Raw genomic sequence first — 72089 nt, 5'->3', positions numbered from 1 at the left:
TAATTTTATGTAATTGATTAAAATAATTATGCATTTATATAATAATATTATAAGAGGATTGATATACTTTAAAAAAATAAAATTTTAATTAATACTAAATTAATTTGATGATATATCTTAAAAGCAATTAATTATAATAATGCATAATTGGTATAAAATAAATAATAATAATATAATATACGTTAATTTATTTTTAAATAATAATTTTTTCCCTATCAATATTTCTTAACTTGAACTTACATCATTAAAATAATTATGCATTCATACCATGATAGTATAGTAGGATTGATATACTTTATAATAGAAAAATAAAATTTTAATTAATGCTAAATTAATTTGATTGCTATTTTAAAAACAATAATTAAAATCATGCTTCGGTTGGTTTAAAGCAAAACGGTAATAAATTCCTTTAGTACAATTAATAATATATCTTTTCCTTTTTATACACATATTTTATTATAATATTAATAAAAAAAATTAGTACAACTAATAATATTTGCACGGATTTAGTTTGTGTGTATTTAATAATTTAGAAGTGTACAAAAACTAAGTTACTATTTATTATTAGTAGCATTTTTTAACTTAATTACTAAATTTTTTAAGTTATATTAGAAACCAATATAAATAAACTTATAAACTGACAAAAAAAAATTCATATTAAAAAAATTAAAAAATGACATATTCAAATTAAATATATATAAAAAATAAATTTAAACTACCTTTTAAATTTTTTAAAACTAATATAATCAAATCCTAATATTATAACTAAACTATTTAAATAATATGTAAATTATTTAAATTTGTACCTTATATTCATATTAGAGTCATTTTCGTAACGACAACAAAATAAAATAATGTCGTCATCTTGAACATTTTGAATTCATGTAAATTCAAATCATTCTCTTATTAAGTAAGCATCAGCATTCACTATTCATATAATGCGGCAAGGTATAGAATAATAATACCAAAAAATCGAATTGACTTTTATTCTCTCAATGGTATTGCATTGACACACCAGTTAGGTGATAGCTTTTAAAAAGATTACAATATGCTAAATAAATATTTTTATAGAAAATTTAAAATAAAAAATTTAAACATGGTACTAATTTTTCAAATTGCATATCTAAGTTTAATAAACTTCTTCAAAAACTAAACCTAAGACGAGGGAATTCAATTTCATTAGATGCTTCGTTTCAAAGATTTTTTAAAAAATATAGAAAGTATGGAGGAGATAGAATTTAAACTTGGTCTGTCAAATTTCTTGAAAATAATTGCTCAATAAAAAATCTAATTCCTCCTAAGAAAACTAACTTTATCCACTTTTTATTAGGTTAGTCATAATATACAAGTAGATCCAATCATCCTTTAGTAAAATAGAATTTATTGTCTTTTTATTGAACTCTTACATCTATGTAATTAGAACCCAAATCAGTAACTACAACTCAAGGTGGTATTTAATGAATGTGATGCATTATAAACGATTAAGACAAAAGACAATCGTGCTACAAAATTAGATAAATAATTTTAAATAAGAACAATTATCAAATGATCAAAAGAATAAGAATATGACTATATCAATAAAAGATTAAAAAATATTATAATTTATATTTAAAAAATTAATTTCAATAAAAAAAGAATACGTTCTCACTCTATAAAATAGTCAAAGAATTAAAACTAATTAAAAAATTAAGTAAAATGTTTTGGTTCTAATCTTACAGTCTTACACTCATAAACAATAAAAAATACTATATATAACATTTAATCATACGAGAATCAATACCAGAAATTGGACAAAGAATTAGCCAGACAGATACTTTCCTAAAGTATTACTCACGTAAATCATATTAGTTATGTAGGTATGTTTATTAACACTGATAAATCTTGGTTCATGAAAAAATTATTTGTCTATTTCAGTATTTCTACTAAAATTGACCTACAGAAAATTTGAGTAATGTTTATGATTTCCATTAATTATTAAATGTATAAAATATGATTCATCCTATAATTAAATGACTATTATTTTTATTAGATAATATAAAAAAATATGATTTAGATTTATTAAAATGATTGATAATTAGTAGAATTTTAGTCATTAAATACTGATTTTCATATAATTTTAAAGAATATTTTTTTGAAATATTTTGAGAAAAAAATATACATATTAAAATTAAAATACTCTAGCTATATCAACATTTTTTACGTTAAAATATTACCTATTGTAAAATAATATAATGATGATAATATACTGATATTTTTAATTGACTAAAAGTATTATGTATTCATACAATTGTTTAACTTGCTGAAGATAATAATAAAAATTAGGTTAAATTATTATAATAAACCAAGTTTTTGTCAAAATTATCCAGATTTCCTAAAACGAAAAAGACTATCTGAATGTCCCAAGTTGCACTTCTATATAAATCGAATTGATTAAATTCGATTTATGCAAACTGCTACTAAATCGAATTCATTACATTTGAATTGCATGCAAATAAAAATCGTGTATAAATCGAAACTAATGACTTCAAATTCAATATAAGCACTAAATCAAAACAATAAGATTCGATTTGTATTTGCATGTAAATTGAACCCATTCAGTTCGATTTAGACATGTGAAACAACTGCCCATGGTAAATCGAAGCCAATAGTTTCGATTTAATATTTTTTGTAAATCGAAACCTATAAATTCGATTTACAAGCAACATCTCCCTCAAGTAGTTCGAATCTAATGGATTCGATTTATTCTCAATGTTACTATATATACAAATCGAATTTCATTCATTTGAACTACAAAACATACAAACCTCACACCCAACCCCACCACCGAGATCCAAAATTTTCAAAAAGCCGCCCAGGAAAAATCGAAGCTGGACACATGGAGAACGACCCGAATTGTCTATATCGGCTAGATGGAGTCGCGTATATTGCTGGCGCCATCCACCTCGAGGTTAGTGAAGAAAATTTTCTTTTTTAAACAAAGATTAGTCATTCTAGTAATGTTAACATAAATCTGTGGTAGTTGGTTAGAGTCTTTAATTAGGGATTAAGAAATTTTTTTTTTAGTATAAGTGTATGTTAGAAGTTGTAATACCCGGTCTAACTGAAATTAATTAAATAATAAGTTAAGTAGGAGCGAATATGGTTGGAAGATTTGGCAATTGGAAATTGATGATTTAAATATGATATTTGGATTCAGTGAATTTTTTCCGAGTCGGAAAACATAGTTTTCTGCGTAAAAGCGCGTAGTGGTATTTTGACCGGTAGTACCGGCTGAGACCTGTCTGGTACTGCAGCTGAGAAAATTGATTATGAGTAAATAGGATTAAGAAATGATGAATTATAATTAGGGGAGGTAGAAATATTTGAAGTGCGATTTAGAGCAATAATCTTAAAAGTTTTGGTCCAAAATTAGGCCAACGGACAAAAATAAGTGAACCGGGTCTAAGTGGGCCCAAGACCCAACATATATAAACATTAGTTATGAGCATTTCAGCTCATTTTGCCTAAAGAAGGGGTGTTGGGCGCTGAATTGAGAAGAGAGAAGAGAAGAGAGAAAACCTAACTCTCTTTGATCTTCAAACCATCATAACTTGAGCTACGGAGCTCCGATTGACGAGTCGTTTGTGGTCACGCGTCGCTCTTCTCATCCTCTACAATTTTATCTAAGTTTTGTGGTGAGTATTCCATTCATCTCTGCCCAGTTTTCGAAATTCCCCACTGTTACACGTTTTTAGATATTTAGTGTTGAAATCTTGTGATTTTAGATGTTTAGAGATACTCCAACATGGATTCTAAGTTGTGATTTGTCATTTTTATGAGCCCTAGGTTGATGTATGTATGTGATATTGGTTATGTTAGTGTATTTGGTAATGTTGGTGCACAATTGGGAAATTGGTATTGCTTGAGGAGCTTTGGTGAGGCTTGGAGCTAAGGGTTGGTGGAGGCTTCCATAGAAGAGGCTCAATTGGTTTGGCTACAAGAGGTACGGTTTAAGTTTCATTTAAGTACCGTGTGGTGTGATGAGAATTCCTAGGCTAGATGCCCCTAGGATAAGTTTGGATTGTGTAAATGGTTGGTACTAATATGCATAGTTGGTATGTAATGTGAATTAATGATTGGGTTGAGAATTGTGTGGCCTTGTATGCTTGGTGTATTGAGAATTTGATGTATTAGGTAATGAGTATTGAATTGTGGTTTATGCATTTAAATTGTGAAATTGGGCCGGAGGCCATAAATTTTGGGCCGGAGGTCGGAAAGAGGTAAGGAAGGTAAGTTGATGTGTGCATTGTATGATGACACAAGTGATTGGAGAAATTTCATATAATGAATATATGAATGATTGGGTTGGTTATTTGTATAATAAGGTTTGAGGAGTTGAAGTGTGGAGTTTGGTAATTTTGGGTGAAATTATATAGATGATGTATGTTTGGTTTTGGTTGAGATATATTATGTGGTCATATAGGTGATTATGATTATTGATGCCTTGATGGTATGATGATGCATGAGAGATATGTATGTTGTGATATATGCTTGAGGAATGATTAAGGTTGATTTGTGGGTGAAACCATGTGACAGTGAGTATGATATTGATTATGTATAATGATGATTAATTGGAAATAGTATTGTTGGAAATTGGGATGAGGAAGGATGTATGACACGTTAATGTGTTTGTAATGTAGCCATTTGTTTGAAATGGGTAAAAATGGTTATATGGTGGTTTTCTGAATTGTGGTAAGGTGTTAATGCATGAGTTGAGGAGGCTTGATGTTGATTTTGATATATTTTGATTGATTTCAAAAAGGGTCGAAATTGGCATGCTTTGGTTGATTTTGAAAAGGGTTGAAAATGACTTGTTTTGAAAATGGCACTTTGTGGTTTTGTATGAAAATATGGTTTTTGGGCATACTTTGATGGAACATAACTTGGACTCCGGATTCCCGTTTTGTGCCAAACTCATTTAGAAATAAAATTGGATCCGGGATGTCCATGCCGTTTGAAGAACGGGCGGAAAACGATTTAAAATGAGAAAGTTATGTCCGTCGGAAGCTTGGGGGTTGAATCTGTGAATTCTGCAGCTTTTAACTTAGAAAAATTTTAGCAGAATGACCCCCCGCGCGTAGGCATACTTGGCGCGAGCGCGCCATTCTTTTAGAAGGCACCATCCACGCGTGCGCGTGGTGTACGCGGGCGCGCCGATGCGCTGCACCAAATGCCCAGCTATTTTTCCGAGAGTTGTGCCAGAATTGTGCCAGTTTTGTGCTTGGGGCGCAAATGCACCAACGCGTACGCGTCGTTGTCTATTTTTCAATCTGCGCGTCCGCGTGAATGACGCGTACGCGCCGATGAGTTTTGTGGCCATCCATGCGTGGGCGTGGAGTACGCGTACGCATGGCCCTGTTTTCATGCCAAAGTTAATTTTTGAGTTTTAAAAGCCAAATCTCATACTTTTAAGCCTCCGATCTCACCCCTTATATATTAAATCTTTATGATATGCCTTGCAACGAGGAAGGAGCTAGGGGATGTGGTAACTTGCGAATGAAGCAAGGGAAAAAGTTGTGATCAATGATGATCAAAGATGATTATATGAGATATGGAGGATGACGGTAGAAGTACCGTGTATGCCATGAGCCGAAGGGCTATATTTATTGATAAATGGTTGGTTCTTGATTGAACCATGAGCCGGATGGCTGAGTTATTGCCGGGTTACGGCAAAGCCATTATTGATTATGGCTGAGTATAAATGCATATATGATTAATGAACGAATGTGTTAAATGGATAATAATGGAAATTGTTGAAATGTGATGTGTGACCCTGGGTAGTAGGCAGTGGCGTTGTCCACTTGCTCTGGGTATGAGACAGGAAAGGATGTTTATGATAAATGAGTTTAATTATGGAGCTTTAAATGAATATGTTTGTGATACCTGGGTAGTAGTAAGAGTGGTGGTTCGTCCCGCTTGCTCCAGGTTAATATTTGAGATTTGATAACAATGAACGAATGTATGTTTTGAGATCCTGGGTAGTAGCAAGGGTTGTGGTTTGTCCCACTTGCTCCAGGTCAGAGATTGTGTAGCGGCAGTAGTGGTGAATCCACTCGCTCCAGGTTGAGCTTTTAAACACCCGCCTGGGTAGTAGCTGCAGTAGTGGTTGTTCCACTGGCTCTGGGTTGAGCGGGTAGTAGCAAGGAGGTTGTAGCTCAAACCTACTTGCTCCGCAAGGGGTGTTTCTGTCCAATGGTTAGCTACCAAGACATGTCGGGTTGGCTATATAACTGACAGATGATATCATCAGCCATAGGGCAGGCATACATCATTTGCATATGTTTGAATTGTTTGGGTTTGCCTATTTGTTTTGGATTTCTACATCATATATGCTATGTTACCTGATTATGTGCTACTTGTTCTACTTGTACCTTAATTGTGTATTACTTGCCTGTATTGCTTGTGTTTGTACAACTGAGAGGCCCCTCATGTTGGTGTCGGTGGATGTTGAGGGCTGTTCTTGATGATATGAATTGATGATGCGATTGCATGATGATAATGATTTTTGAATGAGATATCTTGAGCCCCCTGGGTAGACGCAATGATGTGATTTCACTAGTCCCAGGCGAGGGTATGATGCATTGATATAGAATTGCTGAGGCAGAACATGTGAGTCTGATGGTTTTGTTTATGATTCTGAGTTTGATTCGTGGAAGAGTTAGCGAGATGGGAAACATGTGAAACATGAATTAGATTTAGCACTCCTTTATGACAGTTGCCTATTTATGGATTAGCGAGAACCTAGGATGGATAATTGGTGAAGAAGTTTAGGATGCTTAGTGAGTTTTTATTGCAGTGCATTGTATTTATTTGGCACTTTTACCGTACTGGGAACCCATGGGCCCGGGATTCTCATTCCGTATATATCTCTTGTTTTTCAGATACAGGTCCAGGTGCTCAGAAGTGAGCTGTGGTTCGTCTGAGAGACGGCGAAGATCTTTATTTTCTCTACTTTGTATTTTGCTTAGAATCTCTCCATATTCGTTTTGAAAAGATTATATTATGTATTGAACTCTTTGATACTTATCTATAGAGGCTCTTATGTTTCCTTTGGGAGAGATTAGGATATACTGTTGTCAGCTACTTTCATACTGTACCCTAGCCGGCATAAACTTTGTGGGTCGCGACTAGTGGCTATTTACTTATGTTATATATATCTATCTGTTATCTATCTCTTAATCTCCTTTATGTCTTGTCCATATATCGCTTTCGGCTTCACGTTTTATCTTTTTATTGTCGAAACGTGAGTGATACGTCTTCGCAATTTTATTCTTACTCTTTTCAGGCTTCTCGATTAATATTCCTTTCGAATTTACCTATATTTATATATTAAAAATCCACCTGAGAGTCGTACCACCGTAATATCATTGACTTATGACTCGAGCATAAGGATTTGAATATTAGGGTGTTACAGAAGTAGTAACTAGTAAGCTATTAGGTGGTTAGATTTTGATAAGTTGAATGGTACCTAAGAAGATTGTTTTGGAATGTAGGATATGTTAGATTTTGAAATTCTTAGTCTTATGTGCAACGAGAGTTGGTTTATGAGTAGTGATAGCTATAAATTTCTTGAGTTCTTTGAAAAGAGTAATATAATTATTTTTTGTAATTGTGATTTTTTGAGTTATAAAGTTATGATCATAAATGTTAGGATATGTTAGATTTTTTTCAGTTTTTTAATCATTTTTGTATTCTCTCTGTAAACATGTGGGACTAAATGCTTTGTTTTTTTTTAATGGAATTTGTTCATGAGTTATTCAGAGTTTTGTGTTTGGTTCGATTACTAAAGTTTGGGCGATATTGTAAACAAGCTTTTAAAGTTAGAGCATGCCATGTTTATCGCATGTGGATTTTCAGGCATTGAAAATTTGTATTGTGACGGTTGTGATAACGAATTTTCTATATTTGTGCAGCCTCATCGTTGCATCAGTAGCATGAGACGGCAACACGGTATGCTGTTAAACAATAGGATCGTTCCGTACTTGCAGATAGCAGGTTTATACCATCTTGCAAGACTGAATGACATATGGTTTCGACTGGACAAGCCATTGGTCAATGTAGTCGTGGAGAGATGGCAGCCTGAGATGCACACTTTTCACATGCCGTTTGGAGAGTGCACGATCACGCTCCAGGATGTGGCATACCAGTTAGGGTTCCCTATCGATGGTCAGTATGTCAGTGGATGCCTTACGGACTTTGCGCGACATATTGAAGGAGGCTGGTGCGAAATTTATAACCCACAAACTAACCGGCAAGTGCACCGGGTCGTACCAAGTAATATCTCAGGTGAGCGAGGGTCGATCCCACGAGGATTGATGGACTAAGCAACAATGGTTAAGTGATTTACTTAGTTAGACAAACAAAAAAGAGCATTTGGGTCTAAATTGCATCAAGCAGTAAATTCAAAAAATTAATAAAACAAGCAATAAACAAGTTGTGAATAATATATGGAGAAAACAGTTAAGGCTTCAGAGATATCTGTTTTCCAGATTGACTTTTCTTACTAACTATTTTAATCATGCAAGATTTAATTCATAGCAAATCATATGTGACTAAACCCTAATTCCTTAGACCTTTTTAGTCTCCTCTAAAATTCATCAACCGCCAATTCCTTGGTCAATTAATTCTAATTAGAGGGTGAAGTTCAATTCTAGTTTATATGCCACAAAAATCTTAATTATCCAAATATAAGAGGATTATATGTTACGTATCTCGTTAAGTCCAGATAATTAGAATTTAGGAGAAATTGTTTTCAAGCTGTTGTTCAAGTAAAGAGCTTTTCCAAGTTATACAAGAACTCAATTAGAAAGAGGGTCATACTTCCGTTCCACCCAAATTCATAAGATAAAGAATGAAAACAATTCTTGAATTATAAATCAGTACATGAATTAAAAAAGAAAAATAATAGTATCAATCCATACAATAGACAGAGCTCCTAACCTTAACAGTGGAGGTTTAGTTGCTAATGGTTCAGAGAGAAAATAAGGATTCAGGTAAACTGTAAAGTCCGGAGAGAGTTAGAAGAGAAGAAATTCTTTTCCCTTTTATATCTAATCCTAATTAATGTAAAATATATTTCCTAAAACTAAATAATATCTTTTCCTATTTTTAAATAAAATAAAGTTTCAATAAGAATTAATAGGAGATTGCGTGCTTGCTTCTTGGAGAGTTAGGGACCACTTCATTCCTTAATAATCCACGCCTAACTTGAGAAATCTCAATTTAGGCGCAGCCTTGACCGAATTGATGGAGAAAAAGTATGGACTATTATATATCATTGGCAAGATCTGGAAGTTATCTTTCCAACGCCACTAAAATCACGTCAATTGGAACTATGTAGTTCGAGTAATTCAGGTTTGAGTGCAGAGAGGTCAGGGTTGACAACATCATTCGCCTTCTTCTCTTTTCTACGGAAACTCCATCAAATCCATCCGAATGCTACCTAAAATAAACAGAATTGCACACGACTCAAAGTAGCATCCATACTGGCTAAAAGATAATTAATTCTTGATTAAACTCAACAAATTAAATGCAAATTCACTAGGAAAAGATAGGAAAGATGCTCACGCATCAGGGGCCGGCCAGCGTGGGTATGGTTTGAGGAGCTGTTGGGTGTTTTGCCTTCTGCGAATTGCATCGACAAGTTCACGGTGAAGTGTACATGGTTTCAGGAGATATTTAGTGAGCTGTCGCATGGGGCAGACGACAAGACAGTTAGGAGGTATGCCCGTGCGTATATCATGATGCTCCTATCCACACAGCTGTTCGAGGATAAGTCAGGCTACCCTATGTTGCCAGACTAGAGGACATGGGTCAGTATAGCTGGGGGTTTGTTGTACTGTCATGGCTATTCAGGTGCATGGGCCGTGTGGCGAATAGAAATGTCATCAAGTTGGCCGGTCCATTGTAGCTCCTCTAGTTGGGGATCTTCTGGAGATTTCTTGGTTTCCGCCCAGACGGATTTGATGTCTTCTATTGGCTGTTGGCGTCCAGGTACTCTCCCTTTAACTATGCATCATCTTTCTAAAAATATGAGTGTTTACTTTATTGTTAATTAAATGTTGTGCATTTTAGATGGTCAGGTTATCAGGCCACATTGAGCGACAAGGGGCCTCGTGTAGTGCTTTGGAGGCTTAGGATAGATTTACTCCAACCCGGGGATGTGACTATCTTTTGGTTTCAATCTGAACATAACTAAATTAGTATTTGTATCTTTTACTATTTATGCTGACTAACGATAACTACTTACATGCACAGTTCTTGTGGATGCTGTATAGCTTGCCGGGTGTTGTTCAGACAGTGCACCTCGAGATATTGGAGCCACGACATATGTCGTTGTGGAGGGATGCGACAACATTGATCGATTTCGCTGTCATTGAGTGGCATCCGGTAGATCAGGTGCTGCCGTAGTTTGGTGGGGTTTAGGGTAGACCTCGTGCTGCCTTGAACATAGATTTTTTTATGTCGAAGGGCAGAAGAGGCGGAGATCAGTGGTTTTCTGATACGCTACAGAGTTGGCACATTCATTGGGCCAACAGGGTGCAGCATGTGTTACAGTTTGACGTGGTTGCGGAGGACCAGGTCAGGCGTGCATATGCACAGCAAGCCAAGGCAGGACGACATGGATAGTGAAGTGTTTGGAAATAGCTGCAATCACATGTCTAATTGGTGAGGGATACTCTGTATGTGTGATAAACGAAATTTATCATGCCGATATAGAATTCAACAATGGATATAATCGTGAGTATAGTCTAATCGACATTCAAACTTCGCATCAAACAATCCTACAATCTATAACCGAGAGTACTAGTCTCCCGAGTCGTCCTCCCTTGGAATTGCTAGAGCATGCATCTTATTGATTAGGAAGCCTTGTTATGATTCTTTGAAGGTTTAGCAAAATAGATGACAAACAATCAATCTTTAAAAGACTCGGCCTAGGGTTGGCATTAGAAATTTTATCCTTATAGTTCCTTCAATGATGACAACAATTAGGCCTTGCTTCATTTAGTTAACCCCTAGGTATAGAGGAAAGTCAAATGAGAGTAATTAACTTGAGTCACAAGTTCTAGCTTTACCTTAGGGAAATCTAGCTTTAGTGCACTCCAAGTCAACTAGCAATTTCTAATTCCAAATCAACAATTGACATAAACTATTCAACTCCTTCTAATGGTCCAAACCCTATGCCAAGTAAGAACTTTTACTCCATAACTAGTGTTGGCATTTTATCAAACAATTGATGAGCAAGAATGAAAGGCATAGTAAGAATGAGAAGAAAGTAGAATTAAAATTGCTTCAACACAAAAAACTAACAACAATTAACAAAGAACAACAATGGAAATGAAACTCTCAAGAACTTGATAAAATCCAAAACTACAAAGTTGAATCTAGGATCTATGAAAATGGAGCAATTACAAACACTAATTGAGATTGGAGAAGAAGATCTATGACATGAACAAAGTAAATTGAGAATTGTAATGGATCTCACCAAAGAGTAATTGAAAATTCAGAAAATGGATGAAGATGAACCCTAATGAGAACTTCCTTCTCCAAGAGTGTAACTAACTATAGCAAAAATATCTAGAACAATCACAAATGAGCAAAAAGTCCCTTAACCCTTCAACCTTTGGTCTTCTTAAGTTCTTCCCGCCAAGGCACTTCCCCAAGATGAGATCCCCAACTGTCTCCACGCCTAGGTCACGTGACTCTTTAAAAAATCATATTCGAGCATCGGCGCGCACGCGCAAAGCACGCGTGCGCGCCACTGGGGCATCTTGTAATGCGCGCGGAGGCGTAACGTACGCGTGCGCGCCCATGGAGATTATGGCCTAGCCGCTACACAAGCCGGCTCATGGCTTGGCTTCTAGCTTTGACTTCTAGCTTTGACTTCTAGCTGCGCAATCCACGCGGGCGCGCCAAGTACGCGCACGCGCCCTTGCTGAAGTTTCCAAAGCTCAATTTCTCATGCTCCCTTCCTTTGCGCCCGTTCTCCTTCTCTCTTCCGGTTCATCCCTGCCCTATATTCTGAAACCACTTAGCACACAGGTCACGGCATCGAATGGTACCAAGAGGAGATTAGAAATGTGTCTAATTTAGTGCAAAATAAGCATGTTTTCATCCATGAGGCAAAAATTAGGAAAGGAACACAAAGTCTTGTATTTTCATATGAAAAGCGTGTGGAATCATTGATAAAACCCCTGAAATCGATACAAGATAAACCCTCAAAATGGGGTTTATCAATGTGCCCAGTGAAAAGCTCTCTATCGGAGTGGTCTCTGCCATAGTAAACTCTGAGTTGTCTCTGTCATACAAAGTCACTGTGAAACACCTTGAGGCCTTCAGATTTGCCTTAATTGCCTTAATCAGATGCTGACTAAACTGCTGCCTGGTTCCTAACTGTGCCTCGGCCTCTTTGCCTTTCCAGATGAATAGCTCGGCCAATCTCTCATAAGTGGCCTTCACCAACACACAGACTGGAAGGTTCCTCACACCCTTTAGTATCGAGTTCACACACTCAAATATATTCGTAGTCATGTGTCCAAATCTCCGACCTTCGCCCCAATGTTGAGTCCAATGTGCATAGTCAATCCGATTAGTGCAGTCGCACATAGCAGGATCTTCGGCACGAAGAATGTCAAACCAGTAGTGAAACTTGACATCGGTCTTGACATAAGCAGCATTCACTAACCACCTCCGTGCATCCTTGCCCTTGAAACTCAGCGCAAAATTTGCAGCCACGTGTTGGATGCAAAAAGCCCTATATACAGTAGGCGGAAGCCAGCCACCGTTAGGAGCTTCCAATGCAGCCTTTATCCCATTGTGCCTATCTGATATGACAAGTATACCTGGCTGAGGGGTCACATGCTGTCGCATGTGAGATAGAAATAATGACCACGACTCTGCATTCTCCCCCTCCACAAGTGCAAATGCAATAGGAATGATGTTGGAGTTGTCGTCCTGTGCAATCGCGACCAACAGTGTACCACCGTATTTCCCATACAGGTGGGTACCATCCACACTGACCAATGGCTTGCAATGTCTAAACGATTCAATACACGGTGGGAATGTCTAGAAAAGCCGATAAAAATAAGCTGCAGAGTCATCCACCTACCTACCAACCCGCACAGGACTCGTCTTTAACACCGCAACACTACCTGGCATCGTGATCTGAACACCCAATACCCATCGTGGCAAGTAATTGTATGACTCCTCCCAATCTCCATACATCTGGGCCATGGCTTTCTATTTAGCCATCCAAACCCTCCTGTAAGTCAGTCTAAACCCAAAGTGTGCCTCCGTGGCATTCTGCAGTACCTTTATCGAGACGGCAGCATCAACTCTAATCATGGGCAGTATAAAGGCCGATATGACATGATAATCAAGCTTCCTGTGATCACTAAATATCGATGTGGCTAGACAAGTGTGAGGACCATTGTATCGTTTTACCTTCTAAATACCTATGCGCTGGCGGAGGCTAACTCGAATGAGCCATGTGCACCCGCTGCCAAACTCCTTGCACTTGCCATAGTACTTGCGATTATTGAATTCCAATACCTTGTACTCAACCCCACGGTGAATGCTATAAGTCTTCACGCTTAACACGACTTCTTCTTTATCCTGAAACTACTGACCAACTTGAAATTCAGATACAACTCTTGTATTATGTGTCTTTCTAGCCCCGAACCCAACAGGTACTCCTGGATCCCCCTGAGGTGCCATGGCATCCAAGTCCAAAGCTGAGAAGTGTGAGGGAAACTGATTATTACCCAAACTAGATGCTCCCCCACCCACAGCTGGAGTCGGCCGTGGTGTGTCATCGTCACTATCATCTACTATTGTGGCGGACTCCACACCATCATCATCATCATCATCATCATCATCATCATCATCATCATCATGCGGTGCATCCTCAACCCCATCGGGTACTCCAACCTCTCCAAAGGCCGGGACCGTTGCAGGAGAATCGGGCGTCGCAAATGCTACCTCCCCCAACGGTCCAGTTTCACCAACTCTGGCATCACCACTATGGTTTAGATTGAATGCAAAGGAAGGAGAAGCAACTAAAACTGCCTCGGGTGCAATGACTGGCGCAACCGACGAGGCACCAACAGGCATGAAACTAGAGTAGTCTGGATGTCCTGAGGATTGAGGATTTTGATTCGAACCTCCAGAACTAGATACCACATCTATAAGCTTAGCCAACAGTTCCGGAGTTCTCACCTCGGGAAACTAACAGCGACAATGGTGCAGAACTTGCAAGTCTTTGTCACTGCCAATAACAAATGAATCATATTTCACATCATCGCGTAACACGGATATGGGGATTCTACAGAACAACTTCTCCAACTGTTTGACGCCAAGCATACCTAGTTTCTGGAGTATAGTATCCTTAAACTCAGCAAAACTCGTCGAAGGTTTGAGAAAAATACTCAGTAGGTTCTTATCAGTAAACTTAATATCTGATCGCGTTTTTTTCTTAATGGACCCTTTATAGTGCACAAGAGCTACAAAACTCTCATCACTAGCCATTGTGAATCTCACTATGGTAAAAATTTCACGTTGAGCTCGTATTTATAGATGTTAATAATGTATAAATCGAATTAATTGCATTCGCTTTACTCACATAATGTAATACATACTAAATCAAACCTATTAGATTCGATTTACCTAAATGGCCACGTATCATTATAAATCAAACTGAATGGGTTCGGTTTACATACAAATACAAATCGAATCTTATTGTTTCGATTTAGTACTTGAAGCCATTAGTTTCGATTTATACATAATTTTCATTTGCATGCAATTCGAATATAATGGATTCGATTTAATACTAGTTTGTATAAATAGAATTTAATCAATTTGATTTATATAGAAATGCAACTTTAGTCGTTCAAATAGCCTATTCCATTTTAGAAAATTTGAATAATTTTGAATTGAACTTAGTTTATTAAAATAATTTACCCTAAAAATTACACATAAAATTAGGTATTGAGATACTTTCCTAAAACATTATTCATGTAACATGCCTATTATTTTTATTAAATGTCCAAAATCTGATTCACAAAAATATTAATTATCTATTTATGCTAAAACATGATTTACGAAAATTTAATGAATGTTTATTATTTCTATTAATTAGTAAATGTTTTATTGATGATTCACACTATAATTAAATTGTTTAAAACAATTTGTTTATATTTAGTATGTAACTATAAACATATTTTTATCATTATAAATTAATCATAAATGTTTTTATTTTTTTAAAATATAGTTTCCAAAAATATCTAAAGTTTGATAAAAATTTAACTAAAGTCAATAAATTTTAGCTGTCCCGTATTAATGACAAAAATCAACGTAATTATATTCATAATTCATATATTTGATGTATATATTATTATCTGTATATTTTATTTTTTAATAAATATTTAACTAATTAATTCAAACAATAATATGTATATATATATTTTTTATAAATCATATTAATTAACGTTGATAAACAATAAAAAATATAAATTAGATTTTAGTTATTAAATAATAATTTTTGTATATTTAAAAAAAATTTCTAAAATATTTTCAAAAAAAATATATATTAAGACCAAAATACGTCTAACCAGCATTTTTAGCCCCAAAATATTCTCTCTATATAATTATAAAATAATATAATAATTAAATATTAATTTTTAACCTTTTTTAATAAACTAGGCAACGCCATTTAAACACCATAACAAAATGGTTATGCCATGTAAATAGGTGGATACTATAATGAAGATGGCAAAAATATCTTCTCATGTAAATCTTATATATGTATTGTAAGAAAGGAACACAAAGACAACACAACTGACAACAGAAAATCTCACGCGGAGAACACTATACTATACACACAAGTCCTCTTTTTTTCTTCCCTCTCTTCTCTCTTCTTCTTCTTCTTCTTCTTCTTCTTCTTCTCACTTCCCTCACATACCCAAATTTCGCTTCTTCTTCTCTCTCTAGGGTTTCGGAGGATCATAAGCACCTTCGAATTCTCACCTTCTTCCAACAAAACGTGATTCTCTTCGGTTCATGCTCAATTTTTAGTTCTCTTAATCCCTATAAGTATCTCGATAATTTAATTCCGCGGCTTCGCGCCACTGCTTCCCACGGTTTTTTCCTCCGGACAAGAAAGCTTTCAAGCTGAGGACTCAAAGGTACTGCATGAGAATCTTTCGGTTTATTATTATTATTTTTTATAAATTCTGTGAGTATCTGAATTCAAGTAATAAAAAATTCAATCATATGAAAAATTGGAAATTGCATGAAAAACGAGGGGGGATCACTCTTTTCTTTTTAAAAAAGGAAATGATTTTCCCTTTTTGTGTGTGTGTGTGTGTGTGTGTGTGGTGAGTAAAAGTCATAGCTCAATAGCTCATGCACATCTATGTAACAATTCTAATACTATTTATGTATATGTAGTTGCATTGGTAATGTGCACAAAGGATGGTAGGTAGTGTGTGAAGTGCCCAACACTGACGTTGAGGAAATGGATTCGGCGAGGAGTTGGTTTCAGAAGTTTCAGCCTCGTGATAAAACAAAAGGGTTTGGAAAGAAGAAGGAGGATGATAACAACGGAGGAGGAGCAGACGATTCGAGTGTAGTGGTTGATGAAGCTTCTCTTTCCAATGACACAAAGCAGAAGGTTGCAGCAGCAAAGCAGTATATTGAAAACCATTACAAGGAGCAAATGAAGAATCTTCAGGAGAGGAAGGAGCGGTACGATTTCCTACTTTACTGGTTTTAGTCTGTTCAGATGATAATTGATTTTCATACATGAAAGTGCTCAAGTGAATCTAACTCACTTGTCTATACCCATAGCTGGCATGACAGTGTTGGTTGATGCTAAATCTTAGATTCACTAGTCATCCTTAGTCAATTTGGGTCTGGCAATATCCACTCCCATTTCTCAAATAAAATTGTCATTAAACCATCATAACTATTTTTTTCTCACATGATTTTGTAAATATGTGAAGAGTGCTTGCTGACATCGTTATCTTTTGTTTTTTTGTGGGAATGCCATGATTCACATTAATACAATTCAATTTGCAAAAAGAGCTGTTGAATTTCACAATATTGTTTTAGCTTGTATTTCCCATGAACATTAAGTCAGTTCTAACATACTCGGGTGGATATTCAAATGAAGTGCGACTTTGGAGATTGAAAGTGGCTTATGTATCATTTGGAATTCAGTCTAATAAGTTCATGTGTTATAATTTCACCTGTTTGGGATCCATGTGTTTTGAAGGGCTATTTGTAGAAACAATGAGTTGCCCTAAAGTCCTAAACACTAAAATAAGCTGTTAAATATCTCTCTCTTCTCTGTTCTTGAGGAAGGAACTCTCATGATCCAAGGTCCTTGGTTCATTTCACAAAGTTCTAGTATTGTGGGTGTTATGAGGTTGTAATAAGTTAATGGGTTCAAAATCTATTTCTGTGGGAGATGGATAGATGAGCAGTTATGACTGTAGCGGTAGTTATTCTCCCCGTATCCTTAGTGAAGCATTTCAAGATTGACTGGACTGGAACAACTATCTTTGCTTGAGTGGTAGTCTGTATTATATAGTTGCTTGCAAATCTTATGGTAAAATTTTATAGTGTAACTTGTTTGTCACAGTCGGACCTTTTTGGAAAAGAAGTTGGCTGATGCTGATGTCTCTGAGGAAGATCAAAACAACCTACTTAAATTTTTGGAGAAAAAGGAAACTGAATATATGCGCCTTCAGAGGCATAAGATGGGAGTTGATGATTTTGAATTGCTGACTATGATTGGCAAAGGTGCATTTGGTGAGGTATGTATCTACTTACATGGTATTTTTGTCACCTGATGATTGCTTATGCTTTCTTCTTCCGTGTTATGATTATTTTGTATTGGTGGACTGGCTAGTTGCTTCCATTCATAAAAATTAAAAATGAAGTTAATTTTCTGCAGGCTACTTTGATATATATTTAAAATTATGCTTTTTTGTATACTCTTGATTTATTATGTGCATATTAAAACTGAGGTAATTCTTAAGAGAGATACACAAACAATAAGATATTTTAATGGTAATATGGGCTAGAAAAGAGCTTATGAGGCATTCATTTATCTAATGTCCTGTTGGGGGTATCATCATATTTATTTATTTGTTTGGAAAAAAGAGAGATCTAGGGATATCATGGTTTCATGTGAATAATTGGGACAATATGCATTAGTATATGGCCAAGAATCCAAGACTACAACATCCTGTTGTTAGTCATAATTTTTGTATACAATTAATTAAGTAGGAGTACCAACTCTCAGAATATATAACCTTGCTGCTTTGCTGGATAAATAACAAATCTAAAAGAAAAATTCTGTTTCTGCTATATTTTTTTCCTTCAAAAAGAAACTTGAAAAGACATTTTTCATTATGCTGAAGAGACTTGTGCCTACATATAAAAGAGCTGATTTCTACTGAAAGAAAAAAAAAAGTTGTTTTCTGAAACACACACTCTTTTATGAACTACAAGTTCATTCATGGAACTTGTGCAAAAGAAATATTACCCTGTTGAGTCTTATCCCCTCCTCCCCCCTTCTTTTCTCTCCTGTCCCCCTCTTGATTTGTGTGTTTCTGTCTGCCAGTAATTTAACTTCTCCTAAAACTTAAACTGTTGCAGGTCAGAGTCTGTAGGGAAAAGACTACGGGTCAGGTTTATGCAATGAAAAAGCTAAAGAAATCAGAGATGCTTCGCAGAGGCCAGGTTTGTTGTCATTTGTCTTGCTAGATTATTCTCTCCTATTGAATATGATTTTTTACACTTTATGTCAATGTATCCTTCATTATTTTGTAAATTGTCAGGTTGAACATGTCAGAGCTGAAAGGAATCTACTTGCTGAGGTTGACAGCAATTGCATAGTCAAACTATATTGTTCTTTTCAGGATGACGAGCATCTATATCTTATTATGGAGTACCTTCCAGGTGGGGATATGATGACACTGCTTATGAGAAAGGATACCTTGACAGAAGATGAAGCCAGATTTTATGTAGCAGAAACAATTCTGGCTATTGAATCTATACATAAACACAATTATATACATAGGTATGTAGATCTCATTCATTATTTGCTTTCAAAAGGTTCCTGTTTCCTCAATTATACTATTTTTAACTTTCTTATGTGTGATTTCTTATGTGTGATTAGCTTCTAATGAAACATTGGAGCTTGATATAACTCCCAAGTTACCTTGATAGATAATGTTAGAATTATAAGGCTTATCATGATTGCTACCCGCCCACATCATGTGACAAGAATTTAATGCTGAAATACTTAGATCAATGAAGTCCCATTTATGTTTATGCATATTTCATAATGTTTAAAATTAGAGCAACTCTAGTCTGTTGTAAAGTATAAATATGAATATATCTTTTTCAATATTGCTTTGCAGGGATATCAAGCCTGACAACTTAATACTGGATAGATATGGACACTTGAGACTGTCTGATTTTGGACTTTGTAAACCATTAGATTGTAGTACAATTGCAGAAGGGGATTTTTCTGTGGTTCCGAATGTGAATGGATCTAATGAACGTGTTATTTCAAAACGCACACAGCGAGAACAATTACAACACTGGCAACAGAACAGGAGGACACTTGTAAGTCCACTGCTTTATTTTATCGCAATCTATTATTTGTTAGTCTGTGACAGTGTCTAATTGGAAAGGTATGGTTGTTTTACTTATGATCTGGTCAAAGGTTGAAGTTTTGCATTGATAATTTGCACTTTTCAAACAGCAGATTATAGTTTTATTCCCGTTTACGTACTTTCTGTGTAATAAAGAATGCATAACATTGCAGGCTTATTCCACTGTTGGTACACCAGATTATATTGCTCCAGAAGTTCTATTGAAGAAAGGTTATGGGATGGAATGTGATTGGTGAGTTTTTTTCATGTTGATATTTTCTGGTGTTCATTTCTGCCTGATATGTATGGTGTATCATAGCATCATTATTCATTTGATTCATTACTGGGAAGTCTTTAAGAAAAATTTCAGCCTAGTTTCGGATTCAAATTTCTTAACTTCTTTACACATGACACCGTTTGTAACATTGCCCTTTGCTTTTTCCCCCTCTTTCAAGTCTTCTCAAAGCATGTTGGATTTTCTTCATTTATGTTTTTGGAATAAGTGATATAAGGTTAAGGGTTATATGTTTTATTTTGACAATGATGGCTATAATATTCACAGGTGGTCACTTGGAGCTATTATGTATGAGATGCTGGTAGGATATCCACCATTTTATTCTGATGATCCGATGACAACATGTAGGAAGGTATTCTTTGCGATAGAAAACTACTCTTTTTTTTTTTTTTTTTCACTACTGTTATAAACCATTGTAGTATACTTCTAAGTTAAATTGATAATTCTCTTTCGACTTCTAATCAAATGCAATTTATACTGCTGTGTTAGGAAATGTTATCACACCAAATAGGCTAGCAGTGACAGTGCTGAAAGCATTTTATCTTTTTCTTATTCCTTTGGCTGTTTGGCAGATTTTTTTTCTTGCCATGAGGCATGTTTTGCTATGTCATCTCATCTGATTCCCTTCTATGTTGCTTGTCGGTTGAGAGTTAAAAATCTGTACTTTTAGATATGAAAAGTGAAAACCATTCATTGACAATATTTATGGCATCGTGCAATTTTTGCCACTATTTGAACTATTTGGTTGGAGCGTAATGCACACGCTTTCAATGACAGGTTTTCTTATAAGCATGTTTTATGGGATAGGATTAGCTGCCTAGCATCTATTGGTATAAACCTCATGATCTTTAAAGGGGACTTTCCTTCTCAGATATGTTGAGAGATTGGAAAGCTATATTTTATAAATAAATCTTTTGCCTTTATTCTTTTGTACAGGGGAACCCTGATCCCTAATTTATATTATCATTCTTCTCATATTATAACCGACCTCACCTAGTAGCATAAGGCTTTGTTGTTGTTGTTTCTTCTCATATTGATGAGATTCTTTTTTCTTATCTACAAAAAAATATATAAAAACCATTCATGTTTCTTGACTTATCATTTGAGCTTTTGTAATATTGTATCAAAACCTCTACTTCTCTATCCAAGAGGTCTAGATTCGACTTTTGCCAACCCATTTTTCTAATAAAAAAGTTGAATTTTAGCATATGCATGTTAATTACTCATGCTTCAAATCCGGGGTAGGCTCTTGCATGAGGGTGTATTAGATGTAGGAACCATTCATTATTTATCAGTTTCTGGATTTATGCAGATAGTAAACTGGAGATCTCACTTGAAATTTCCCGAAGAAGCAAGGCTGTCCCGAGAGGCTAAAGATCTAATTTGTAAACTCCTGTGCAATGTAAACCACAGATTGGGGTCCAAAGGTGCAGATGAAATAAAGGTGTTGTACGGTGTGTCCTTTTCTAGATTCTTAGATTTGTTATATTATGTATCTGGATATATAGGTTATCTTTGTGTTGTCTCCAGGCTCACCCATTCTTCAATGGTGTTGAATGGGATAAGCTGTATCAAATGGAAGCTGCATTTATTCCGGAAGTAAATAATGAGCTAGATACTCAGAACTTTGAGAAGTTTGAAGAGGTATTTGACTATTTATGTTCTTTCATAAACTCCCTTATTTTGTGTTGCCACTTATCTAAGCCCATTCACATTATTTGATTTTTTCTCTTTTTACCTTTTGCATCTGCAGTCAGACATCCAAGCTCAATCATCATCAAGACATGGTCCGTGGAGGAAGGTAAACTTAGTTATTACCTTCTCTCTTTGAAATTGTCATCAAGTTATCCGTAGGATCAGCTTAGCATCTGCTCAACATTCTGTTGGTTGATGATCTCTTATGTTGTTTTAATAATGCTTTGGTACCTGGCAGTATTCGGAAGAACAAAGTATATTAGTTATCGATTTCTCATTACAGATATTTTCCCACTCCCCATTTCCTTTTTCTTATTCTTTTGTCTTGCTTGTCTGTTCATTACAGATGCTTTCATCTAAGGACTTGAATTTTGTTGGATACACATACAAGAACTTTGAAATTGTTAACGACTATCAAGTTCCTGGGATGGGTAAACTGCTATTTCTTTTCTTTTCACTTATTCTTATTAATTTATTATGTTGATGAAGTCTGCTTTAATTAGAATGCTTATTTGAGATTTTTTTTCCCTAAAAAAAAGGGATAGTAATGTTTACATTTGAATTACGAATAAGGAACTCTTGGTTAGGATATTTCTCTAGATACACTCAGTGAATGGTTCAATATATTAAAAATCATTAACATGATTAACCGTTTCTATGTCTAATTAATTATCTTACCATTGGTTTCTAAATGACTACATCAGTGATTCTTCCTTCACTTCCATAAGTGGAAAAAGATCACTTCAAAATAGCATATTCTCTATTAAGCTTAACTGTTGAAGTCATATCAACTAGCTAGTTCAACTGCATACAATTTCCTTTATTTCTATGCTCATCTGTTGTTTGAAGCATAGAGTTTAAATTTTCTCCTTAATAAATATACAAGTGTGTGGAGCTGGAAGATCACTATTCCTTCTAATAGGTAACTAAATAATAAAAATCTTGTCATCAGAGAAGAAACTATTAAAAGCATTAATTATCCAACCAAAATTACTAGTAAATAGGTCTAGGTTAACCTTTTTGGAATAACCAACCAATGTGGAAGATTTGGTCCAGAACTTCATGTTAAGAAACTTGTATGATATTGTATTATTCTTCCCACCTTGAAACAAAATATAATATTGCAATTCAAATCAATTGGGTGGCATGCTTCAGGCAGAATGCAAAGCCCAAGTTGGTAGGCCTATACAGAAAAGATAAAGATATTTTGGGTTTCGGTGTATATGCTTGCTGATTCATATGTTATCATCCTAAAGGAAAGATCTTTTAGTTTTTATTATTTTAATTTTTATGTCATTATGATATTGCAAAATGAATTTTTATATTTAGGGTTTCATCATGGATTTATTTATATTATAATTTATTATTACCTAAGCTCCAATAACTAAGATAAACTCCTGAATTTGATTTCCTTGGAGACAAGCCTTCGTTCTTGACCTTGCTATCCACTTATTTTGCAGCTGAACTAAAGAGGAAACAGAACAAAACAAATAGGCCATCCATTAAGTCACTTTTTGGTAGGCTCTTTCTTCTGTGACCATTTTAATTATTTCAAAATTCAAACACTGTTTTCATTTATACCATTTTTTTCTCTTGTTTTTTGTATGATACCCTTCTGTTTCTTGCAATGTAACCATAAATTCTGTCATGCTGATTGTGACAGAGTCTGATTCAGAGATATCAGAATTATCTGAAGTTCCTGAAACATCTTCAACCAGACAATCTTCTCAAGGAAGCTTTATGAAGCTCTTGCCACCCCAATTAGAGGTATCTAACAGTGAGAAGAGGATTTCTCCTAAGTCATAACAAACAAGTCAATAGTAATGTTGGAGCCATACATAACTCATGCCCTAGCATTTTGACCAGTTACATGTTTTAAAATCACTTTTGATGCTATATTACATAACTAATGGTTTAAGAGGAAAATTTGAAGATCAAAGTGCTCTATCTCAAGGTGGCTTGAAATGAGTGCTGTTTTTCAGTGGCTACTACAAATTGAATTGTAAATCTCTTACAGTATGCGTTGTCAAATATGTTAGAGAGTAAAACTGATACCTGTCGATGTCAGTGTCTCAGTGAATACCGGATACCAATGTATATTCATGTTTTTCTTTTTACATTGATGATAGCAAAAGCCTTTGTCCCACTATAACATTGGAGTGCAATGACTGGCATGTTAATTGTGCTGAACTTGACATTTGTGAATTATTTTTTTTTTTAATTCTAAAATATGTAACTTGTTAACTATTATTATTATTATTATTATTATTATTATTATTATTGGTGCACCATTTTAATTCATCTTTTGCACTAAGTTCTTATAATCATCAGTCAAATTGGTAAGTAATTGTATTTTCAAGAGAAAACCTAAACGTCACCTGCCCTTGTTACATTTGAGGCTTATTGTATGAGAAACTTTATTTATTTATCATTTTAATTCAAATTCAGAAATTGTTATGTTATTTCTCCAATTCAACTTGGTGCGTGTGTGTGTTTGGGTCAGCTATTTTAGAGGATAATGTATTTTTTTCAAGATTTCATTCAATGTAAATTCTTTTTTGAGATTAATTAACAGGAATATAAAAGTTTCCACTTTCCAGTGCGAAAGGAGTGGATTTTAAGTTCAACTTCCTTAAAACTCCATCATCAAACTTAACCGTCAAGATGGTTCTAAAGATTTTGATTTTTGATGTTCAATAAAAGTTATTTAGAAAAACAATATGCATATAAAAAATCAGTTAATAAATTAATTATTATGTATTTATGTAATTTATTTTAAATGTATATTTTATATTTTAATATATATTTTACATCAATAATTGATTTGATGGTTAATTTTTTTGTATATATAGTATGATTATTAAAAAAATGGTTAACTATCAATTCGGCACTCGAAAAATTTAGTCGCTGACAAAAAGGTCCCTGAAAGATGTTATTGACAAAATAATCTTTGAATGATTTGAAAATGTAACAAAAAAATTAATAAATATAATTTTTATAAGTAACAAAAACAAGTTTCATATTTAACAAACGACTTATCTATTAGTTTTAAATTTTTTTGTGACAACATTTGAATAAATATTTAAAAGATGTATAAAAATTTCGGAGCAAAATTTAATCTGTAAAATTTTTTATTTTTTAAAAATATAATCATTCACAATAATTATTTTAAAAGAAATTCACTTGACAAAAAATTTATCAAATTTTAAGGATAAAAATATCTTATTTTTTTAATAGTAATTATAAAAATTTTAATCAAAATTTGATTTCTAAAATTATTTTTTAAAATATATATATTTAATATTTAATTCTTTTTATTATATTTTTAAATTTTTTAAAAATTTATTTATCGTTAATATTTCTTAAAATTTGTTTTATAAACGATATAAATTTTTAGATAGTATTTTAATAATTTACTCTTAAAAAATTTACTATGAAAAGTATATAGAATATTTGTTCAAATAGATCGGCCACCAGTAAATTATTATTTAGTGAGAAGTAGTTGTGAATATTTATGATTGGATTGGCAAACGTTTCAGGGGTTTTCTTGTCTTTTCATCCTTTCAATCCTTTTTTTGTCATGTTATAGTTTTTGAGATCTGTTTCGCTAGTTAATTTATTACCGATGCTGTGTGTATAAGCATTTTTAAAACAAAATCTAAAAAATGCACGCATATGTAACTTTTCTTTTTTCGTAATTTTTATAATGGACACGTTACACATTCATGTAATCATGTAATTAAATTGGTCCAAGTCTAAATAGAGTTACCTATATTAATGATGAGTGAAAATACGCACTCGAAAACTCTTCGTTACTTCGCGCTCATTATGAAAAAACGTTACTTCTTCCTCAACACGAAACCGTTCATTCTCTTCGAATCTCTCTCAAAATTACTCAAACTTCAGTCACGTTTTCTGCGAAAACCACTACTGGAGAAGAATCGCGAGAAGATTTGGCAAGGAACAACCAGAAACGAACGAAAACAGTAACAGAGATTCGCCTTCCTCCTCCTCCTCATTCTTTCCTTCTTTTTCGCGTTCCTTCTTCTTCATGTGTTTTCTCCTTATCTTCATTCTTTTGTTGTTATTGCTGCTGTATTTTTTTTGTCTTTTCCTCTTTCTCTCCATAGTGAAAAAGCAGTAGAAGATGAGAATGAAGAGTTTTAAATTGTGCAGAACAGAAATGAACCGAAATGGCCAACTCCACTGAACTGAACATCATTCATGTGCTAAATAAAATATCATAAACATTTAATCATCAAGAAAATATTTCTACATGCACAAGGACTCAATTGAACACACTAACAATTAAGTAAATCAAAATGAGCAACTCTACTGAACCGAGCAACATTCATGTGCTGAATAAAACAACATAAACATTCAGTAATCAAGAATAGCATTTTTCTATGCAAAAGAAGTCAACTGAACACATAACAATCAGGTGAACCGAAATGACCAACACCACTGAACTGAACACCAATTATGTGCTGAATAAAACGTGATAAACATTCAATCAATAAGAAACATTTATGCATGCACAAGGACTCAACTGAATACATTAACAATCAAGTGAATCAAAATGAGCAACTCCACTTAACCGAGCAAAATGTTGGTGTTGTTGGTGATGATTATAACGAAAGAACTTACGTGCAAAAATTTGAAAGAAGAAGGATGAGGAGGAAGAGGATGAGAAATACTATTCTTGTGGATTGAAAGTTGATCACCATTTATTCACCACATGAACATTGTTCGGTTCGGTGGCCTTTGTGATTTTGATTCACCAAATGAATGTTGTTCGGTTCAATGTCCTCCTTTTACTTTGTTCAGTGTTTAAGATTATTATGATCGCATACAGCAATCATTTCCTAGCTGTCTCAACGTAATAACCTCATTCAACTGATTTGAAGTTGAATCATTTATTGTTTCCATTCAGAAGTGTAGATTGAAGAAGAAAATGAAGAAGAAGAACAATGAAGCTTATTACGTTGAATTCAATGCAGATCAATAATGAAGAATGCGAGTAGAGAAGAAAAACGCGAATAGAGGAGAACGATAAATTTTATTAGGTTGAAGAAGAAGAACGAAAACGCGAGAAGAGAACAAGGTTTACGTTATATGAGGCGCGTATATAACAAATGCGTAAGGGGGTTGGGGAGGCGCGTCTGATTGAAATTACATGGATAGCTTGGATGAAAAAATTACATGGATGTAGAGCTTTTCTGTTTTTATAATGCACAAATTTTTATTAGAGAATACAAAAATGTATTAATATAACACACAAATTTTTAAATATAACGCAAAATTTTATACATAACATAAATTTATTGATATACAAATTATTACATATAGTATATAATTTTTTTTATATAGTACACAAATTTTTGTACATAACATACAAATTTTTTTAGTGTGAATATATCTTGTTAATTGGATGAGTCAATGTTCTAGGTGTGTAGTCTTTTAAAAATTTCTGTACTACACATCAAAATTTTAGGCACCAAGATTTTTGTTCGGTACACTAAAATTTATGTGTTGTGCATATTTCATTGGTATAGTATAAAATTTTTTGTTGAAAAATTATTTAATTTTTTAATTTGTTTGTAGACAATACATATATTAATTATAATCATAAATTATACTATTTCAAATTAAATGACTTATATAACGGTGATCTCATTTATTGTTATAAATGTTAAATTGAATAAGTCATAATTATTTTTAATTTAGAATTAGATGAGAATAAAATCAAATACTATCTTTTGGGTTTTAGATACTATTTTTATTTGAGTTTCAGGGTTAATAAGTGCCATGCTTAAATATAAATAGTGACTTCAGATTTCGGTTCCCAACATACCAAAGCCACCTTAACATCTCTGTTCCCATTAGAAGAGTTGCAATTCAGCCGCCCTATTAGGGATACAAAATGTTTTGGTTGAGAAAGATTGAGACAACTATTTTATTAATTTTTAATTTTTAATTTCTATGAATTAAAATACGCTTCCGCACTATGATATATAATTTTAGTGATTCAATACGAATGATTTGGATTAAGAAAACAATTTATTCTAACTAGTGGTATCATTGTCATTCTTAATTTAATCATAAAAAAAATACTTGGTTTAAGTTTTTTTTGGATAAATATGCATATATGTGTTATTTACATTATATATAAAATTGTTGCATGCAGTATGAAATTATTTGCGTTATGTGTATGCATCATATAACCATATATATTATAGGAAGGTGTTCACGTATAGTATTGTGTTTATGCGGTACGTGATGTTTCGCATTCTTAAATCGGTTAGATATAATATAAAATAGTGGAATGGTGAAGATTGAGGGCACGTGGTACTTGGTGGACGAGAGTCTGCAGTACTTATGGTGGAGTCTCAACGGGCTGGAAAGTTATTCATTCAGTAAATAAGGAGTTGGCGTGTATGCCCAAAGGTGAGTTGATGCTTGGAAATTGTAGTGGCGTGCTATGCCGAAGCAAGCGGAGTGGAATTGGCTTGGGGCTGTAAATTTTTTTTTGGTTCCTTTTCTGCTGCGATTGGACCATGTTCCATGGTTTGGGTCAGTTGAATTTTATAAAAGAGAAATATTGTGTTGTATGGTTTTAAATTGGTGCTTTCCAAAAATATAATGTGAACATGTTTTTGTTGTTGGTGCTATTTAGGAAAAGAGTATAGAAAAATGGTTTAGTTAGTAAGTGTTTTTGTGCTGTTATTGTTTACTATCTTGTAATTAGTGCTTAAATAATTAAAAATATATAGAATAGAGAGTGATTAGTACACAGTGATAAGTTATTTCGTTGAGTTACTATCAAATTTTGAAAGAGAAGGGTGGTAAGTATAAGGTATATTGAATAGCGTGAGTCCATGATAAAATTAGTTAGTAAATTTATGTTAAAGCAAATTTTTTGTAATGTAATTGTATTATGATAAAATTTGTGAGTGACTTATGTATTTAATATGCTTATATGCATATTAAAAATTTGATTAAAAACATGAGAGATTAATTTTTCTGACAAAAATAATTTTTTAAGTATTGTATGGAAAAAAAATTCAAAACCCAAGTTCTGATTGCAAATTGTGTTGATGATTAAGTTGGATGATTTTTCATGAATTTACCTCTTTGTATCCCCGTGAAATAAAACACTAATATTACTACTTACCACGTTTAATTTACACATTGGGACAAGTTAGACGTGTTGGATTTGCAGACATATAAGGAAAACTTTAACGTCTGTGGGTTGTAATTTTTAAGCCAAGCCCAATCTTAGAATATCAATAAACTATAGACTGAGACATTGAAACTACAGCAGACTTTGTAGAAGTTTTACTATACAAAGAGACACGAGGGAACTAGTGAAGGTGATGATAGGAAAAAGACAACCAACAAACAAGAACCACATGTGAGAAATAGTAGGTAGGCAAGGGTGAGTAACAGGAGAGAGGCTTCAAGGTTTGGGATGTTATTTTAAGCGTGGAGCGGAGATGCAGTTGCAGTAGGCAGTGTTAAAAAAGATCAGTCCATTTTGGGTGTGACGGTCGAGGTGGATGCATCCAGGCTGCGATAGGTGATTGCGTCGAGATAAAAAACCTATTCCTGTGCCTCGTCGGTGGAGTTTGAGACCGTTAAATTTGTCTTTCCCTTTCACAGGATGTTACAGTAGTCGTTGGCGAGGTTGGCATACTTGTTTGTCAAAGTTTGGACAATATCGTAGTTGTAGTCATACACAACGACATCTACGTTGCCACAGAGTGCGCGTAGGGTCATTCTTGCTGCGTCTTCATCGCTTGTTTCCTCATCGAATGCAATTTGGCCGGACTCGACCAAAGCATCTTGAGACGTTGGAGGGACAAGGGAGGCGAGATGGCGGTAACATGTCCAACCGTCGCGGGAGGTCTTTGTGATAGCTCGGTACAACGGCTCTAGAATGTCAAGCTTGTCACAAATATCAGTGAGTAATTTTCGCATGCTGAAGCTGAGGAGGTGAGCGTTGGCAGGTTTTTTGAAGGCAAGGTCTTCACCTAGGAAAACAATGTAGCAGTTGTCAAGACCTGGAAGGAAATAAGATGTGTTTAGAGTATACATGTAAAGCGAGTTATGTGCAAGAGGAACTTGCTATGCAGGTAGAATGGAAGGGGGAGCTGGTCCTCGTAGTGGAACCTTTCATGCAGGGCTCGCAAAGCAAGACGCTGTCTGTCACGGGGATGATCCTGGGAAACTGGTTCCGGCGCGTAGCCGTTGTTTATGAGGTTGATACCACGATCGTAGTCCCCTTCACCGAAGAAGAGGATCCAGTCTTTGTCGGCATTTTCGAGAGTTGAAAACTTGGCCCAAGATGGATCATGAAAGTCACGGATCTGCTCTTGAACCTCCTCGAAGGAGTTGTAGATCCCAGGGACCCATTCGGCGAAGACACAATAATAGTCTGGCGTTTCCTATGTAGTCTCCATTGGAATAATATTTTCTTTTTGTTTTGTATTTGGCTGCTATGGCAATGGGGTGCATTTATATACATAGGAGTGCATGAATGTGAAGGGTGATGGTCAGTATTGGGTGGGGCATGATAAAATTTAGATTTTGAAAAGGGTTTTGATGTACTTGGCATTAGCAGAGAATCAGAATCTAATCTTCACTTGTTGGAAAAGCAAGCATAGTTTGACTGATAGGGTAAGGTTTCAGAAAAAAAGAGAAAATGTATATATTTTAAAATTTGTAGACAAGACTGGGATAAGGGTTTGGTTAGGGTTAGTTGTGTTTTTTTTTAAAATATCATAGGATTGAGGTTTTTCATAGATTAAAGGCAATGTATTTACTGTTTTACAATTTATTGTGTATGTTATGAAAGGCGAATAATAATTGGATGGTTTAAAGTTTTTTGTTTACCATTTTACTATATATTTTTTTGTGTTAATGAAAGAATGAAAATAATTAGTCATATATATTTAATGCATTCGAAAATATTATTGTAAAAAGAAATTAGAGTAATCCAATCTAAAAATAGATATAAATAAAGGTTATATATGTCCACATCCTATTTTAAACATAAATTGATAAAATATAAATTGATATGCTTTTTCTTTATCTAATTTGGTCTTTCTAATGGAATTAATAATTATGATTATATAAAAATAATTGAGAATTATACAAAGCCGAATTAAAAAAATAACCAAAAAAATTCTATGAAATACATGCATATATATAAAATGATTAAGAAAACTATAGGGGATTAGTTGCACCGACCCTTGTTAATAACCCATGGAACTAATTTTAGCAGGCTTCCTATGGATGTGGTTTCGAAAAATTAAAATGACTTTTGGAAAGGAACCCACAAACCATTGATGCAGAGGTAGTACGTGGTTCCCGAATAGATACAATAGAAATGATGGTCTAATCCCTATGACATATGATAATCATGTGCCTATGGTAGGCAATGCAGAAGACCATTGGAAGACGTTTCGATGCTCATTCCCTCGAAGGAAGAATGATGCAAAGGTTGTTGGAACCAAACAACAAGATCATCATTGTGAAAATTGAACTTGAACCCACTTGGCGTTCAACTGCTTCCCTTCCCTTCACTGCAAATGGGCCTGAAGTTATGGGCCACTTTGCCCATGGTGGGCCCCTGAGTATGATTTTTATTGTTATGGCTGTTTAATTCTATGAAAGGGAATCCATGTAATTTGTCTTCGCTCTCCTTTTATTCTCTACATACCTGAAGCCCAGTGAGAGATGCAAAAATTGGGTGCGAAACATGTATCGAGAAGGCTGGTAGAACAATAGCCCTGTTTCATCCTTTTATTCTATGATCATGGAATCACATTTCATGATGTGGATAGATAGACCCACTGGAGGCCGTAGGATCAACTTTTGTGATGATGATTGTGTGCACGGATAAAATGAATAGTAGCAGAAAGTATTAATGCCCATGGGTGTTCCGACGGATGAAAACGCACCGCAGGAAGCAAAAAGTGGAGTGGTTACCTTTCTTTTTACCCATTTCATGACATTGATTGGTGTAAAGCACATCATTTTCTTTTTACAATCAAATCCCAGTGAGCTTCATACAAACAACACTCTGTTTATCTTAGCTTACCCAAGGCGGAACCCCCATTCAGCACCGCCAAAACAGCAGCGAGGCAATGGAAAACTTGGATTCTTTCCTTATTAATTCTCAGGATCCCTCTAATGATCACGGGTAAGCAACATAAATGGACGTTAGGGTCTTTCTGTGTTGTTGTTGTTACCCCATTCATAGAATATGAATTTCATGTGGTGTCTTGTCTTCTTTTTGGATGGGTTGTAGGTTCGAAGGGGGACTCAACGCTCTTACCAATCCTCCGCTTGACACCATTTTGGAAAACAGTATGAACCTGGAGCTCAATATTGAAATGGTAGGTGTTAAACCTGTGATATTTTTCATTCTGTTTCTATTTTTGCTGGCTTGAATGTAGTTGATGATTAGAGTGTCGTAGCAGTAGCCATCATATTTTTTTGTGAGTAAAGATCGCTTCGAAGGTTTTACGTCCTAATGAAAATGATATTCTGTGGATAGCCTCCACCAGAGCACTTGTTCCAGATTGCTCATGGCGGTGGGGAAGTTGCAAAAAATGACAAGAAAGGCTTAGTTACCCGACTACTGAATTTGGCTGAGGTATGCATTGAGACTTTTCTTTGTAGGTTGTGTGGATTTATGTATCAAGTGCATCGATGTTGAATGAACACCAAGTACTGGCTGTCATGCTAAGCCCATGAAGTGTTCCGTTGCATTGACTTTACTTTTGTTTGTTGGTGGACTCCTATTGAGAACCATGTTTGGCTGCCTTTTTTCTTCAAAAACCCTAGCCACAAATCTCACACTAGTTTTCTTAGACGCCACTTGGTATTACACCGTATGACGAAATCAGTTGGCTTGACATTAGCGTACCTTGTAATGGTCAAAAGTTAGTATTCCCTTTTCAATTGAATGATACGACATAAGTGGCTACTATATGACATCGTCCACAGTTAATGGTTATGTGACTTATTCTGCAGGGCATTGAGCATAAGGTTGCTGACGTGGATGATCACATTGCAAACTTGGAGACAAAATCGGAGATGTTCGAAGGCATGCTTCTAAGGATCCTTGAAATGACTCAAAGACACTATAAAGACCACCATAAGATTGTAATGGTTTCCTGGTCAAACGGGGAAATTGCTAGGGGAAAAGTTGTGGATGTCCAAAGCTATTGTGGCTATGCAAATGTGCCAGACCAAAAGACACAGCCGTCTGGCCATGCTGGGAAGCTTCTACAACAGGGCATCTCAGCTAGTGTCAAATCCACAGCGGAAAAAGGGAAGGCCGTCTAGAAAGAATCATTGCATGACAACTCCCTATTGGATATTTTTGTTCCCAATTCCCCCCTGAAGATGATGTTGTTGTCATCGAAAAGTTACATTCTAACCAGGAAAAAACCAGTGAAATCTCCATTATTGCATCTGCAGAGAAGTCATCCTCCCCGCATTGGTCTATTGGCACTCCGAAGATATCCTCCGACAACGCTGTAGTCAAAAGACTAGTACCTGGTGGTCTGCGGGAAAAGATAAAAGTTTTCATCATGTTTCTAAAATCGTAAGTCCTTCTACTCTGCCTAATATTGACCAAGAAACTTTTTGCAGGAGGAGTTAAGTCTTCCTTTATGGAGCCAATTTGAAACAACGACACAGGTAGCTGGTTTATATAGGTCCACACCATCGACTCCGAAGGCGTAGAAGCTCCCGAGGCTTGAGCATGTGGAAAACACGCCAATGCATGTGGAAATCACACCAATATGGGATAGTTCTATTGCCCATGTCATCATACGACCCACCAGATCGGGTTTTCGTAAGATTTGTCTGATGGCTTGGTCGATTCTCAAAGTGATCGGGTGCCCTTAGAAATATTGCCTTAATCTCCGAGGGAAGATTAGCAAAGCATATGCTAACTTTTCCAACTTGGTGTACCTTATTAGCTCCGCTCCTTGGAGCACTTTACTAATGAAGTACATTGGTTGTTAGATTTTGTCTTCTTTTCGAATCAGAACGGCCGCCATGGCTTCCTCCGTCACGGCTAGATAGAGGTACAGGATCTCCCCTTCTTTCGGTTCCCTGAGCACTGATGGTTTCGATAAGATTCTCTTGAAGTGGTTGAAGGCTTCCTCACAAGTTGGAGTCCATTCAAAGGCTATTCCTTTCTTCATTAGATTGAATAAGGGAAGGGCCTTTGCTGCCGACGCCTCGATGAAATGAGACAAAGCCGTGAGCCTACCTGCCAGTCTTTCAATGTCCTTGACACTTCCTGGGCTTGACATCCAGAGAATTGCTTCACATTTGTCTGGGTAGGCTTTAACTCCTCTTTGTGTGATCATAAAGCCCAAAAACTTCTCCGCTTCCATAGAAAATGCACACTTCAAAGGGTTCAACCTCATGTTGTGCTTCCAAAGCGACCCAAATACAACTTCCAACTCGGTAACCAAACTATTCGGTTTGGTCGTCTTTACCAATATATTATCGATGTACACTTCAACCGACTTGCCGATATGCTCCTTAGATTTTGCTCATTAATCTTTGGTAGGTGGCCCCTACATTTTTCAGCCCAAATGGCATGATCTTGTAGCAATAGATCCCAGTTGGCGTTATGAACACCGTTTTTTCCTCGTCAGGGCGGTGCATCGGGATCTGGTTGTACCCTGAGTACGCGTCCATAAAGCTCAGAAATCGGTATCTCGCTCCCGCGTCTACTAGGGCATCAACGTTGGGAAGGGGGAATGAATCTTTTAAACATGCTTTATCAAGGTCCGAATAATTGACTCACATCTTCTACTTTTCATTGGCTTTCTTAACGAGGACGATGTTAGAGAGCCACATTAAGTGCTCCAATTCCCTTATAAAACCGACTTCTAACAAACTAGCCGTCTTCTTGGCCACCTCGTTAGCCCTTTTCGGTGACATCTTCTTTCACCACTGTGCAACTGGTCTGGCATCTGGCTTCACAGCCAGACGATACGACATAAAATTGGGATCTACTCTTGGCATGTCAATTGGGGTCCAGGCGAATAAATCTCTGTTTGCTCTGATGGCCTCAATGAGAGGTCCCTTTAACTCATGGGGGAGGTTTCGGTTTACGAAAGAAAACTTGTCCTCCGTGTCTCCTACCTGGAACTTCTCCAGGTCTCCTTGAGGCACTAGCCTCAGCTTGTCATCAACCCTTGCATCCAAGTCTGCCAGGAACACCCCAGTTGCCTTCTTTGACTTCTTCCTTAATGATAGACTGGCCTTATCGCAAGCAACCTCTATTTCCAGGTCTTCTCGGATAGATCATACAACTTTCCTATCCGTCATGAACTTCAACGTGAGGAGCTTTGTGCAAATCACCATCGACAGCTCATCGGTAGTTTTTCTTTCTAAGATCACATTGTATGCCGTGGAGTCCTTCAAGACCACGAACTCAGCCATTGTTGACTTCCTGTTTTCCCTGGATCTAACACCGATCGGAAGCATGACCACCCCGTCGGGTCTTATATAATTATCTCCTAAGCCTACAACTCTATGCTGATGACTTTTGAAGTCATTCTCTTTAAGCCCCAAGACATTGAACACTTTTCGAAAAATGATGTTCGAGTTTGCTCCTGTGTCCACTAGGATTCGCTTGACGAGGCCCGTCTCGATTCTCACCATGATCACTATTGGCGGATCCTCGGGAAGGTCGTGGAACCGGTGATCCTCCAAGCCGAAAGATATTTTCGGGAGCTCATTAGATTGAGCATTATGACTTCCTGATGTCACGACTAGGACCTTTGCATTCTTTTTTTCTGCTGATTTTGACTTGGGTGGTGCGTCTCTCCTGACCATGACATTAATGATTACAGTTGGAGCATTGTCCGCATTCTCGGAAGTCCCCTGCCTTGGCTTCATAGCTTGGTTCCGATCCTCTTCGGATCATTCCCGCTCTCTTCTTCTTGGTTCCCTTATGAACTGTGAGGACTCTGTCAGCTTCCCTTCTCGAATGGCCTGCTCCAAAGTGTCCTTCAGATCAAAACAGTTTTGGGTTTTGTGTCTAAAACCCTTACGGTAGTCAAAATACAAACTTTTGTTTCCACCTTTTCTATCCTTAAGCTACCTAGGTTTGGACAGTATGCCTTTGTCTACAATTTTTTGATAGACTTCCACAATAGGTGCCATTAGAGGGGTATATTTAGTAAACTTGCCTACCCAGAAAAACAATTTGTATGGTTTTCCGGATGTTCCCTCCTTTGGCGCCGCTTTTGGCTTTTCCAAGTACCCGGCCTGACGTACTGGCGGGTTGGGTGGATACCACTTATTGGCGGCCACCACTTGGCTAACTTCTTTATTGTTAATATACTCCCTCGCCATATTTTGGATCTCTTGCATGGTCTAGACAGGCTTGGTAGTGAGATGCTTCCTGAAGTCCTCATTCAATAGGCCGTTTGTCAAGCATAGACTCGCTATCGAGTTCGTCAGGCCATCAATCTTTAGACATTCATCATTGAACCAGTCGAGAAATTTCCTCGTCAGCTCTCCATCATGTTAGGTCACACCTAGAAAGTTGATCGGGTGCTTGGCCTTGGCTATCCGTGTGGTGAATTACGCTAAGAACCTCTGTGTGATATCCGCAAAGGCCATAATGGACTCTTGCGGAAGCGCGTTAAGCCAATGTATCGCCGAACCTGCCAAGGTTACATGGAAAGAATAGCACCTAACAGCATCACCAACACCCTCAAGGTTCATTTTGGCCTTCAAAGGGGTTGCACCCATAATGACGGGATCCCGCCGTTTCTTTCCTTTGTCTCTTTTTCATTCATCCTAGCCTTCCGACCTACCTTTGATGTGGGACCGAGCGTCAGTTCGTTCACACTCGTTATCCCTCCTGGGATCTTCCAGCCCCTTAGTCAGATACCAAGTATGAGATAAACTCAGATGGGAGTTCCTGCTGTGCACGGGATGGTAACGATCTCTCGCTGCCAGCTCCCTCACCAAGTTCTGCACTCGGTGCCTGAGCTCTTGCATAATCTTTGAGTTGTCATTGCCTGTGCTACCAAACGGACATCTCTCGAGAGATCGGGAGTAGGGTCACCTCGTTGGGATGGAGGTCTAGGCGTTCCTGAGAAGAGGCTGTTGAGCTCACCCTGCTTCTCAAGCAGGCTCCCCCTTCTTCTCGTATCTCCTCCACATGAGAAAAAAGCTACATATTTACGTCAGGTCCCCATAGACGGCGCCACTGTTTGGTTGCTCGGGTGAGTTGTAGTTTGGGTGGAGTCGGGTCTAAGCAACTGGTTGTGAAAGGGAATCTGGACCTGAGTGCGAGCTCCCCAAAGAGAAGGGTTGCTGGAGTCGTCGGTGTGTCGGTTAGTGGAACTACCTACAAAGACACTCCGATGCTAAAGTTATTGTCCGTATAATGCGATGGTAAATTAGGGTAAAAGTGACGGACCTCTAGGAGGGGTAGGTCCCTCCTCATTTATATTCTGAACTCAGGTGGACCCCTTCTCTTGGGGCCATCTACCTGGAAGCTTCTGCTAGTTGTCTAGATCTTCTCAATAAGGCATTATGTGGCATGCGGGTCACCTCTGGATTCAGGTCGACTACCCGGTGGTTCGGTGGTCCGTAATTGGACCCATGGCCCTTGTTGGGCCAGGCCGGAACAAGGTATAAAGGTAAAGAGAACATAAAGGAGTGTATTATGAAAATGTCTTATCTTGCTTCTAAATTAAAAGCACTAAAGTTAGAGTTGTCTGAAGATTTTCTCGTGCAGTTCATTTTGATCTCTCTTCATGCACACTTTGGGCAATTTAAAGTGAGTTATAACACTCTGAAGGAAACTTGGTCCCTAAATGAGCTCATATCTCACTGTGTACAAGAAGAAGAGAGGCTACAACAAGATAAACCTGAAAGTGCTCACATAGTTTCATCTTCTCGGTATAAAAGAAAGCATGATACTACTGTAAATGTGCATTCTCAGTAGAAAATGGTAAAGAAACAGGATCAAGTTTTAACCTGTTTCTTCTATAAGAATCGAATATGGGACACATAAAGAAGGATTGTACCAAATATGCCACTTGGCATGTAAAGAAGGATATGATTCTTACTTTCCTTTGTTCTGAGGCCAATTTAAGTTATGCACCTGTTGATACTTGGTGGGTAGATTCTGCTACTACTACTCATATAAGTGTTACTATGTAGGGTTTCCTTGTGGAGCCGACCGCCAAGTGATGCTGAAAGATACATATATGTAGCAGACTACAATATAGTTGCATTCGAAGTTATAGGAACCTTTAGATTATGTTTCACGAGTGGAGTTTACTTGGATTTATTTGAGGCATTTTATGTACTATCGTTTAGGCAAAATTTAGTTTCTGTTTCTCGTTTGGACAAATCGGGTTATTTTTGTTTGTTCAAAAATAATAAAGTAAGTCTCTTTTATAATTCGAATAATATTTGCTCTGGCCGTTTGATGGATAATCTATATAGGCTTGATTTGAATTTCTATAATAATGAAATACTGCAAACAGGTACAAAACAAAAACTAAATGAAAATTTGGTATCGTTATGGCACAAATGCCTAGGTCCATATCTAAATAGAAAATTCAGAGGCTCGTACTAGATGGAATTATTGGACCTCTAATTTGGCAGACTTTGAAGTTTGCATTGAGTGAATAAAGGAGAAAAGGACAAATAAAAGGAAATTAGGTGCTGAGAAAGCTAAAGATGTCTTAAAATTGATACATACCGATATATGTGACTCATTCTCTACTGTCTCTTGGAATGGACAATGGTATTTTATTACGTTCATAAATGATTATTCTCATTATGGGTATCTATGTTTAATTCATGAAAAGTCCCGAGCCTTGGATGTTTTCAAGTTTTTCAAAGCTGAAGTTGAACTTCAACTTGGGAAGAAAATTAAAGCTATCAAATCTGATCGTAATGGTGAATACTACGGAAGATATGATGGTCCAACGTCCCAGGCCTTTTGCTCTTTTTCTAGAGGAGTGCAGTATTGTTCCGCAATACACCATGCCAAGCAAACCTATCATGAATAGTATTGCAGAGCGAAGGAAGCGAACTCTTAAGGACATGGTGAGAAGTATGATTAGTCATTATTTCTTTCCTGAATCACTTTGAGGAGAAGCCTTAAAGCAGTGTATATCCTTAATAGGGTGCCAAGCAAAATAGTTAACAAAATCTCTTATGAAATTTGGACTGGAAAAAGACCCAGTATAAAGCATTTGCACATTTGGGGATGTCCAGCTGAGGCGCGATCTTATAAGCCGCATGAAAGAAAATTAGACTCAAGAATAATTAGTTGCTACTTTGTTGGTTATGCTGAACGTTCAAGGGGGTACAAGTTTTACAATCCTGCATCAAGATCTATTTTTGAAACGGAAAATGCGAGATTTCTCGAGGATGTTGAGTTTGGAGGGAAGGAAATATTAGGAATGTTACTTTTGATAAGGATTCTGTAACTAATAATGATCAGGTCTTTATATCTATTATTATTCAAGATGCAATTATAGTACAAGAGCACAATGAGAATCCTACTGTAGATCTGGTGCACGAAATTGTGATCTCTAACAATGGCATTCAACTTGGTATGCGTATTTATAACTCAGCACTTTTTTCACAACCTCGCATCACTAACCAGCAAGTGGACTGGGTCGTCCAAGTAATAAACCTTACGTGAGTAAGGGTCGATCCCACAGAGATTGTTGGTATGAAGTAAGCTATGGTCATCTTGTAAATCTCAGTCAGGCGGATAATAAATGGTAATGGAGTTTTTGAATAATAATAATAAATAAACAGAAAATAAAGATAGAAACACTTATGTAGATCATTGGTGAGAATTTCAGATAAGTGTATGGAGATGCTTTGTCCCTGTTGGATCTCTGCTTTCCTACTGCCTTCCTTTAATCCTTCTTATTCCTTTCCATGGCAAGCTGTATGTAGGGCATCACCGTTGTCAATGGCTACATCCCATCCTCTCAGTGAAAAAGGTCCAAATGCTCTGTCACGGCACGGCTAATCATCTGTCGATTCTCGATCATGTCGGAATAGAATCCATTGATTCTTTTGCGTTTGTCATCACGCCCAACAATCGCGAGTTTGAAGCTCGTCACAGTCATTCAATCCCAGAATCCTACTCGAAATACCACAGACAAGGTTTAGACTTTCCGGATTCTCATGAATGCCGCCATCAATTCTAGCTTATACCACGAAGATTCTGATTAAGGAATCTAAGAGATATGCGCCCGGCCTAAGGTAGAACGTAAGTGGTTGTCAGTCACGTGTTCATAGGTGAGAATGATGATGAGTGTCACGGATCATCACTTTCATCATGTTGAAGTGCAACGAATATCTTAGAACAGGAATAAACTGAATTGAATAGAAAATAGTAGTAATTGCATTAAAACTCGAGGTACAGCAGAGCTCCACACCCTTAATCTATGGTGTGTAGAAACTCCACCGTTGAAAATATATAAGTGATGGTCCAGACATGGCCGAATGGCCAGCCCCCAAAATGTGATCAAAAGACCGAATGATCAAAAGACTAGATAGTCAAAGACACTGAATACAATAGTAAAAAGTCCTATTTATACTAGACTAGCTACTAGGGTTTACAAAAATAAGTAATTGATGCAGAAATTCACTTCCGGGACCCACTTGGTGTGTGCTTGGGCGGATCTTGAACTTTACACATGCAAAGGCTTCTCTTGGAGTTGAACACCAAGTTGTAACGTGTTTTTGGCGTTCAACTCTGGTTTGTGACGTGTTTCTGGCGTTTGACTCCAGAATGCAGCATGGAACTGGCGTTGAGCGCCAGTTTGCATCATCTAATCTCAAATAAAGTATGAACTATTATATATTGCTGGAAAGCTCTGGATGTCTACTTTCCAACGCCGTTAAGATCGCGCCATTTGGAGTTCTGTAGCTCCAGAAAATCTATTTCGAGTGCAGGGAGGTCAGAATCCAACAGCATCAGCAGTCCTTTTGTCAGCCTGAATCAAATTTTTGCTCAGGTCCCTCAATTTCAGCCAGAAAATACCTGAAATCATAGAAAAATACACAAACTCATAGTAAAGTCCAGAAATGTGAATTTAGCCTAAAATCTAATGAAAACATCCCTAAAAGTAGCTAGATCCTACTAAAAACTACCTAAAAATAATGCCAAAAAGCGTATAAATTATCCGCTCATCAAGATCCAGGTACAGTACAAGAGAATAATGAGAATCCTCCTCAATTCCAACCCATACATCAAGCTCAACAACCTCAAGAAGTGCATTAAGGAGATTCAGCAGAGAAAGGAGAAGTGCAATTTTGGATGAATATGTAGTCTATCTCCAAGAACATGAGGATGACATCGGTTTGACAGAGAATGACCCAATCAATTTTCTTCAAGCCATGCAAAGTTCTAACTCTGAAAAGTGGAATGATGCCATGAAAGAAGAGATGAATTCTATGAAAGACAATGATATTTGGGACCTCGTAGAATTACCAGAAGGTGTGAAACCAATTGGTAGTAAATGGATATTTAAAACCAAAGGGGATTCTAAGGGTAATGTCGAGAGATATAAATCTCTTCTAGTCGCTAATGGCTTTACTCAAAAGGAAGGCATATACTATAAAGAGACTTTCTCTCCGGTATCATTGAAAGACTCTTTTAGAACCATAATGGCACTAGTAGCTCATTTTGACTTGGAGATACATCAGATGGATGTAAAGATAGCGTTTCTCAATGGTGACATTGATAAAAAGATGTATATGGTACAACTAGAAAATTTTGTATCAGGTGATTCAAAATCTATGGTTTGTAAGTTAAAGAAATTCATCTATGGTTTCAAACAAGCTTCTCATCAATGGTATCACAAGTTTCATCAAGTCATTACCTCATATGATTTTAAGGTAAATATCATAGATGAATGTGTATACCGCAAGTTCAGTAGGAGTAAATACATATTTTTGGTCTTATATATTGATGACATTTTACTTGCCAGTAACGATATAGTCTTGTTACATGAAACTAAGAAATTTTTATCGAACAAATTCGAAATGAAAGATTTTAGTGATGTCTCTTTTGTATTAGGAATCGAGATACTAAGAGATCACTTTTAAGGTATTTTTGGATTATCACAAAAGAACTATATCAAAAAGATTTTAAGTAGATATGACATGGAAAGTTAAAGACCAATGGACATTCCCGTAGCTAAAGGAGACAAGTTTAGTCTCAAGCAATGTCCCAAAAATAATCTTGAGAGGATAGCAATGCATGATAAACCTTATGCATCAGCACTAGGGAGTTTAATATATGCTCAAGTCTGCACACGTCTCGATATATCATTCATAGTGGGAGTGTTGGGTAGATACTTGAGCAAACTGGGCATGGATCATTGGATAGCTGTTAAACGCGTAATGTGTTATTTGAAAAGAACAAAGAATTACATGCTTATTTGTTGGAGATTAGAAAATTTGGAGATCATTGGGTACTTTGATTCCGATTTTGTGGGATGCCAAGATAATAGATGCTCTACTTCAGGTTGTGTCTTCATGTTGGCTGGAGGACCTATTGCATGGAAGTCTAACAAACAGACTCTTGTAACTTCTTCAACAATGGAGGCTGAGTATGTTGCTTGCTTTGAGGCATCCAAACATGGCATATGGTTGTAGAATTTTGTCACTGAGTTTCGTATAGTAGATGACATTAAAAGACCATTTAAGATATTTTGTAACAATAAGTCAGCAGTACTATATATACTCCAACAACAATAAGAGCTTGACAAAATCGAAGCATATAGACATCAAGTTCTTAGTTGTCAAGGAAAAAGTTCAAGAAAAATAGATTTTCATAGAACATATAGGAACAGAGTATATGCTAACAGACCTATTAACCAAGGGATTGATCCCTAAAACCTTTCATGAGCACACTGTTCAGATGAGTGTCAATCTTTGTGATGTTTTGGTTTAGTGGGATTTTATTTTATGCTATATGTCCTATGACAGATATTGAATTATCTTTCTACAGAATTAATTTGATGGTTGATTTCACATTATGTAAAACGTTTATTTTGCAATTTTTGTTTTGTGTTTGATCTCAATAAAGTTTTAAAGTTGGACCAGCTGGAAATAGACATGCACGAGATCACATGGCATGTAATTTTCATATTACTCATCCAAATTTGATCTATGTTATTAAATATATTAATATGGTGATCACCGTGGTTTAGTCTTAACACTAATGTGATAAAAGTTGTGGTAATTTCATAACTAATATATGAGACGGACTAGATTGTTAAAGTAATAAGGAAATAGCATTCAAATGCGCGTATAAAGCTTATAAGATGTGATTGTCTCAAGAAAGAATATATGTATAGCCCAAATGGGAGATTGTTGAAAAATTATTTAATTTCTAATTTGTTTGTGGGCAATACATATATTAATTATAATTACAAATTATGTTATTTCAAATTAAATGACTTATATAATGGTGATCTCGTTTATTATTATAAATGCTAAATTGAATAAGTCATAATTACTTTTGATTTGAAATTAAATGAGAATAAAATCAGATACTATCTTTTGGACTTCAGATACTATATTTATTTAGGTTTTAGGGTTTAATGGGTGGCATACTCAAATATAAATAGTGACCTTAGGGTTTCGGTCCCCAACATACCAAAGCCGCCTCAACAACTCTTTTTCCATCAGAAGAATTGCAATTCAGCCTCCTTATTAGGAGGGATACAGAAAGTTTTGGTTAATGAAGACTGGGACAATTTTTCCATTAATTTCTAATTTCTAATTTCTATGAGTAAAGGTACACTTTTGCACTATGATATACAATTTTGGTGATTCAATATGGATGATCTGGATTAATAAAATAATTTATTCTAACAATTTTTACATATAGCACACAAATTTTTGTACATAGCACATATTTTTACATATAGCACACAAACTTTTGATGCAAATGTATTTTGTTAGTTGGGTGAGTTAATATTCTGGGTATATAGTTTTTCGAAAATTTCTATATTGCACATCAAAATTTATGTGTTAAACACCAAAATTTTTGTGATGTACACCAAAATTGATGTGCTTTGCGTATTTTATTAGTTGAGTGTCAATATTTTGGGCATGTGATTCGTGAAAATTTTGTGCTGTATACTAAAATTTATGTTCTGTATACTAAAATTTATGTGTTGTGCATCAAAATTTCTATGTTATAGTTTTCTGAACATTTATAGGAAAAAAATGAAGACGACGAAAACGATGAGAATGATAATAAAAGAGGATAAGAGGAAAGAAAAGAAAAAAAATTAAACAACAATAATATTAATAAGAGGAGGATATTGAAAAAAAAAAGCGCGCAAAAATAGAAAAAGATAGTGACGACGACGATAACAAAGAAAGAAGAAAAAAAGAAAAAAGAAGAAAAAGAAAAAGAAGTGTATGCCTGTGTGCGAAAAAAAGAAACGCACAAAGACATAGTTAACAAAAATAATTTAAAAATATTTAAATACCTAATATTTTTTAATTTGATAATAATATTTTAAACTTTTTTAAAACATGATTTAAAAGTTAAAATTTTTTTAAGACATGCAGAGATTAAAATTATTTTCTTTATCAACAACAAAGTCATCGGTCAAAATACTAAAAAATCACATTCTCAGTTGTTATTATCTTGGAATGTTTAATACCAGCAATATCTGCAATAAAATAAATTACAACATAAAATAATAAACAGTCAAAAATATGATATCCAAATTATACAGTACGATCTTGATTTTTATTAGCACAATGAAAATTTCTTTAATTATTATTATACTATACTTTTATTTTGGTATGTTTTACAATGCTTACAAAATGTATATATATTTAAACTTTATAAAAGAGTAAGTCCTGTTTTTTAACATTTATATTTAAACAATTTAGATACAAAATTTATAGATACTATAGAATTGTTCTTTTATTTTTAGCTGGCTTATGTTTTACATCAGCACATTGGCATATGTTCAACCAAAGTTTTTCATTTAAATATCTATACTTTGAAATACACAATTTTGCCTCCTTTATCTTTATCTTTTTTAATCATTCTAGTTTAATCACAAAGAATAAGAAAATCCAAGGCATTACCTCATGCAAATACTAGCAAAGTGCCACTTGTCAGACTCCTATACTTCTCTATAAAAAACATTACTTGACAAAGTAGATGCTGCAAAAAATATTTATATTTTCTTTTCAATACCACCATTTGAACTTGACTTATACCAATTAAATACCATAACAATCCCAGGCAAATAAGGAACGGTTGTAATTGGCACTGCTACAGGACAATGACAAGGAACAGTCATTAGAATATTCTGTTTGAAGTTGAGAGAATATGATAGTTATAGATTTTCTTTTAACATTAGAAAATTTTCACTTTGTTTTGCTTTTTAGTTTTCCCTTACAATATCTAAGTGCTATTTTGGTTGTGTTTTTTTTTTTATAAATAGTCTTTATTTAAAATTACTTTTTTTTAATTAAAAATAGAAAAACTCAAACCCACCATTTCTAAGTGAATATAAAAAAATTATGCCATTTAAACTATAGTTCATTGACCTCATTTAAAATCACTTGAACAATATAAAAGTGTTATTTGTATATTTATTTGGCAAATAATTTTTTTTCAACTATTAAATATTAGCTTTTTTAATTATTAAATGTCAGATAACTATTAGATTTGTCAAAATATTTTTTCATTATTAAATTTATCTTCCGTTGTAAAAAATAGAGAAATTCTCCATATACAAGCATTTTTTTATACAAGTCTTTACAAGTTATTATATTAACGCGCTTGAACGTTACTGCACGTTCTTCTTCCTCTTCCTCTTCTTCTTTTTTTCTTTCGTTTCTTACTTTCTCTTTCTCCTTCTTCAACCGTTACTGCACAATTTCACTGCATCGTCTTCTTCTTCTTGCTGCACATTCTTCTTCCTCTTCCTCCTCTTCTTCTTCTTCTTTTCTTTCGTTTTTTGCCTTCTCTTTCTCCTTCTTCATTTACGTGCTTTTCTCTTTGTTTTCTTTTTTCGTTATTCTTGATTTCCATTATTTTTTGATATCAAGCTCTGAAATCATTTTTGAAGAAGAAGAAGCAGCAGAATATGAGGAGGAGAAAGAGAAAGAGTTCTGAATTATGCATAAAGTGTCCTTTGGGTGTATTTTCTATAATCGTTTGGGTGTATTTTCTGTAATCGTTTGGGTGTATTTCTGAAGTTTCATTATTTTCAAAACGATTTCAAAGCTTGATTTCAGAAACCATGAAAATCGAAAAAAAAGAAGTAAGAATACCAGTAATAAACGAGTAAAACAACTAATGAAAAGGCAAAGAGAATAACGAAGAAATATCGTTTGGGTGTATTTTCTATAATCGTTTGGGTGTATTTTCTATAATCGTTTGGGTGTATTTCTGAAGTTCTATTATTTTCAAAACAATTTCAAAATTTGATTTCAGAAACCATGAAAATCGAAAAAAAGAAGCAAGAATACCAGTAATAAATGCAAGTAAAACAACTAATGAAAAGGCAAAGAGAATAACGAAGAAATATCGTTTGAGTGTATTTTCTATAATCGTTTGGGTGTATTTCTGAAGTTTCATTATCTTCAAAACGATTTCAAAGCTTGATTTCAGAAACCATGAAAATCGAAAAAAAACGAAGCAAGAATACCAGTAATAAACGCAAATAAAACAACTAATGAAAAGGCAAAGAGAATAACGAAGAAATACATGGAGGAGGAGGAAGAAGAAGAAGAGAAGAAGAGGAAGAGGAAGAGGAAGATGAGTTGTTCATAATCCACGGTGAGTGAAGAAGAAGAAGAAGAAGAAGAAGAGGAAGAGGAAGAGGAAAAGGAAGATGAAGATGAGTTGTTCATAATTCACGGTGAGTGAAGAAGAGGAAGAGGAAGAGGAAGAGGAAGAGGAAGAGGAGTCGTTCATAATTCACGGTGAGTGTAGCGCTTTGGAAATTAAATAACGCATTAAAAGACTCTAATGTGTAGCAACTTGTAAAACTTGTAAGTCAAAAAGACTTGTATGTGTAGCAAGCCTCTAAAAAATATATGTGTGCACGCATAAATTAATTTTTAAATAGATTTTGGTAATTTTTATCTTCCGTTGTAAAAAATATATCTTTGTAATACATCTTGCATGTCAATTTTGGTAAATTCACCAATTTTAACTTCATATTCAAATTTTTACTTGGATTAATCTCTACATACAAGTGTTTTGCGCTTATAAGCTTTACAAGTTTGAAAAAAACGAAACCCACTAAACGCGCTGCTTATGTTACGTGCCTCTTTAACAGACTTTTAAATCAATTCAAATCAATTAACGCGCGAATATATAGCTTCTATTTTTCAAAAGATTTCATTTCTTTTTCGAATTTCTTGCCAAATTTGTTGGATCTCCTTCTTACTTCATTTTTTTTTCGATTTTCATAGTTTCTGAAATCAAGCTTTGAAATTGTTTTGAAGATAATGGAACTTTAGAAATACACCCAAACAATTATAGAAATACACCCAAACGATTACAGAAATATCTCCAAACGATTACAGAAATATAACAAAATAGTTACAGAATGGGTTACAGAAATATATCCAAACGGTTACAGAAATACACCCAAAAGATTATAGAAATACACTCAAAGAATTTAAGAAATACACCCAAAACATGGGGGAGACAGTATATTTCTTCTCGAAATCTTTTAATGTTTTGCTGGTTAAGGATGAGGCACATGGCAGAGACAATCTAAAAAAAACCTAGAAGAACAGTAAAACAGTACCTTGAATAATGTTTCTTCATTTTTTCTGGTGATTTTTAATAGAGATTTGTATCTTTTCTTCTTGATTTCTTCTACTCTTCGCGAGGAGTTGGAACATGTCTTTTGTTTCGAATGTCGCTTGAATATTGACGATTTGCGTTTTGATTGTGGAAGAAGAGGAAGAGTGCGGCATAATAAACGCGTGCGTTGGACACTCGATTTTAAAAGAGTAGTGCGCGTATTTTTTCTTGAATTTGGACCAACTTATATAACTGATAAATCAAAAAGGCTTGTATGTATAACATGCCTCTTTTTATTTATATGCTATGCATGTGTGCACTTTAACTTGTCGAGTATTAACATTCAATCTGATTATTTTCACACAGAAAATGCTTAGGACACTTATTCCATGAGTTTGAAGGTTTCCATATTTTCTTTTCAAAATAATAAAAACAAAATATTCTATATTCAATTATTAGGTGAAGATTTTAATTTTTACATTTGAACCAGTCCTTAATTGGAATATTTCAAGATAGTGAAATAATAATAACCAGTGAACTGATTAAACAGCCATAGACTCAGATACCTTCATGTACCGTGTCGTTTTGGCAGTGTTTAGTTACTGTTTCAAAAAAATAGAAATAAACATACATAAATACAAAGATACACAAATTTTATAATATATTTAATGATAATACACAAAACACGTCTATTTAATTTAAAAACTAATTTTATCCCCAAACCAAAACAACTTTAATAGTGTTAACCCTACTACCACCATCTCTAAATCTCCATGCCACCACTCATCATTTTTAATTTTTAATCTTATCTCAAATAATTAAAAGTAACTACTTTAATTCAAATATCAGTTACAAAATTCAAATTTTAAAAAGTTGAAATAATTTTAAAAAATAAATAGAAACAGATCTAACAAAAATATATCTTAGAAGGAAGATGAAGATTTGTTGAAATTGTGGATGAAAAAGAAAGAAAGTAGTGGCGACACGACGATGGGGATGACGACGGTGATGGCGAAGGGCGACCCAGTGAAAAGGGCAACGGCGAAATGAGGGAGGCGTCGGCGCCCACGAGCAAAGGCGGAAGAGAGGCCACCGAAGACACGGCAATAATGGCAATGACAACAACGTTGAAAGAGAGAGAGCAATGTTCTGAAAACCAGTTTGAATCGGCCGGTCGAATCGTGAACCGGACCAAAAAACGGATCGATCAATCATCAAAACCACGAAATTAAAAAATCGGAACTGAATTGGAGAACCGGCCAGTTTTTTAAGTTAGCAACAAAAAACTGCCGTTTTTGAGTTTTTTCCCTCTGAATCCCTAAATCACGAAAACTCTGAGACTGAGATCCCTAATTGGTAATTGGCTAATTGCCTTCGCTGCTCTCTCTGCTTCAGTGGTTCCCATTGTTGATTCTTCGAGGCTTCACTGAAGTCACTGGCGTCACCGCGTCACACGGGTCGAGGGCTCGCCGTCAAGCCACCGCCGTCGCGCCACCGCAGAGCCGTCGAGAACTGAGAAGTGAGAACGCCTCACTCTCACACGGGTCAAGTCACCGCTGTCGAGCCACCGCCGTCGAGCCACCGAAGCAGCCGTGGAGAACTGTGAAGGTGCCTTGGCTGTCTCCCACTGCCTCACTCTCACTCTCCCTGTTGCATGTTCTGCCTTGAAGGTGCCTTCGCTGTCTCAGTGTCTCCCACTCTCCCTGTGTTATTTTTTTTTGAACTGTGTAGTGTGATTACTCAAACTGATTGGAGATATTTTACTTTGAATTGAAACTGAGCTGTGATTCAAGATGATGAACACCATAACTGTAAACTTTGAAATTATGTCTCCCTGTTTAATTTTTCTTTGAACTGTGTAGTGTGAAACTGTGAACTGATTCAAGATTCAACATGAAACTGAACTGTGATTCTCCCTGTACTGTGATTATTGACTAGTGAGTGATTAGTGATTACTGAAACTGAACTGTGATTCAACATGATGAACTGTGAACGTTGGTTAATAATTGTTGTTTACTGATTAGTGATTAACTGATTACTTAAACATGAACTGATTTTGGTTTGTTTACTAAACTGGATTTTGTTGTTTGTTGGATAATTGTGAATAATTTTGAATAATTTTGGATGTTGTTTGTTGTGAACTTGAGAGTTGAGATTATTGGGTTGGATTGTTGGTAATGTTTAGGTATGGATGAAAGTATCAATCAAGAACCACCAAGGAATAATAATGCTGAAACTAATTCTGCTTCGAATGAACATTCTCTTCCTCCCGCGACTAACGAAAGTCAGTCACAAACTTCTAACATACATTACCAATGCTTATTTTGGTTCTTTGATTTTCAAGTTGCTTGCTGCTTCAATTTGAGGGGATTCTGAATTTTGGTTTAAACTGTGATTGAAGGTTCTTTGGTTTGGGTATTCTTCACTTTCCTGGAAGCTTAGCTTTTAATTCGTTGAGATCAAATTATTGTTTTCAACCTTGGTGATTTTTAGATATTCTTTTTGGTTGCTTTCTTTTTAAATGCTTCAATTGGTGTTGTTGTGTTGTTGTGTTGTTGCTGTGATTTAAATGTTCTTTTTGATTCTTTCTTTTTCTCGAATGCCCAGTCAATGCTTGATTGATTGACTTTGCTCACTGATTATATTTGATGATAAATTTTAGATTTATAACTCTATTACTGCTTTATTGTCCATTTGTATAGTTAAATTTTATTAAAGTTTCTTGAATTTGCACTATGTTATTGATTCAAAGTTTTTTTAGTTTTGTTCATTTTTTGGTTGCACCGTCCTTGCTCTCGATCTCTGCCGACTTGCTACCCCTCCTCTGTGTTGGATTTTTTTTGTTTCAGCTGTTGTGTTTTTGTTTCAGGTCCTGTTGTGTTTGTTGTTCAATACTATCAATTTGTTTTACTTTTTAACTCAGCTACATTAAAACAATATTTTCTATCTTTAACTTGTGCATTGTATATTTATATTTGACTATAATTATGTTTTAATGTGTTTATTTATATTTTATTTTTTATTTTATTATAAAACGATTTTTTCGGTTCAACCACGATCAAACCGGTTAAACCTATGAACCGATAAACCAGTAGCTAGAACAGTTTGATGACCGGTTCGGTTTTCAGAACCTTGAGAGAGAGTGTGTGTGAAGGTAGAAGAGAGGAGGATAGGAAGGAGGGAAGTAGTGGTAACGTCGGTAGTGACGGCAGCGATAATGGTAAAACTAACAAAAGGAGAAGGAGAAGCGAGTTACGAAGGTTAGGGTAAAGGATAATGATTGGAATTTTAAAAAATAATCAGGAATAAAATTGAAAAAATCCGTGTCTCATAGATTGTGTCTTAGGCTCCGTTTGGTTGATGTATATAATGAGATATAAACACAAAGACACGGACATTAAAGACATGGATATAAAATATTTGTGTCTATGTATTGTGTTTGACAAAAAATAAAGAACAAGACACACATATTTAAAAAAGACTAAATTACCTTCATTCAACCACAAATTTTACCACCATCATTGTATACCCATTACTCCAAACACGCATATCATCACCATTAAATTTTTATTTCTACTAATATTTTTTATTTCTTCTAATATCATCTTAAATTATCATTCAAATATTAAATATATAAATTTTCTTATAAAAAGTAAAAAACTAAAGTACAGAATTTATCAAAGATTAATCAAAATTTAAATAAATAAAAAAATTAAATGTACAATTTTTTTCTAGAAAATAAAAGGATAAATTTAGTTGTAGAATCTAAAAGAGAAAGAGAAAAAGAAGAAAGATTTGAAGAGATAAGAGGACAAATTTTAAAAATTCAATAAGGATAAAAGAGTAAAAAATCAGTATCTCACAAGTTTAGTCTCAGTGTCTCATCAAATTGGAGGTACACAAATTTAGTGTCTCTGTGTCCTTCCGTATCCTTTAAAAATTTGTCTCACTAAACCAACAGTAAACATGTGTCACCATATTCATGTCTCAACAAAACATAGACATCAACCAAATTTAAAAAAAAAATATATACTAAATATATATTTTTTATGTATATCTATATGTAATCGTGTCTTTTAAAATTTGTATTTCAATAAACAAATAGTATACACGTATTATCATGTCTATATTTTTAATAAATTTGAACATAAATCAAACAGAACCTATATTCATAGTGATTTTTTTAAAACATTTTTCAAGTAATTTTTGTGATATCGTACTTGTGATAATTCTCTATCTATTGTCCTTAAATTATGATATAATTTTTATTTTAACACAAATTTTTTTATTTAATGTGAATTTTGTTGGTGCCAAATTAATATCTACATTATGATTTTCAAATTATCTCACTTATTCACAATTGTACAGAGTACAATACAAGTCGGCAAGATACAAATCAATCATCATTTAATTACATGATGTTAATTATTAATTCATTAAGAAACACTGAACAATATATGTATATAAACTGTCATTGTTGCTTGGTTAAATAACTTAGACGGTCGTTCATTGTCCCTATAGTTTGGAATAAACTAACATATAGCTAGGCATCACTTTCACCTAAAAGGTTTGTTCAATAAATTATTTAATGATTGATTATTGAAATAATATATTTTTAATCTTTGTGGTATATGACATCAGTTTTTAATCGACTAAAATCCCATAGTGGTCCTCGAGATTGACGCCGTGCACTAAAATTACCCCTGAGATTCAAATTTCACCAATTACGTCCCTGAAATTGTGAAAATTGCACCATAGTAGTCTCTGACCCGTTTTCCGTTAACGGCGCGATGACGTGGCTTGATGATGTGGACCTTTGGTGACACGTGTCACCCCATGGTTTGTCCACGTGTAACGGTATGCTGACGTGTCGGTCAACGACACGTGGCATGTTGACGTGGATGAGTATGCCACGTGTCACAGTGCTATTTTGCCACGTGTCAGATTATGCCACGTGTCGCAATGCTATTTGTCCACGTGTCATCTACTATGTCATCGTTACATGTGCATCAAATTGGTCCCTTACTTTGAATCAAATGACTCATTTTAGTCCCTGAAATTGAATGTCGTGCACCAAATTAATCTCTTCATCATTTTTTTTCTAATTTTTTTTATAAATTTAAACTTCTCATTATATATTTGAATACACTAATTTTAATTATATTTTTTATTATACATATTTTATAATAAATTTTTTAATTAATAGTGTTAACTTATATCATTAGAGTACATGTTAACTAAAACCAAAACTTTATTATTACCTCTTGTGTTTATTTGTATCTGTTTTAATGCTGTTCAAATCATGATTATAATAAATACTTATATTGATTAATAGTGTAATATATGAAAAAGCCGCCTAACTAAATTATAGATAAAATGAATTATTATAATCGACAGTATAAATCTATCTTATTAATTTAGTGAGAAGTTAATTATATGAAAAATCGGACATTCTTAATAAATATTTTATGAATACTTGATAAGGCACTAATTAACTAATATAAATTCGTTATTAATTAATATAAATTCGTTATTCCCATCCATTTTAAGAATGTCCGATTTTTCATATAATTAATTTCTCACTAAATTAATAAGATAGATTTATACTGTTGATTATAATAATTCATTTTATCTATAATTTAGTTAGACAATTTTTTCATATATTACACTATTAATCAATATAAGTACTTATTATAATCATGACTTAAACAGCATTAAAACAGATACAAATAAACACAAGAGGTAATAATAAAGTTTTGGTTTTAGTTAACATGTACTCTAATGATATAAGTTAACATTATTAATTTAAAAATTTATTATAAAATATGTATAATAAAAAATATAATTAAAATTAGTGTATTCAAATATATAATGAGAAGTTTAAATTTATAAAAAAATAAGAAAAAAATTGATGAAGGGATTAATTTGGTGCACGACATTCAATTTCAAGGACTAAAATGAGTCATTTGATGCAAAGTAAGGGACCAATTTGATGCACATGTAACGATGACATAGTAGATGACACGTGGACAAATAGTATTGCGACACGTGGCATAATCTGACACGTGGCAAAATAGCACTGTGACACGTGGCATACTCATCCACGTCAACATGCCACGTGTCGTTGACCGACACGTCAGCATACCGTTACACGTGGACAAACCATAGGGTGACACGTGTCACCAAAGGTCCACGTCATCAAGCCACGTCATCGCGCCGTTAACGGAAAACGGGTCAGGGACTACTATGGTGCAATTTTCACAATTTCAGGGACATAATTGGTGAAATTTGAATCTCAGGGGCAATTTTAGTGCACGGCGTCAATCTCGAGGACCACTATGGGGTTTTAGTCGTTTTTAATTTCAGAGATGCACAGATGTTAGGCGTTCAAACACTTTTTAAACCAAATTTTTAATCAAATATTCGCACTCTTTTTTTTAGACACATATCTTTTTCTTCTTTTTTTAGTATTGTTGTCATTATTATATTATTATATTCTTCTTTTTTATGTAATTTTTTTTTATTGTTGTCGTCATTGCTATCTGCTCTTCCTCTTCTTTAATATTGTTGTTATTATTTAATTTTTTTTTCTCTTTTTTTCCTCATTTTCTTTTATTATCATCATCATTGTTCTCGTCATCTTCATTTTCTTCTTTCCACAACCAGTAAAATATGCACAGCACATAAATTTTGGTGTATAATACAAAATTTTTTAGAGAATTATATATCAAAAACATTGATTTATCCAACTAATAAAATATATTTACAACAGAAAATTTTGTATTATATAAAAAAATTTGTATACTGTACTAATAAAATAACACACAACACATAAATTTAATTTACAACACAAATTTTAGAAGATTACATACTCAAAATATTGAACATATACTCCTCAAGACTTCTAATTTATCTAGGAGTATCCATAATTCACACACACTTCAAGAATTATTCAATTATCGTTAGTTTAACATTTTCACATTCAAACAATCAATTCATCAATAATTTAAAAGTAGAGTTTATGACAACAATAAGGGAAATTAACTCTACCTAAACCTCACCTCAATTCTAAGGTTCTTGATCAACTTTAGAGCATCTAATATCGTCAACTACACCTTGATAAAATTGATATGGCTGTGAAGAGGGTGAGATGACGAGTTGTTTAATCGGAGAAGAATTTTGATTCAAGCTTTGATTGCTTCACAAATCAAGCATGAACTTGAGGTGCTTAGTGCTTTGGCTCCATAAAACGTGAGAGAACATTTTTGAGTGTAAAATTGAATGGAAGAGAGAATGAAAGGGCTGAAGGTGATTAAGGAGGTGGAAGCATGCAGCTGAGTCAAAAATTTCTTCAAAAGACTAAGCATGACACATCCCAAATTCTTCAGATACATGGCTTCGCCATACCGAATCAATTCATATTTTTACCAATGTTAATGAAATTGATAACATAAATTATTCTTGAATCAAAATATCTAAAATATTTTGGTACAGTTTAGATTAATCGATTTAATCTAGATATGTCGGTATATACTGTTTATCGATAGAATTTTAATTTAATGAGAACATCGTCTTTCAGAATTTTTTTTACTGTCTTTTAATAAAATAATATTATTTATTGAGAATACTAACTTAAAATATTCTTATTTTTTAAATTGGATCTAACTAGTTAAGTCGATTAAAATCGTGATACACAATTTTCTTAATTTTAAATTAGAGAAATTTTAAAAAATTCTTATTCAAAATAGTGTGTTTTTACAATTTCTATCGTCAAAAACAAAATCGTAATTTAAGATAAGTGTGAGAGACCCAAGAGTCAGCATTCCTACTTGACAAAACAGACAATATCTATTTACAAGCTGGTTGGTTTTTTTTTTTTTGGACAGGGACCTGGACCAACAGCTCAGCTCAGGTCTAGAACAAGGATCCATGCCACAACCCGACCTGCAATCCCTCTGTGTTTCTCCACCCTTATCGTGGGAGAGAAGTTGAAACTGCCAGGCTACACAGCAGCTTCCTCTCTTCAACAACCAGAGCGTTGATGGTGGCGACACTGCCGGAGTGAATTCCCAAAAGTGTGTTCGCATCTGGGCCGCCTTCACATCGCCGCATTCGTAGCAGCAGCCATGACATCATCAACGAAGCCTTCCATCGCTCTCCACCCCCGACTGCTCGCGTCCGACCTATCAGATCAGATCAAAAACGACGCAAAAGGAGCATCCTACTCTCACCTTTCTTATGCATTCCAATATCCAATTTCTAATTGAACTGACTGTGTTAACTGTTGGGGTCCATTGACATTCCGTTCCGAACCATGTTGCCCTAGCCCAATCGCATAGCAGTAATGCATGTTCTACTGTCTCTAAACTTTTTAAGCATATTTGACAAACTGGATCCGGTGCCATCTTTCTTTTATGTAAGTTAGAACCTACTAGTAATATATCATGACATGCTTTCCACAAGAACATTCTGATCTTTTGTGGGACTTTCATTCTCCAAATTTTCTTTCATATCTCTCTTTTATCTTCACTCGTCGATGGATTTTTATGTTTCATGTTCTGCCCAACTCTTTTTGCAACATAATATCCTGTTTTTATTGAATAATTTCCATTATCCTTCCATGGCCAATACAAGTGGTCTTCTTTGTTCATTACACTAACAGGGGTACTGAGAATCTCTTTGCAAATTTTTTGGAAAAACATGCTCTCAATCATTCTTTTATTCCATCCTTCCCCATTCACAATGAGATCCTTTACTTTCGAATCATCTGTGCTATTTGCATTAAGAGGCTTTCTCCTTCTAGTGATCCAATTGTCTTTCCATATATTTACTTTGGAACCATCTCCGATGCTCCACTTTGCTCCTTCCCTCAATAACTCTCTTCCATGCAAGATGCCTTTTCAAACCCATGACGCGCCCTTTTTACGTGTTGCTGCCTAGAAGTTGCCATTTGGAAAATATATCGATTTCAAAATTTGTACCCAGATTACATCTGGATTCTTCAATGCTCTCCATGTTTGTTTGGCAAGGTAGGCCGTATTTTGTTTCTCGGGGTCTTTGAACCCCAGCCCCCCTTCTCTCTTGCTATCGGTAATGCTGTCCCACTTTTTTCAATGGATGTCCTGTTCTTTTTTCGATGCTGCCCACCAAAATCTTGCAACCTTTGTACAAATTCTCCTGCAAAAGCTCTTGGGAAATTTTATCACATTCATGGCATATGATGGCATTGCTTGAATTACAGACTTTATTAGTGTTTCTTTGCCTGCTTGATTCAGCAACCTTTCTTTCCATCCCTCTAATTTAGTCATGATTTTTTCTTCAATCCATACTAGAGCTTTGTTCTGGGATCTTCCCCATATGGCTGGTAATCCCAGATATTTACCCGGCGTGTCCCATGTTGTCATTTCTAAAATCTCTTCAATGTCTACTCTCGTTTGTATCGAGACCTGACTTCCAAAAGTGATGCCTGACTTATTCAAGTTGATCCTTTGTCCGGATGCCTCTGTGTATTCATTTAGCACGGTGATAATCTGAAAAATCTCCTCCTCATTTGCTTTCGCGAATATGATGCAATCGTCTGCGAACAACAAATGAGTAAGAACCGGGGCTGTTGGGGCTAACTTTAGGCTGATATATAGCCTTTCGCTTGAGCCTCTTGCATTAGAATCGTGAATACCTCAGCCGCTAAAATAAAAAGGTAGGGGGATAATGGATCCCCTTGTCGAAGACCCCTCTGAGGCTTGATCTTCTTAGATAATTCTCCATTGACCTTCACCCTATAGTTTGCACTTCTGACACATTTCATCACCAATTCAACCCATTTTTCGGTGAACCCGAGTCTAATGAGCACCTTTTCCAAAAAATCACATTCTAACCTATCATATGCCTTGTTCATATCCAACTTGATTGTTATATTCTGTGATCCCTCTCTTCCTTTCTTGTTTAGGCTATGATAAACTTCTTGGACAATTACTACATTATCTTGTATGAGCTTTCCTCCCACAAAAGCACTCTGGGTTGGGGACACTATATCCTCGAGGAGCTCTTTCAGCCTTAATACTATGACCCTGGTTATAATTTTATAAATGAAGTTACAACAGCTGATTGGTCTTAAGTGATTAAGTTCTTCCGGATTCTTGACCTTTGGAATTAAAACTATTATGGTTTCGCTAATCTCTTCCGGCAAGTACCCATTCCAAAAGAATTCTCTAACTACTGCATATACCTCCTTCTTAATAATCTCCCAGTGTTTTTGGTAAAACAATCCATTCAGATCATCTGGCCCCGGAGCCTTGAGACTGCCCATGCTGAAGACCGCTTTTCTAATTTTCTCTTTTGTGACATCTGAGATCAGCTCCTTATTCATGTCTTCCGTGACTCTCACTGGGATTTTGCTTAAGACTGATTCACTGTTACTTTTGTTATTGGAAGTAAATAACGCGTCAAATCGTTCCTCGATGTGATTCATAATTTCCTCTCTATCCTCTATCCATAGGCATGCCTCGTTTTTAAGCTTATCGATTCGATTCCTTCTCCTTCTTTGAATGGTTGTGGCATGGAAAAAAGATGTGTTCTTGTCTCCCCATTTCAACTACTTCAACCTTGATCTTTGTCCCCAAAATTTTCTTCCTGTTTTCATAAAGCAGCTATAATCTCCTTTATTTGCTATATTTTCTCCTGCTTATCTGGTGTTAATTTCGACTCTTGCAGCTTCTTTAATTCCTCTTTCATGTTGTTGATTTTTTTGTCTGCTCGTTTGAATGTCCTCTTGCTCTAATTTTTAAGCTCCTCTTTACAATTTTTCATTCTCCTTGTAATTCCTTTCCAAACGCATCCATGGACGTCTTCCTTATCCCATCCCTTCCTTACTGTGTTCTCGCGCTCGTCATGATCCGTCCAAAATGCCTCGAATTTAAAACTCCTTTCTGTTCTTTGAATCTGATTTATATCCAAAACTAATGGGTAATGGTCAGAGCTAATGGCCGACAGAGCTTTAAGTGATGCCTGTTGATACAGGAGTCTCTATTCCCAGTTGAGTAGCGCCCTGTCTATCCTCTCCCAAGTAATAAAATCATTCCTTGGGTTGCTGAACCACGTGAATCTTCCTCCTTTTATGTCTAAGTCCATAAGATAATTCATATCTACAAACTTCCTGAATTCTCTCACCTGGCTTTGCGGTTTTGGATGTAGGCCAATTTTCTCCTCTTGGCTCAAAATGTCGTTGAAATCTCCTATGAATAATTTTGGTTCCCCCTTGTTGTCATTATTCGTTGTAATTGCTCTCCATTGCTCTTTTCTTCTTCTGGAACATGGGTTTCCATATATGAAATTGCACTCCCATATCTTCTCTTTTTTGTCATCAATACGGGCTTTTATATGATTATCACACCAGAAATAAACATCAATACTATATATTTTATTTCACAAAAGGCATAGCCCTCCGGACAGTCTCCGAGGTTCTATGTAAAATACATTCTCAAAATGTAACCTTCTTTTCAGCTTCTTAATAGTACTCTCTCTAGCTCTAGTCTCTATAAGAAATACTATTGCAAGCTTTAGTTGTTTGCACATGCTGGGCAGTTCAGAAACTGTCACAGGGGCCGCTACCCCACGGCAGTTCCAACTTATAATACTCATGGTTGAGTTGGGGGCTTGTATAGGCCTGCCTCCTCAGCCATTGAGTCTTCCCAGTCTTCTTTGATCCTTAACTCTTCCTCATGCGCTCTACCTTCTATTAGGCCTCTGCTCCATTTGTTCTTCTTGTTGGTTACCCACATCTGCATAGCTTTCTCTTCTTTTTCCAGAAAGTTTTCAATCTGCTCCTGTTGGTCCTCTTCCCTTCTTCTTTTAAGCTTCAACTTTTCCTCCATTCTTTGAACAAGTTCTGTTTCGTATTCTCTAGCCACTACAATTGCGTTGCCATTTTTCTGCTCCATTTCCTCTTCTTCTTCTGCTAGTTCAACATAATAGAAGACTTCATCACTCTCTGTGACTATTTGCTTGTTCCTCTGTTCTGATCCTTGTTCTTTTGGCTTGAACTGTTTGATTTGCCCATCAATGTCCATGTTATTCCTGTTCTGGACCCCTTTTTCATCTTCTCTTTCTTTATTTCTCTTTCTTTTTTCTTCTGCCATGTTTTTGTTGAACTCTTTCAATAGTTGTCCAATAGTGAAGTTCCTTTCTTCTTCAGTTGGCCCACTTTTAATTTGTTGTCTGTTTCTATTGGGCCTTTGATTTGTGAAAGTCCATGCCCCTCTATTTGTGCTGCCTATTCTTCTCATGCTTGGCCCACCTTTCTCTATGTACTTCTTAGGGTTTTTGTTACTGTCCTCCTCTTTTTCCTGTATTTTATCTAATCCCCTGACCTCATTTACGCTTCTCACTGCTACTGACTCACTGGCTTGCTGCTTTTGTGGTATGACCTTCTCCTTTTTCCTTTCTTTGTGTTTTGCTGTCCCATCATCTGCCTTGAAGATAAAGTTGTACTTCTCACCATTCTTTCCTTCATCATCAGCCCCTTCCTCTTGATCTTGCACTTCTTGTATTGCCACTTGTCTCTCTCCCATTTGTTCATGTGGATTTACTAATCTGTCCCAAGATTTGGCAGAGGCACTGGCTTGAGAACTTCTCACACCTCCTAGACTTGACTTCCCTCTGTCCTTTTGTAATTGTCTTTTCAGCTACTCTCTCCCTTGCCAGCTTCTTTCACGCGCCTCCCACAACTCCTCCACCCAATTGTTTTGTTCCTCCTTTCTCCTCCTGATTCCTGCCTTTCTTGCCTCATTCTCTATCGACCTCAGCCCCTGAGTTGTGAGTTCAGGTCCATATCTAGGCATTTCTGGGTTTACCAATGACCTCACTAGCTCCTCTGCACATGCTCTCTTGTCATGTCCAATTCTCCCACACTTATAACAATAATCATACAGTTTTTCATATTTAAATTTCGCCCATGAGTGAGTTCCATCATTTCTTCTGAACCAAAAACCCGTTTTCAGAGCCATTTGAACGTTTATCTCCACTCTGACCCTCAAAAATGATCTAAGCATGTTTCCTTCAACAAAAGGATCCTCAGCACCTATCACTCTCCCTACTATTGCTTCTATTTTCTCAGCATTTTTAATATTAATTTTATCATAAGGTAATCCATGTATCTGGACCCAAATAGGAAGCTGATTGTATTTTACCTCATCAATGGACAGGTTTGAGCTCTACCATTGCAGACTCAACATATGCCCTTCGATTCTCCATGGCCCACCATCATACGCTCTTCTAGCTTCCTCCGGACTTTTGAAGTTCAAAATAAAGGAGTTTAGTCCTGCATTGGTGATCACCAGCCTCTGCGGATCTCCCCACATGTTGAGGATCATTTTGCGCACCGTGACCGTATTTAGCACCTTTTCCGTCAACACCCGGCTTACTAGTTTCTGATCTGTATTGTCTCCATGTTGAGCTGTAGATTCCTCCAGTTCCAGAATATCCCCTTCCATGCCTGGATTTTTTGTAACTTCCATGACTTGCCTGTTTGAGTTGATTTCCTTCTTTTGCTTTGTCTCTCTTTGTTATTTGTGATTATCTTCAAGTTTGTATCTGAACTAGGCTTGAGAAGAAATTATGATTAGAGCTCCGCTTGTCGAAGCAGTGTATCTCTACTTATGGAGAGCGTGAGGCTCCACTTCTTAGAGAAGTTCTCAGTGTTCTTCCACTCTTAAATCAAGCTGGTTGGTTCAGTTGCTGCAAAAAGCATTATTGTTAATGGCTTAGAAAACTGTATCAATTAGATATTCTCATCTTGATGCCGACGTTGAAGAAATTCTGAGAATTTGATAAAAAAAAATAGTTGATGCACGCTTGATATTTGAGAATATTATTTGAGAATTTTTTTTAGATATTTTTCTTTGCGTTTAAGATTTCTTATCTGTGTACTTGCTCTTTGAGATTAAACTTCCTCTTATTTAATTTGTAGTTGAGAGTTTTACCGACTATCGAAAAAAAGAACTCTTTCGTTTTATTATGTCTTCCTAATGTGTTAATATTTCAACCATGTTCTTATCAAGCCAAGGTTCGATATCATTATATTTTTGGCAAAAAGAATTAAGTATTATATCCAAGCTTGTACCCACCAACTTTATTGGGGCTCAACATATGCAATCTAAATGATTTTTTCTTGGTGTTTAATCTTTAGATATCGACAAACCATACTTCTATTCTTGAAAAATATGAGGTTGTCTTCGTATAAAGATTTAAACTTAAATATTGACATATATTATGTAATGATTCAACCAAAAAGTATTTAATTTGAGATGTGCCAATATAAATTTACATTTTCACGTGAAAATAATTTTAAACGTCTTTATGCTGCTATCTTCGCTTCATTGTAAATACAAATAAGAACGAATTCGTATGGTAAGTTGTGGGACAAATAATACCCCATTAAAATTTAAATTTTTAATAATAATAATAATAATAATAATAATAATATTTCTTTGTTCTATTATATTATTAAATTTGTCCATTATATTAAATAGTTATAAAAATTATTTTATTGTTATATTATATGTATTTTGTACTACCGTCAAAATTTTTAGATCCATTCCCTTAATACAGGCAAATATACAATCAATATAACAATAGAAAGAAAGATAAGATAGCCTCTTATAAGTAAAGAGAAGCAGCAAAAGTTTTTATGCGGAGAAAAATATAAATAAATGATAAGATATCTAAAATTTTATTGTTGGTATTTTTGGAAAGAGAAATTTTTTACATACAAACGTTTTTCCATACAAATCATACAAGTTATTTATTTTTTTTTCATGTTCCTCTTTTTCTTCTCTTTCTTCTTTTTTTTCCGTGCCTCCTCTTCTGCTTCTTCTTCTTCGTTTTTGAAGTGTTTCATCTTCATCGTTGTTTCTCCTCGTTCTTCTTTTGATTTTGCAACATTATATTTTTTTTTGTTTGATTTTTTTCTCCCAAAAAGAATTATGAGAATATGAAATAAGAAAATGAAGAAGAAGAAGCAGCAGAAGATGAGGAGGAGAAAGAGGAAGAGTTTTGAATTATGCATAAAGTGTATTTTAACGAATTTTGGGTATATTTTTTAAATTCTTTGGGTGTATTTTTGTAATCCTCCGTTTGGGTGTATTTCTGTAATCTTCCGTTTGGGTATATTTCTGTAATCGTTTGGGTGTATTTCTAAAGTTTCATTATCTTCAAAATGATTTCAAAGCTTGATTTCAGAAACCATGAAAATCGAAAAAAAACGAAGCAATAATACTAATGATAAACGCAGATAAAACAACGAATGAAAAGGCAAAGAGAGAACGCACGAAGGAGATCGAACAAATTTGACAAAAAATTCATTTTCATGGAGGAAGAAAAAGAAGAGTAGGATGGAGAAGAAGAAGGAGAAGAAGAAGGAAGAGGAGGAGGAAAAGGAACAACGCGAAGCATGCCATAAAAATTATATATGGGTCAGCGCGCTTTTTATTAAATTTCTCCCAACTTATATAACTTGTAAACCAAATAATTTGTACGTGTAACATTCCTCTTTCAAAAAATATGGTGATGTTGTCATACATACTAAAACTAAAGAGTAAAGACTTCGCCAAAAGATCTTCAAAATAACTGTATATATTCCAAACATTGCTTTCAATAGATTTTACCAATTTATAAGTACTCTATCTTAGAAATAGATTTTTTTTATTTTTTTTCATTTAAAAAAATTAAATATGATGTCTCATCATTAATTTTATAAATAAAATAAAAATAAACATAAAAAAGTTAAAATATTAAAAATTACATTTTACTTCATCAATTAAAAAAATAATACAACTACACATTCAAGTATTTTTGGCAATCAAATCCAATCAAATTGATTCAAACTCAACAAAAATCACTTTAATCACCGCGTTTCAATAACATAACTTCTTCGTCTTCATCTCCTCTTCCTCCTCCTGTTCTTCCTCCTCATTTTTCTCCACCTCCTTCTGCTTCTATTTCTCTTTTATTATCATATAATCACCAACAACACCAATATTTTACTAACAAAAACTAATATTTTGAATTTATATAATGGACAATGTTCGATTCATTTAGTATTATATAGTTGTTTTGCGTTGATAATATTTTCGGTTCATTTTAGACACAGGTGTTTTTGAATTTAAATTTATATAATGGACAAATATTTGGTTTATTTGGTATTATACAATGGTTTCGATTTGATAATATTTTTAGTTCATTCTAGACGCAAGTGTTTCTGAATTCGAATTTATATAATGTACAAATGTTCGGTTCATTGATATTATACAATGGTTTCGCTTTAATAATGTTTTCGGTTCATTTGCAGTCCAAGTGTATTGTTGATAAATAATTTATTCCAATGGTTGGAATGGCTCTCAAAACAAAATTAATGGAATGGAATAAAATATAATACAATTGAATAAAGTGATAATAAATAATTTTATTTTTTTTTTGCTAAAAAAAGACTTAATCATTAACAAAAACACATCGAATTCATTTTTGGATCCAAATGAATCTCAATTAAACTAAGAAATAAACCGAAGTTAATTAAGGAATAAAAAATTTAGCCAATACTTATCAGCAACATCAAGTAAATCTCAATTAACACACAAATAATGAACTGAAATAAATTAAGAAATAAACCAAAATTATTTAATAATGACAACAGAAAAAATCAGAACTAATAAAGATATTCGCAAAATGTTAGTATTATTGATGATGATGATAACGAAGAAAAAAGAAGAAGAAGAACTTGCGCAAATTTAAAAGAACGCGTAATTTAAAAAATTGTTATAATTAATAACTTGATTAAATTTAATTAAAATATTTTGCTTAAATAAAAAATTTTATTCTTAAAAAAAATTAAAAAATCCATTTTTCTGTCTTTTAACATAGTTCATAAGAAGCTTATATATCATGGCTTTTCATTTTTTTTTTTTTTTATGAGCAAGAAGATAAAATGGGTGAGCCACGTTCTTTATAGATCTGATTTTGATATAAAACACTACTAAATAATAGAAACTTTGAAAACACACCAATCATTAAAAAATAGAAAATAAAAAATAATAATGAAAAAGAAACCATAACTGCCCACAGCAAAATATGAGTTCACAATCTGAATTGTTTCCATTCAACGTAATCTATGACCTGGAATTTTAATTATTGATATTCTCCATTTCCTGATTGCTAGGTTAGATACCGAATATTATTATATGGGAAATGATGGTAAGGGTAAGGGGTAATAATTTTAATAAAATAAATAAATAAATAAAAATAAAAGTTGTCTAACTGCTGTTGGTTTGAATATAGGGCTAGTCATCAAAAAGTTTTTATTATATAGTAACAAAATTTAACGTATTATTATTTTTGACATACTAAAAATAAAATTAATATTTAAATTTATTTAAAATATATATATATATATATTCATTTCTTTATAAATTTTGACTAAAAGTAGAAATATATTGAGTTAAACCTAACTTAAACTTTATTAAAAAATAATTGAGATCAGCTAACAGTTTAACTCATTAAAATTGAGTTTAATTATAAACTTAGTTACTTATTATCATTATCTTAACATATATAAAGATGGCTATAAAATTTATATCAAAAGATAAGAACGTATAAACATGCTATATTTAGTGGGGAGTTTGAATCAAAATTTTAAGGACAAAAAATTTAACATAAAAATTTAATAATAATATTTATATTAAAATAAAATTTATAAATAAATAATTCTACAAATAAAAAATATAAAATAGTTTATAATAGTACTTTTTGAGTCTTTAGTGACTTGAAATTTTCAATAATTGAATCAAAACTAAACTTTTCAGCAATTTGTTTCTCAATATAAATAACTAAACTATCCGCGAAAAAGTCGTCCTCCATCTTGTTTCTTAACCCTGTCTTCATTATTTTCATTGCTGAAAATGATCGCTCTGTAGTAGTTGTAGAAACTGAAAGAGTTAATATCAAACAAATCAATCTATCAATCAAATAATACACTTTTGATTTTTTGTTTTTGCTAAACATCTACATAGTTCATGAATAGTTGACAAATTCTTCATTTTTGGATGCTGACGAGCATCAAGAATAAAATGCTGAAATTGAAAAGGCAAACTAATCTTCTTTTGTTCAGTAAAGTCTTCGGGATAGTAGTTGTCAACAAGAGTAGAAATCTTAGCAATGTCAAAATTTTTGTAAGCATCCTTAGGCATGAGAGTAGAGCTCAGACTTAGTAGATTCATTACTTGATCATTAAATATGCTATTTAACTCTTGTAATTGTGTTGAGTTAAGAAATTAATTAATATAATTGATGATGACAAATATTTGATTAGTAGGCTAATCACCCAATTAGTTTTGATTATTTTGGATAAGTGATACAGGCCAAAAAGTAAGAGTTGTAGCAACCCAACATCAAACAAAAGATATCTGCTGGTGGGCTGAATGGTAAGTGAAAATAAAACAAGCCTAAGTCATTCATCTCAAGCTCAATTCTTCAAAGAAGCAAAGGCAAGGCACCAACGAACTGAACTTGAGTAGAACCCGATCCAAGCCCAAATTGATTTCAATTCCCTTTGAATTGCTTTCACCAACTCAACGTTCCTTTCTTCTCTGACCATGTCAAATCACAAACTCAGAAAAGTGAGAAAGAGAAAGAGAAAGCTTCTTTCCTAAGGTGATCATCAAAGAAGCAAGAAAGAGAAAGTCCAAGCTTGAAACTCAGAAGTCTAATCAACCATTTCAAACCAAATCAAGCTTAGGTTAAAGGTAACCCATTTTCTTTTACATGCAACGCACTTTCTTCTCTTCATCTTCAACTCTCTGCCACTCTGTTTTGAGCTGTATGGAAAAGAGGATTTCTGTTCCTCTCTGCTGTGTATCTACGGTCACAAGTGATTCTTGGAGACCAAGTAGTTTCTCAATGGCTCAGATTTGATTTACCATTGGAAGACTTTTGTAGTTGCTGTTTTATGACTTTCAGTCAAGATGAAGAAGTCAGAAGCAAAGTTTCTACTCTGAGATTTAAAGAGAAAAAGTGAAACAGTGGGTTGGTGAAGCTCAAGACTCAAGGAGTTGACCTAGGGTGAGCTACCAAGGAACATGCAAGGAGATAAAAAGAAGCATTCTGCTCATTCAGAACCAAGGAGAGAAAACCAGAGTTTGAGAATAGTGTTCAGCAAAGAAGTTCCTCTACTTGGATAATGCTTTCTTTCAAAGAAGCATTCGGCCAATACTGAAGAACTGTATCTGAGGTTTGCAAATCTGGTTTTGCACATAGCAAAGAGGCTGCTGATGAAGTCAATCTCCTTCATGTTTTACAGATTGTGATATACTTTTCTATGTTTATCTTTCTGTAATTTCTTGTGAGAAAAGGCATAAGTGAGAAAGCTCAAGTAAAAGCCATGAGTGGAAAAAGGCTGAGTGATACACTTGAGAGAAAAGTCTAGAGTTATTTTCTGATTTCTTTAGGTTGGTTAAGTGTCTTGTATCTTGTACTTGTAAGGTATCCCTTTCTTAGTTGGGTTAGCACTAAGAGTGAATAGTCAGGTGTTAGCATAGCCAATGTCAAGTTAGGTTAGAACTTGAGTGTGAAATTGGTGTATGTAATACTTTTAACTATAGTAGAAATTCCTCCATTGTTGTGGAGGAGACTGGACGTAGGTTGCATAGCACAAGGCAACCGAACCAGGATATATACTGGTGTTAGCTTTTTCTCTTCTCTGCTGTGTTCTGTTTTCTGATATTCATGAGATAAAAATAAATTGTCTCATAAATTTCCGCTACTGAGTACAAACAGAATCAGAATCGAAAGTTTGATTTAAAAGGTCATAACAGCAACTTAAAAGGAAGGCATAGATTCAACCCCCCTTCTCTAAGCCTACCACAACCTTCAATTGGTATCAGGAGTTAAGGTCTCAAGAATCAAGCTTAACCACTTGAAGCAAAGATTCAATGGCGAACAACTTGGACACAAACACAGTTGCGTACACCCTCACTGAAGGCCAGTCAAACAACCGGATACCTTTCTTCAACGGGAAGAACTATGCCTACTGGAAAGAAAGGATAAGGATCGTCATCCAATCCATTGACTACAATATATGGAAGATAATTGTGAACGGTCCCAAGATCCCAACAAAAACAAGTGCTGATGAAGTGGTTACTTTAAAAGAAGAAGCTGAATGGAATGAAGATGATAAGAAGAAGATGGAGCTGAATGCTAAAGCAATCAACCTTCTTCACTATGCTATCAGCTTTGAAGAGTACCGGAAGGTGTCTAGATGCAAGACAGCCAAAGAAATCTGAGAAAAACTCCATGTTACACACGAAGGCACTAAACAAGTCAAAGAAACGAGGATTGATATGCTGCAAAAAGAGTACGAGATGTTCAACATGAAGGATGGAGAAAGTATTGATGAAGCATTTGAGAGATTCTCAATCATAATCAACAACCTTTATGCTATGGGTACAAACTATGCAGAATAAACCTTAGTGAGAAAACTCCTTAGAAGCCTCACAAAAGAATGGGAAACCACTACCACTGTCCTAACCAAGAGCAATAACATCAGTCCCACAACCTATGATGAGCTGAGAGGAAAACTCCTGCCTATGAAACCACTCACACAAACACCGACTTAAAGAAAAAGGGAATAGCCATCAAGTCAAAAGTAGAACCAAAAGAGAGTGAGTCTAGTGATGGTATTTCAGATGATGAACTCTTATTTTTTGATAGGAGATTTAGAAGGATGATGAAGAACAAGGGCAAGTACAAAGGTTCAAGCTCAAAGGAACACAAGATGGACTTAAGCAAGGTAACTTGTCATCATTGTAAGGAGGCTGGACACTTCAAGCTAAACTGTCTGAAGCTCAAGAAGGAGGCAAAGGCAAGAAAGAAAGGAAAAGAGTGCTCACGGCAGCTTGGGAGGATCTTGAGAACGACTCAAATGAAGAAGAAGAATCTGAAGGTGAAGATAAAGACCGCTTCATGGCTGGAAACAACAATCTTAATGAGGTAAATTATTATGATTTGACCATTGATGATTTACATGCTATTATTGATGATCTCATTTTAAATACCTCAAAACTGTTTGACAAGTACAATGAATGCAGATCTGAAAGAGATGTGTTGAGAGCTGAAAATGATTTTTTAAAAGAAAAAGTGAAGGAAACTGAATGTGCTTTGGACATTATTGAAGAAAATAGATTTTTAAAATCTGAACTTGAAAAATTGAAAGGAAAGCACATTGTGGATCCTTCTCATGAGTTAATTGCTGAAAATAAAAGATTAAATAATATGATTAAAAGACTGAATGGTGACTTAGCAAAATTTGCTCAAAGTTCCAGTAACTTGGACAAATTACTTGCAAGTCAAAGACCATTATTTGAAAAATCTGGTTTAGGTTATATAGCCAAGGAAGATGCAGTTTTTAATGATTCTTTTATAAAATGTGTGGCTTCTTCATCAAATATAAAAACCATATCTAACAAATCTAGTATTGGGTATATTCTCACAGTTGAAGAGAAATTTGATGAAGTTCATACAAGTGAAACTGAACCTTAACCAAGAACCAAACATACTTCAAACAGGCTAGGTTTGGGATTCAACTCGAAAAATGAGGTAGATTTCAAGAAACCACCGTTTTACAACAAAATCTCATTTCGAAAAATCCAAAGGTTTTCAAAAATTCTAGTGAAAATGCTTTTGCAAAGAGGAATAATTATAACAAAAATCAGTTTGTTAAAAGAAATGCACCTCTTCCAAAAATCAGAAAATTTCAATCATTTAATCATTTCTAGTATGGTAGCTCATCAAAGTTTCAGCAACATGCATAAAAAAATCACTGTTTTAATTGCAAAAAATTTGTTCACTCATATGCACAATGTTTCATTGAAAAGAGAGTTGTGGAAAACCAAATTTATAATGTTGTTTGTGATTTCAATGCACTTGAGCAACCAAGATGGATTAACTTCAAAGGATCCAAATTAATTTGGATACCTAAGGCTACTTGAAACTCTTCATACAGATTTGCCTAACATCCAAGAACAAAAAGGACATGTGGTACATGGATAGTGGATGCTCACGGCACATGACTGGAAGGTCAACTTATTTCATCAAACTAAACAAGTATGATGGAGGCTTTGTGACCTTTGGAGATGATGGTAAAGGTAAAATCATTGCTGTTGGAAAAGTAGGTAATGAACAATCTACTTTTATTGATGATGTATTTTTGGTATGTGGTTTGAAATACAATCTTTTGAGTATAAGTCAGCTGTGTGATTTAGGATATCTAGCGACTTTCAAAAGAGTTGAATGCTGTGTTGTGAATGAAAAGACCAATGAAGTGCTTTTTGTTGCCAAGCGTGTTAATAATGTGTATGGACTTACTCTTGATGAACTAAAGGATCAAAATGTAGCTTGTTTTCATTCTAAAGAATCTGAAAAGTGGTTATGGCACAAGAGATTGGGTCATGCAAGTATGTTCTAAATAAACAAACTTGTAAAGAAAGAATTAGTAAGATGTCTTCCTTTGATAAAGTTTGACAAAGACATCACTTGTGATGCTTGCCAACTGGAAAAACAAACAAAAAGTTCTTTTAAACCAAAGGAAGACATCTCTACTAAAAGACCACTTGAGTTGTGGTACACGAAATTGTGATCACACTTTTCACAACTCCGCACAACTAACCAGCAAGTGCACTAGGTCGTCCAAGTAATACCTTACGTGAGTAAGAGTCGATCCCACAGAGATTGTCGGCTTGAAGCAAGCTATGATCATCCTATAAATCTCAGTCAGGCAAATTCAAATGGTTATGAGGTTTTGATAATTAAAAGATAAATAAAATAGAAAATAACATAGAGATACTTATGTAATTTATTGGTGAGAATTTCAGATAAGCGTTTGGAGATGCTTTGTTGCTTCTGAACCAATGCTTTCCTATTGTCTTCATCCAATCATGCATCCTTCCTTCAATGACAAGCTGTATGTTGGTAGATCACCGTTGTCAATGGCTACCATCCGTCCTCTCAGTGAAAATGGTCCAGGCTACGGTTTCTGTACGGCTAATCAATTGTTGGATTGCTCGTCTCGGATGAAAAATACCAGGCACAGCTACCGCACGGCTAATTATCTTTCGGTTCTCACTGGTGTTGGAATAGGATACATTTATCCTTTTGCACACTGTCACTGTGCCCAACAGTCACGAGTTTGAAGCTCATCATAGTCATCCCTTTCCAGATCCTACTCGGAATACCACAGACAACGTTTAGACTTTCCGGATCTTAGGAATGCTGCCAATTATTTCTAGCCTATACCACGAAGGTTCTCTTATGGACTCGGTCCGCATATCAGAGACCCAAGAGAATATACTCCGGATGTCATCCAATGACTACGTTGAACATCATGTAGGCCGCTTGTGATTGTCAGGCACGCGGATCTTGGCTAAGCGAGTAACGAAAAGAGTGGGTGATTGTCACAGGTCACCCCCTTCATTCTGACTTAACTGAATTAAGTACGAGAGTATATCTCGAAGAAGAAGTAGCCGTGAGTTGAAAGAAAAACAATAGTACTTGCATTAATTCATGAGGAACAGCAGAGCTCCTCACCTTAATCTATGAGGTGTAAAAACTCCACCGTTGAAAATACATAAGAGAAGAAGGTCTAGGCATGGCCGAATGGCCAGCCTCCCAAATGTGATCAAAAGATCAAAAAATGATCCAAAGATATTCCAAAAAAATCTCAAATACAATAGTCAAAAGTGCTATTTATACTAAACTAGTAACCTAGGTTTACAGAAAATGAGTAGATAGTGCAGAAATCCACTTCTGGGACCCACTTGGTGTGTGTTTGGGCTGAGCTTTGAAGCTTTCACGTGCATAGGCCATCCTTGGAGTCAAACGCCAGCTTGGATGCCAGTTTGGGCGTTTAACTCCAGTTCTGGTGCCAGTTCTGGCGTTTTATGCCAGAAAAGGGTATCTGATGGGCGTTTGGACGCCAGTTTGGGCCATCAAATCTCGGGCAAAGTATAGACTATTATACATTTCTGGAAAGTCCAAGATGTCTACTTTCCAACGTAATTGAGAGCGTACCAATTGGGTTTATGTAGCTCCATAAAATCTACTTCGAGTGCAGGAAGGTCAGAATCCAACAGCATCTGCAGTCCTTTCTCAGCCTCTGAATCAGATTTTTGTTCAGGTCCCTCAATTTCAGTCAGAAAATACCTGAAATCACAGAAAAACACACAAACTCGTAGTAAAGTCTAGAAATGTGATTTTTATATAAAAACTAATAAAAATATACTAAAAAGTAACTAAAACATACTAAAAACTACCTAAAAACAATGCCAAAAAGCGTATAAATTATCCGCTCATCAAGTTACTACACATTGATTTATTTGGTCCAACAAGAACTCAAAGCCTAGGTGGTAAACATTATGGTTTAGTGATTGTGGATGACTATACTAGGTTTGGTTGGGTTTTATTTCTTGCACACAAAAATGAAGCCTTTTCGGCCTTTGAACCT

General features: G+C 34.9%; 3 protein-coding genes across 3 annotated transcripts; 2 read left to right on the top strand and 1 right to left on the bottom strand.

Moving 5' to 3' along the window:
• The first annotated feature begins 15880 nt into the window (after positions 1-15880).
• LOC130968681 (uncharacterized) lies at positions 15881-23941 on the top strand. The gene is made up of 14 exons (XM_057894080.1): positions 15881-16220; positions 16486-16782; positions 17681-17855; positions 18703-18786; positions 18885-19126; positions 19470-19677; positions 19880-19959; positions 20269-20353; positions 21314-21445; positions 21532-21645; positions 21755-21802; positions 22043-22127; positions 23157-23213; positions 23360-23941. The coding sequence occupies exons 2-14, from the start codon at positions 16553-16555 to the stop codon at positions 23500-23502; spliced, it is 1683 nt and encodes a 560-aa protein (XP_057750063.1). The 5' UTR covers positions 15881-16220; positions 16486-16552; the 3' UTR covers positions 23503-23941.
• A 17984-nt stretch (positions 23942-41925) lies between these two features.
• Positions 41926-42402, top strand: LOC130966543 (secreted RxLR effector protein 161-like). The gene has a single exon (XM_057891358.1). It carries the CDS (start codon positions 41926-41928, stop codon positions 42400-42402), a length of 477 nt encoding a protein of 158 aa, XP_057747341.1.
• A 16782-nt stretch (positions 42403-59184) lies between these two features.
• On the bottom strand, positions 59185-60117 carry LOC130966541 (uncharacterized). Its single transcript, XM_057891357.1, has one exon. The coding sequence runs from the start codon at positions 60115-60117 to the stop codon at positions 59185-59187; it is 933 nt and encodes a 310-aa protein (XP_057747340.1).
• Between the last annotated feature and the right edge of the window lie 11972 nt (positions 60118-72089).

The sequence above is a fragment of the Arachis stenosperma genome, chromosome 3 (genome assembly GCF_014773155.1).
Source record: "Arachis stenosperma cultivar V10309 chromosome 3, arast.V10309.gnm1.PFL2, whole genome shotgun sequence".
Taxonomy (NCBI): Eukaryota; Viridiplantae; Streptophyta; class Magnoliopsida; order Fabales; family Fabaceae; genus Arachis; species Arachis stenosperma.
This window is presented reverse-complemented; position numbering and strand designations above follow the sequence as displayed.

Coding starts and splice junctions, on each gene's coding strand:
- LOC130968681 (XM_057894080.1), top strand. CDS start 16,553: ATGGATTCGGCGAGGAGTTGGTTTCAGAAGTTTCAGCCTCGTGATAAA. Junction 17,856..18,702: donor GCAAAGGTGCATTTGGTGAG/GTATGTATCTAC, acceptor AAACTGTTGCAG/GTCAGAGTCTGTAGGGAAAA. Junction 18,787..18,884: donor AGATGCTTCGCAGAGGCCAG/GTTTGTTGTCAT, acceptor GTAAATTGTCAG/GTTGAACATGTCAGAGCTGA.
- LOC130966543 (XM_057891358.1), top strand. CDS start 41,926: ATGGACATTCCCGTAGCTAAAGGAGACAAGTTTAGTCTCAAGCAATGT.
- LOC130966541 (XM_057891357.1), bottom strand. CDS start 60,117: ATGGGAGAGAGACAAGTGGCAATACAAGAAGTGCAAGATCAAGAGGAA.